This window comes from Coenobita brevimanus, chromosome 69, assembly GCF_032717465.1.
Source record: "Coenobita brevimanus isolate Jiangsu-jjx chromosome 69, ASM3271746v2, whole genome shotgun sequence".
NCBI classification, from domain to species: Eukaryota; Metazoa; Arthropoda; class Malacostraca; order Decapoda; family Coenobitidae; genus Coenobita; species Coenobita brevimanus.
In genome coordinates, this window is record NC_137022.1 from 2,955,417 (window position 1) to 3,027,505 (window position 72,089).

The 72,089-nt window shown below is 44.8% G+C and overlaps 2 protein-coding genes across 2 annotated transcripts; one reads left to right on the forward strand and one right to left on the reverse strand.

The window, feature by feature from the left end:
- Nucleotides 1-31,908: 31,908 nt before the first annotated feature.
- LOC145406045 (immunomodulatory peroxidase-like) lies at nucleotides 31,909-51,441 on the forward strand. The gene is made up of 16 exons (XM_080277231.1): nucleotides 31,909-31,984; nucleotides 34,186-34,277; nucleotides 35,484-35,550; nucleotides 35,981-36,140; nucleotides 37,284-37,415; nucleotides 38,037-38,248; nucleotides 38,925-39,101; nucleotides 40,206-40,399; nucleotides 41,554-41,746; nucleotides 42,307-42,504; nucleotides 43,132-43,279; nucleotides 44,707-44,881; nucleotides 48,228-48,384; nucleotides 49,216-49,410; nucleotides 51,026-51,131; nucleotides 51,381-51,441. Exons 1-16 carry the CDS (start codon nucleotides 31,909-31,911, stop codon nucleotides 51,439-51,441), a joined length of 2,343 nt encoding a protein of 780 aa, XP_080133357.1.
- A 13,978-nt stretch (nucleotides 51,442-65,419) lies between these two features.
- On the reverse strand, nucleotides 65,420-66,034 carry LOC145406046 (uncharacterized). The gene has a single exon (XM_080277232.1). It carries the CDS (start codon nucleotides 66,032-66,034, stop codon nucleotides 65,420-65,422), a length of 615 nt encoding a protein of 204 aa, XP_080133358.1.
- Nucleotides 66,035-72,089: the final 6,055 nt, after the last annotated feature.

Consider the following 72,089-nt stretch of genomic DNA (forward strand, 5'->3'; position numbering starts at 1 on the left):
TGGCATTATACTACATGTGAGATTTGAGTGTTATTCTCTGTGTGTTTTAGTATTTCATGTTTATAGTTATGTATTGTGTTAGGCTTCCTTCATCCTTCCACTCCCTCTTCTTTCCTACTCCTTCTTCTGTTTCTTCCCCTTCCTCTTCATTTCTTCTTCCTTCCTCCTCCTCACCTTACCATGCATCCAACCTCCCTACCACCAGCACCCTGCAACCCACCCTACCACCACCACCACCATCCTACCACCACCATCCTACCATCGCCACCCTACCACCACCACCCTACCACCACCACCATCCTGCAACCCACCCTACCACCACCACCACCATCCTACCACTACCACCGTCCTACCACCCACCCTACCACCACCACCACCACCATCCTACCACCACCACCACCACCACCACCACCATCCTACCACCACCACCACCACCATCCTACCACTACCACCGTCCTACCACCCACCCTACCACCACCACCACCACCATCCTACCACCACCACTACCACCACCACCACCATCCTACCACCACCACCACCACCATCCTACCACCACCACCACCACCATCCTACCACCACCACCACCATCCTACCACCACCACCACCACCATCCTACCACCACCACCACCATCCTACCACCACCACCACCACCATCCTACCACCACCACCACCACCATCCTACCACCACCACCACCACCACCACCACCACCACCATCCTACCACCACCACCACCACCACCATCCTACCACCACCACCACCACCACCATCCTACCACCACCACCATCCTACCACCACCACCACCATCCTACCACCACCACCACCATCCTACCACCACCACCACCATCCTACCACCACCACCACCACCACCACCATCCTACCACCACCACCACCACCATCCTACCACCACCACCATCCTACCACCACCACCACCACCACCACCATCCTACCACCACCACCACCACCACCATCCTACCACCACCACCACCACCACCATCCTACCACCACCACCACCACCACCACCATCCTACCACCACCACCACCACCACCACCACCACCACCACCACCACCTCCCACCACCACCACCACCATCCTACCACCACCACCACCACCACCACCACCACCACCACCACCACCACCACCACCACCACCACCACCACCATCCTACCACCACCACCACCACCACCATCCTACCACCACCACCACCATCCTACCACCACCACCACCACCACCACCACCACCATCCTACCACCACCACCACCACCACCATCCTACCACCACCACCACCACCACCATCCTACCACCACCACCACCACCACCATCCTACCACCACCACCACCATCCTACCACCACCACCACCATCCTACCACCATCCTACCACCACCACCACCACCACCACCACCATCCTACCACCATCATCCTACCACCACCACCATCCTACCACCACCACCCTACCACCACCACCATCCTACCACCACCACCCTACCACCACCACCATCCTACCACCACCACCACCACCACCACCATCCTACCACCACCACCACCACCACCATCCTACCACCACCATCCTACCACCACCATCCTACCACCACCATCACCACCACCATCCTACCACCACCACCACCACCATCATCCTACCACCACCACCATCCTACCACCACCACCATCCTACCACCACCACCATCCTACCACCTCCACCACCACCATCCTACCACCACCACCACCACCATCCTACCACCACCACCATCCTACCACCACCACCATCCTACCACCACCACCACCACCATCCACCACCACCACCACCATCCTACCACCACCACCATCCTACCACCACCACCACCACCACCACCACCACCACCACCATCCTACCACCACCACCACCACCATCCTACCACCACCACCACCACCACCACCACCACCACCACCATCCTACCACCACCACCATCCTACCACCACCACCATCCTACCACCACCACCACCATCCTACCACCACCACCACCATCCTACCACCACCACCACCATCCTACCACCACCACCACCACCATCCTACCACCACCACCATCCTACCACCACCACCATCCTACCACCACCACCATCCTGCCACCACCACCATCCTGCCACCACCACCATCCTGCCACCACCACCACCATTCTACCACCACCACCATCCTACCACCACCACCACCATTCTACCACCACCACCACCATCCTACCACCACCACCACCATCCTACCACCACCACCACCATCCTACCACCACCACCACCATCCTACCACCACCACCACCATCCTACCACCACCACCACCATCCTACCACCACCCTACCACCACCCTACCACCATCCTACCACCACCCTACCACCATCCTACCACCACCCTACCACCACCCTACCACCACCCTACCACCACCCTACCACCATCCTACCACCACCCTACCACCACCTTACCACCATCCTACCACCACCACCACCATCCTACCACCACCACCACCATCCTACCACCACCCTGCTTGCCTATCTTTCTTGCCTTGCCTACTACCCAACACTGCATTGTCCCTTTTGCTCTACCCTGTCCTGGCCTTCATTGCATCCTTGCTTTGCGTCCTTGTCCTGCCGTGCTCAGCCTTGCCCTGCACTGTTTCCCTGCCCTGCACTGTTTCCCTACCCTGCTTTGCCATCCCTTCCGCCTGCACTGCTACCTTGCCATCCTGGACATGCCCTCCCCTGCACCCTTGCCATGTCCTGTCAGCTCTATCATGCTATCATTTATCTGCACCCTTGCACTGTCCTCCCCTGCCCGGTCTTGCCGTTCCCATCCTTCCATCACTGTCGTGTCATCTCTTATGCTGTCCTGCTATCTCCTGTCACTGACCTGCCCTGCACCCTTGCCCTGTCCTCCCCCACTATGCTGTTCCTGCTCTTCCATCCCTGCTACAGTGTGTCCTGCTGTTCTTGCCCTGCCCTTCATCTGCCACACTCACCTTTCTCTGTTGTGTTGTCCTTCCTCTGCCTTGGAACTGGCCCTGCTCTCGTCTTCCCTCCCCTGCCTTTCCCCTTATGTTGATGTGTTTAGTCGTTTTTTTGTCTTTCATTTATTGTATTTGTTTCTTTGCTTCTATACTAACTCACAGGCAGAATTGAGTATTGTGAATACATGTTCATGTTCATGTTCAGCTCTTGCATGTTTATAAGTTCTTCATAATATGTGAACGAAATATGGACTTTGAAAAAATATCAAAGGGAATAATACCAAGACATATATGAACAGTACAATGTGGTCTCCTTCGTACTATTCATGTGTATCTTGGTATTATGCTATTTGATATTTTTTCAAAGTCCACATTAAAATATATATGTACAAAAAATATAGATGTAAAGAAAAGGTATATAGTAAAGACATTGTAATAATACATTGGTTTTATTTCCACTAGATATACATAAGAGTGGTGGATGTCAAAAATAAACTATCTCGATAAATGGGCCAGAGAAATACGGACTGGTAACCCAAGCTGTGAGGGTTGCCAGTCCGTATTTTCGTGGCCCATTTATCGAGATAGGTTCGGTGCCCTTCACCAAGATGCTTCCAAGAGCGTGCCCTGCTCATCACTTTGTATACAGTATACCATGTCTTTTATTGCTCTGCCCAGCTAAAGCCGAGCAGAGCTATACAAGTAAACATGGCATCAACAAAGGATGAGAAGGGCTGATTAACATGCATTGCTAAACACACTGTGCAACCAAGCAGCCTGTGTTTGCATTAATGCATGTTAAAGATCAATACAAAATATTTTCATACAAAAATTCCATCCTACTTATCTGACATATGCCACAGTTTCAGCAGTTACTCCCATAACACTTCAAAACTGAGCAATGCATGAACATTAGTCAAAATGGCATGTCTCAAAAGACTGAGTAGGGCCAATTAACCCCTTCAACACGAGGACATTTTATTCCTGCTGACGCCACACGATTTTACTCTGCTTAATGGGGTGACATACTGCAGGGGTAAGGCAGGCCAAGAATAGCAGGATATGGAAGGTATGGGTGGGTATAACTTGAGGGGTAGGGAATGGCAGTAATTGCAAGGTAGGCCAGAGCCAGGAGAGGAGGGGAGGGATCCTTCCTAAGCTGAATAAAATACTGTGGTAGCAGCACGAATAAACTAGTAAAATCACCTGGGACGTAGCAACAATAAACTGACAGACATCACGGTACTGAAGGGGTTTAAAGATACTAACATGCACTGGTTGTGATGCGTGTTAAATATCCATCAACAAAATCACATTCCACTAAATTTTATACCCTTCACTAACTCAGGCCCAATTCTCTCTCTTTTCCAGCTGTGTCACATAACTCGAGGCACAGAAAGGCAATGCTATGGCTCAAAATCCATTTCATACTATGTCACTAACATCAGGTTTTAAGATTCTACCATTATAACTCACAATTCAGGCTGGAAAGATCAATATTTTGGGCCAAGTTTAAGATCAGAATATAATTTCAGCAAACAAATAAATCTTTAAAAATATATAACTCGTGGCCGTATTACGATTACTGAGAATGTGCAGGTCTGGTCAAGCTATCTACATCTATTGCCAGACGTCTAAATCCCGTAAGGGGTGGCCACAAATAAATCACCTCCATGTTGCCCTGTCCCTTGCCGTTAAACTGTCCTCCCCCTCCCCATCCTACACCCCCTTTTACATCATTCCTCCTACTTGCTCTTACACCTCTCTCTCTCTCCACCCTCCTAACTTCACCTCCCTCTCGCAAACCTCTCTACTTCGTCCCTCCATCTCATCGTCAGTCTCCATCTCACTCACACTCTTCTAGTTAGTCTCTCCACCCTCCCGACTTACACCCCCCCCCCTCTCACAGGCCTCTCTACCCCATCCCTCCATATAATTCTCGGTCTCTACCTCGCTCACATACACTCTCCTACTTAATCTCCTACTCCCCATTCCCCCAATTTACACTCCCCTCTCTCGTATCCCTCTCCCCTCCATCCTTCCCAACTTACACCATCCTCTCTCGTATACCTCTCTACTCCATCCCTCCGTCTCATCCTAGGTCTACCCCTCCATCTCACTCACATCCACTCTCCCAGTTAATTCTCAAACTATCCTCTCCACTCCATCCATCCATCTCGTCCTGTCTCCAAATTCTTAATTTTTGGAACAAAATGCAAAAGAACGACCCACCATTTCTGACTAGACTCATGTGAATGCCACCATAACATATCTAACATTGTCCTAAAAAAAAAAAAAAAAAAATCCAGTGATAATAAAGCCACAAGTTATATGTAACAAGTAACATTTTTCGCCTTTAAGACTCTTCCTTTAAATAATAATAAAAAAAGGACTACCTTATTTTCTTCAGAACAGCTTCGTACAGTTGACATCCCTTATTAATTTCTTGACCATATAATAAACTGAGAATTGCATCTTAACCGAGACAGACTGAAATTAGAATTTATCACTCGTGGTCTGGGGCAAGTAGGCGACTAATATGAAGTATATATAAAATCAGTATGCTGTTCCTGGCCCACCCAGCCATTTCGTATCCAGGCAACTGGTCTGATGGTCCAACTTGAACACTATACCAGCTATTTTTTAGGCCACCTTCCCACACTTTTAAATGAAAAATGTTTTTAATGCAAGGACGGAAGCAAAGGCTAGGTAGAAAGCCTGCAAGGCTGTTCCCTCCAACAACAAAAATAAAGATATGAGCCAAATTTAAGATCATTTAATATCGAGATGCCTGGACAGTGGACACATTGCATTTAAAAGACTGGAGGCAGTAAGAAATGAAGAAGGCAGTCCCAGAGCTGACCTGTTGCATACATGAAGGACTGGGGGTAACGGTAACTCTTGCATTAGGAAGTTGGACAGAAAAGGGACTAGCCTAGTTTGCTGCGAAATGGGTGCTACGGACCCGCCAGAGTGGTGGAGGGATGGAAGTAGACAGTTCAGGACAGTGACTACTGACGTTGCGAAAGAAATAATTAATATGCAACAGTTGTCAGAGGAATAAAAACTGGCACACTGCATCACTATGTGCCACGAAGCAAAATGTAAAGAAGCTTCAAGTAATTCTTTTTATGAGGGAGCATGGATTTTTTTTTTTTCTTTTTTTTTTTTTTAGCTGCAGTTCTCAGGTTGTGTGTTTTGTATTTTGATTCAGTCCCAAAAATACTTCACTCATCAGCAAAACAACAGACGTAATATTACAAAAAACAAACATGATTAACTTTACTACCTCCAAAATATCGGAAATTCTACGACTCCCTTGTCAGAATCAAGCTGTTTTTCAGGTCTTAAAGGCGAAAAAGTCTACTCCACCAGATAAAGTATTAAAACATATATAATAAAACAATCATTTACTGAAATAAAGAAACTATTTTATGGTCAGCACATAAAAATATATAAGTATGGATGTGGGATCATGTGGACCACAATATACTAAAAATCTAAGAGAAGAACTGCTGAAAAACCAACGGGTCTGACTAACCGAGTGGCCAAGAGATGCTCCCACATCCACAAATACACAGCTACTGCATATACAGATGTCCTCGTTTACAGTCACAGGTATGGCCTTAACTAACAGTACTCCTTCCATACAACTGGTAATGAAAAGTCTGTACCCTGTGCTTAATGAGCTTTACAGGTACACTTTTCATCTGGGAAAAAAAAAAAAAAAAAGACGAGGAGGTTGCAATGATTGATGATCCTTAATTATGAGGGACGAATTTGCCTTCTTAGTTACTTCGTTTAGCTTCATATTGCTTATAACGACTCCAATAAGCTTGCATGCGTTGGCCTTGGTCATCTAATGTCTAATCTCCATCCTAATCGATCTCGAGCAGTCTCCTTGTTCAGTCCCTTATCCCTGCGCTCTCACTGACTTCATCCCAGGTCTTTCTTTGGTGTGCTTCTCAACTCTACCCTCAACATTCACGCTTCTCACCTTCCACACCCATTTATCATCCATCCTCTCCACATGCCCAAACCATCTCAGTCTATCCCCCCACCCCTCATCACTACAACAATACATTCAAGTCCCATCCTCTCTCTCAACTCTTCAACTGCAGTCTTAACACTCCTCCTTCGGCCTGTGATTCAAGGAAGTACTACACATTCATCCAATCACTGTCACTTCTGTACATTTGAGCCTATGAATATCCTCTTCCTTTACTGCCCAGGTATCACTACCATACAGCACTAAACTCCTAACACATGCTGCCTATAAAATACCTTAACACTGAGGAAGAGCCCTCTCAATGTCAGGAGGCAACAGCTCCCTGAACTTCCGCCAACTACTCCTTATCTTAGACGCACAGCTAACTCCAGCCCCACCTCCAGCACATAACATGTCCCCAATATAACAAAACTCCTCCACACATCCAAGTGACTCACCAGCAAGATCAATCCTTTCACGCCCTACAATCTCTGCATGCTCTCCCCAACACACTGCACACACTAAATCAGCATTTTTCGCCGTCTCCTCCTAATACCACAGCATCTCTTATGCACCCACTTATCACAAACACTGCACAAGATGCAGTTACTTCCCATACCCTTGTGGCAAACCACACATGGCCACACTCCCTCTGCTTTGACAGTACTGCCACCTGCCCTAGATATTTTTGTTTACTAGCCACATCAACTCTCCAGTCTGACTACACATTGCCATCAACTGAGACAAGAGGGAACTGGGATCTGTCTGGTCTGAAAACATGTAACATGCTATAATAATTAAACTTTATAAATAATGGAGAGGGTTGCCTTCATGAGGTGGCAAAGTCTCCTGAGTTACTAGTGATATCATTGAGGTATAGCAACATGACTATAGGCACAGACTTGCTTTCACGTCTCCTTGCTTATTACAGTATAGTGCCTCAGGTGGTAGGTGGTGGCCACCGCCATGCTTTCACTTGATGTGCAACCTACTTCTTCCTGCACCTCTATCATTCTGTCTCCCCTCCTCTCTTCCTACTCCTCCCTTTCCTTCCTGTCACTACTTCTCTTCTTTCCACTTCAGGTGGCTTTACACAGTGACAAGCCTAATGGTTTCCTACAACTCAGGAAACCATTTACAATGCTGGGTGGTAACCATATAACCAGTTAATGGGGTGGTGTGGAGCCTGCTATGATGCCCATGTTAACTGGGTGGAGACGCAAATGCAGCAACCATCCAGGAACCAAACCTCCACACTTGTCCCTGCACCCCGCTGTTGCAGGGTGTTGTCAGCCGCAAGGGAATATTGGCTTACTGCATGGGTGGCCCTGCAAGGTTCTGTCTGCTTGCCTGTGGTTGATGGATCTGCTTGGCCAGACAGACTGGGGGTGTTCAGCAACAACTAACATTCAATTCACAATCCCATTAAACAAAACATCCTTCAGTTCCCTCCCTATCCTCCCTAGGACCTATCCTTCCTAGGAACAATATTGAACTACATGCATCTCAGTTACTAGTCATCCACATCATAAGCACTTGAGGGTTGCCTTCATGAGTCTCCTTGGTTACTAGTCATATACCTCGTTATCCTCCCACAGGATAACGGTGGACTACAGGTGAAGGGCAAATTCTGTCTTCAGACCACCATGTTCCGCAAAATAATTCAGCACTTCTACATGACTGGCATATAAACCAGTCTGGGCACAAAATGAGTCAACTGTTTGGATGTGAAAAAAATAAAGACATTCTGTACATACAACTATAATTATTTCTACCAACTTTCCACAGCACTTCTTCGTGACTAGCGCCAACGAGGACTTTCTGTATATACAGCTATAGTTTTCACCTTAACTTGGCCAAGATTTATCCTTTAGCAGCTTAATTCGTAGCAAAAACAGACATCAGTGGTTCTACATCCTTCCCACTGAACTTCTTCGTGACTAGCATCACTAACTTTAATCAATAGTCATGGTTTAATGACTAAGATTTAAAGACTAATTTTAGGCCAAAGTTAAACCCTTCCCACAGCACTTCTTCGTGACTAGCATGGTAATCTTAGGCCAAGTTAAGGCAAAAGAGATGCAGTTTTAACACATTACCAATCTTCTTGACACCCAAGGCATTGTCCATGACGCAGCTGGGTTGATCCTGCTGTCTTGATACCATCTGCAACCATCTTGTTGGTCAACTCACCTCCTGCAAATATAGAAAGGCATTAGCTGTTTTTTTTTCATCTGATGGAACTGACCCATCTCAACCCACCAGACCACCACCCACCACCCAAACCCACTGAACCACCAGGCACCCAAACCCACTGAACCACCGGGCACCCAAACCCACAGGACCACCAGGCACCCAAACCCACTGAACCACCAGGCACCCAAACCCACAGGACCACCAGGCACCCAAACCCACTGAACCACCAGGCACCCAAACCCACTGAACCACCAGGCACCCAAACCCACTGAACCACCAGGCACCCAAACCCACTGAACCACCAGGCACCCAAACCCACTGAACCACCAGGCACCCAAACCCACCAGACCACCAGGCACCCAAACCCAAACCCACTGAACCACCAGGCACCCAAACCCACCAGACCACCAGGCACCCACACCCACAGGACCACCAGGCACCCAAACCCAAACCCACTGAACCACCAGGCACCCAAACCCACCAGACCACCAGGCACCCAACACACAACCACCAGGCACCCAAACCCACTGAACCACCAGGCACCCAAACCCACTGAACCACCAGGCACCCAAACCCACACGGTCACCAGGCACCCAAACCCACTGAACCACCAGGCACCCAAACCCACAGGACCACCAGGCACCCAAACCCACAGGACCACCAGGCACCCAAACCCACTAACCTAATCTAAACACACTAACGCCTAACATTCAAACACCTTCCGAGTGAATCATCTAAACACAACCGCAAAAGCTTCAATTCCAGACCCATAAGACCTAATATTCCAAAGCACATCTACCTGGACCACCTTAACCCACTCAACCACCAGGCACCTACAGCAAATAACAAACAGTACCAAACACCCACTTAAATTCCAAACATCAGCCATTGGGAGCACCTGAACGACAACGAGGACAACGACCAAATTTTTATGGAGGACAAAAAAAAAGAGGGAGGAGGAGGCCAAGGATGAGATGGAGGGATGGAGTGGAGAGGTATACGAGAGAGGGGTGTGTGAGCTGGGAGCAGGGCAATGAAATGGCGGGAGACAGGGCGACATGGAGGCGATTTGTTTGTGGCCACCCCTTACGGGATTAAGGCGTCTGGCAACAGATAGATAAACTGTAAACACTACTAATACACCTAAAGATAATCCACCATAATCCTTATGCTTTATATCTATCTACATCTATTGAAGTCATTTGAGAGAGAATATTTTAAAGTTATTTAGAACACAAAGGCTAGAACAGTTATAAAAATTCTTAAAAAATAAAATGAAGTCAAAATCCATTCATTCAAAGATGCCTGGACACTGCATTTAACCCCTACACCGCAGGCATGTTTACCAATGTTTTGTGTGTCACGCGGGGTTATTCGGGCTCCGACAGACTCTCAAAAAATATTTGCCAAAAATCAGTTATTAGTCCTAGAATATTAAAATTAAATATGCTTATGGCACATACCTTCAGCTTTCTCCTGGAATGTTTGTTGAGCCTTCGTCTGTTACCGTAGGACTTGTGGAGACCTCTGAAGTAGGGTAACTAAGTCTCCACTTCACACTTCCCGACAACCCGTAATATGATTACCACAGCCAGATATAAACACTATAAACACTATTCTATGATTTTCAAGTAGTTTAGGATCCATACTCCAAAAAAACCCACTGTGAAAGCAATGGAAATTATGAGCGCGTCTGATCGTCGCACTTGCGCTAGTTCGCTCTTGGTACTCTGTCATTTATTATTCATAAAACCCCTCACACTTTATATTTCTATTACTATATCACACTTATATATATCTGGAGTCTTTCTCCATAAGTTTCCTTCAGTCGTATTAGTTTATTGTCACTGAAGTCATTCAATTTTTCATTCAGTAAAATACGTACAGAGCCACGGATTCACTTTCACTGTTATAACAAATTATTTGTACTCATTCTTATATTACTGATTACTTACATTACTATTTACATTTTCTATTCTATTTTCAATATTTACCCTTCTATTTTACTTACACTATGTTATTCACTGTCACTTTCAGTAATGTAAAACTATAATACACTTCAATCATATGTACTGAACATCCATTGCCTTCATCTGCTATTTACACATTATTTACACATTATTTCCAAATTATTCTGCTTTCACACTTGCACTGTTAGAACTGCTGCTGGCTGTGGTAATCGAAGAAGCAGGTAACACAAAGGGGAACCTGGCACTCAGCGCACTGCCAAGATGTGCGTTTGTGCTCAGGTGTGCGGCGGGTGGTATGTGCACATACATGACACCTGCGAATCGCAGCCTTCCTTTTCCCTGTGGCAGGCATAAGCTCAAGTCTGTGCCGATCCATATACGCCCTCTGCTCAAGTCGGTCGGGAAGTGTCACTGGATGGCGCCTTGGAGTTGCTGCTGTCACCTTACCATATCTTTCCAGCAGCTGCTGGACACAAGCCCTGGCGAACAACCTCAGGGAGAAGGACTTGGGTGGCTTGACCTTCATCTTGTACAGGATGAAGGCGTTCAGCATCGTCATATCTATGAGATGCAGAAAAACTTTCCTGTACCACCTAGTATTCTTCCCAAGGCAGTCGATCTCACCAATCATCATGTCGGACTTGCCCACCAGCCGCATGTTGATATTATAGTCCAACACAGCATCAGGTTTCATCACAGGTTCGCCTGTCCTACGGTCGACCTTCCCACTGTCTCTCATCTCCCCCTTATGTACGGTGGTGAACATGTGCACGACCCTCTTGTCATGCCACCGTATTGCCAGCATCTTCTCAGACTTGCGTAGGTGCAAGTCTCCTCACTGCGAGGTTCCTGCCTCTGGGAATTTGGGGAAGTGAGCACGATTACTTTTCACAGCGCAGCAGGAGCCAATGCCATGCTCAGAAAGGTATTTGGCAAGTTTCGGTGCTGTATAGTAGTTGTCTGTATACAGCACATGATTCCCACCAAAATACTTTTCTAGGAGCACTTTCACTACACAGCCTGAGAAGCCAAGGGGGTGTGTTTTATCCAGATGGACAGTGCTGGCTGAATATATGACAAAGTCAAGGATGTACCCCGTCTTACAGTCGCACAGTACAAAGAACTTAATTCCAAAGCGATGGCGTTTGCTTGGAATGTACTGAACAAACCGAAGACGTCCTCTGAACAAAACCAAGGATTCGTCAATGACAACCTTCTGAAAGGGGTGGAAGAATGACAAACTTATCCTTCATTCTGCTCAGAATCTCCCGGATCTTCCAGAGTGGGTCGGTTTGGGAAGGTACATCATTGTCGGCAAAGTGCAGGTTTCCCATGATGTTCCGGAAGCGATCTCTGGCCATATACTTACTGAAGGTGGGTGAGGGTAGTAAGGGGTCCATGGACCAGTATTCTTCCAACTCATGCTTCTTGGAGTGTGGCATGAGAAGCATGAGGGCAAAGAACACATACAGCTCCTGCACTCACAGCATGGACCACTGTTGTATCTTGGCTGCGCCTGTACCACTTGCAGCACGTTGTGTTTCATACCTGTTGGTCTCATCACATATGTGCTGCATGACTTCGTCATCTAGGAAGGCCACACACTCAGCATTTTCGTCAATAGTGAAGGCAGGCTGAACTCCTGAGGAGCTCTCATCAAATACTAAATTTTCTGGCACAAAATCTGACCCTTCCGTCCACGCGAAGGCGTCCAGGATTCCCTGTCGTGGCGGTGTAGGGCGGGTGGTGGTGGTGGTGGTGGTGGTGGAGGTTGGCTGTGAGGCAGATTTATCTCAGTCAAGGTCACTCGCACTGACCCTAGGTTGCTGTACAGCACTAGCAGCCCTTACCCTACTGGCTAAACTACTTTTAACTCTCCTTGATTTACCTCTACGGCCTGCCTTCACTGTTGATGCTGGTAGTGACTCCGACAACGAAGACTCCGGAGATAACTCAGCCGACGGTGATGAAATGAGTGAAGTGGGGCTTGGGGAACGGGGAGGTGAATGCACTCGTGACTCATGGCAGGCTGGGTCACGTGGGGGCATTGTTCTGGGGCTAACACGCCGCCTTTTCACTCCCTTCCCAAATTCCTGTCCTTGCTGCACTAAAGGCTCCTTTCCCTTGGAGCTAGACACTAATTCCGACACTGAAGCACTCGTTGTAGCAGTTTCTGGCACGATAACCTCACCCAGCTCATCACACGATTCACCCGAATCATCAAAATCACTGTCCATCATCACCATGGACAATTCTGCCAGTTCACATGCCACTGCAGAGTCACTAAGGCCTTTCCTGCTTCCCTCACTACTTTTCTTAGGGGTAGAGGTCACGGGGCCCTTTGCAATGGGCGCAGAAGCGGCAGGAATGGCGGGGTGTGAGTGCGACATTGTTTCACTACAGTGGAGGACAAGGAACTAAATGCCGCGGCTTATCTGAGAAGGGAAGGGTTGACAATGACAATTAGGCTGACTACTGCTAACTTACATGCTAATTTTCTATAGGTAGAAAATCTCTGCAATACATAAAGAAATAGGTAGTTCCAGGTGAATGTAAATGTCACTTATGCTTCTCCCTTCCTTTCTGATATATATTTTTATTACAGACATCGATTACAAGGCATAATTCAAAGGGAAAATTACTGTGGTAATGTAGCGAATGAATGCATGTGAGGTGTTGTCAGGTGATAATTAGCCAATTCCTGGTTTATAACACTATCACTTACCTGTTTTTTTTTTTTTTTTTGGTATATATTATTTTGTATAAGTATAGGGCATAGGGCTTATTTCAATGGATGAAATCTGTGGAAAAATCCGGGGGAAATTTCCGTAGCGCAGCGCGGCATGGGAGGTGAGAGGAGAGGGTAATGGAGGGCAGATAGGAAGGGGAGTCAGGAAGGGGGGAAAATTGCTAAAACGTCAACAATGGATGGGAGTACAGATGAGATTCGGAGTGCTGACTAGTGTTGGACATTGGCAGTACTGATAGATGATACAAGCCACCACTTGAGAGCCCGGGATAATTCAAAATAACACAGAATCACAAAAGTGACGCCCCGCGGTATGATCCATTGTGGCCGAGCGTCACGAAAGTGACGCCCCGCGGTATGATCCATTGTGGCCGAGCGTCACGAAAGTGACGTGCCGCGGTTAAGGGGTTAAAAGACAGTCACTGGCAGAAGGATACAATTATTTACAGTCACAGGCAGAAGCAAAAACAGTCACAAGCAGAAGAAGAAAGTCAGGCAGAAAAAAAAAGTCAGGCAGAAAAAAAAAGGTCAGGCAGAAAAAAAAAGGTCAGGCAGAAAAAAAAAAGGTCAGGCAGAAAAAAAAGGTCAGGCAGAAAAAAAAGGTCAGGCAGAAAAAAAAGGTCAGGCAGAAAAAAAAGGTCAGGCAGGAAAAAAAAAAGGTCAGGCAGGAAAAAAGGGTCAGGCAGGAAAAGAGGGTCAGGCAGGAAAAGAGGGTCAGGCAGGAAAAGAGGGTCAGGCAGGAAAAGAGGGTCAGGCAGGAAAAGAGGGTCAGGCAGAACAAAAGACAGGCAGAAAAAAAGTCAAGCAGAAGGAAACAATCACAGGCAGAGGGAAAAACAGTCACAGGCAGAGGGAAAAACAGTCACAGGCAGAGGGAAAAACAGTCACAGGCAGAGGGAAAAACAGTCACAGGCAGAGGGAAAAACAGTCACAGGCAGAGGGAAAAACAGTCACAGGCAGAGGAAAAAACAGTCACAGGCAGAGGGAAAAACAGTCACAGGCAGAGGGAAAAACAATCACAGGCAGAGGGAAAAACAGTCACAGGCAGAAGGAAAAAACAGTCACAGGCAGAAGGAAAAAACAGTCACAGGCAGAGGGAAAAACAGTCACAGGCAGAGGGAAAAACAGTCACAGGCAGAGGGAAAAACAGTCACAGGCAGAGGGAAAAACAGTCACAGGTAGAGGGAAAAACAGTCACAGGTAGAGGAAAAAACAGTCACAGGTAGAGGAAAAAACAGTCACAGGTAGAGGAAAAAACAGTCACAGGTAGAGGGAAAAAGAGTCACAAACAGGAGGAAAAAACAGTCACAGGCAGAGGGAAAAAGAGTCACAAACAGGAGGAAAAAACAGTCAGAAATTAATCCAAACACTTCTAATCCCTTAACTCCCCTAACACCTATTCCTTAGTGATTTATTTTTGGGTATGAGGACCTATGGCTTTGAGATTCGAAGTATTTATATAGCCAAACAGGACTGAGGTGTAATAAACATAATAAATCACTTAAGAAAATGTGCTAGGGGTCAACGAAGGCTGTATCTTCCAGTTCAAAACGTATATGATTAATAAAATATATAGTTATTTGAGTGAAGTTAAAAGTACCAATGAAACTTAGAAAAAATTGGCACAAAAGACGGGGTTTTACTGTCAACACTGCTGTCCCAAGAAAAAACAGCTAAGGAAGAGGTGTTAAGGAGCTTCCTCTTAAATGCTGGGGGTTCAAGGTGTTCAGGTTCAACCCCTATAATCAATCGCTAAGGAAGGGGTGTTAGGGAGGTTCCTGTCACTTGTTTTCCTTCATTCTTGCCAACACAGGAATATTTTTATGTGAAGGGGTAAATAAAGGCAATATCTTACTTCTACAGCTCAATAACTAATAATTAAACCTATACGTAAAGAAACACAGGTGGAAGAGGTGCAAATGATGGTTGTTAGGCTTTCCTTTTAACTCCAGTGCTACTACCGTACATCCACTGGCGGTATTCCCATTTAGTAAGTTTGAATTTATGCAATAATTGAACAATACTCTTGCAAACTATATAACTACCCTATAGTCTTTAGTGCATTCTAACTTTGCAACATCTGTCGAGGCAAGTTTAGCAGCCAACTTTTAATTAACAAAAGCTAGTACTACACCATGGCAAGGTTTATGGAAAACTATACAAGTTGATGGTACTGTACATTCCACTAGTCCCATCAATGGTTATTTCAGTACACTGACATCTGAATGATTAAGCAGCTATTACACATTTATTAGTACTCACCTTTTAGTATCCAGCTGAGCTGCTCCCCAATATGAAAGGTGGTGGTGGTGGTGGTGACACTTGTCAGTCTACCACTGGACACCATCTCAGCAGGGGTGGCTTCCTCTGCTATCTAGCTGCCCTTCAGCTACAACTGCCCTGAACCACAAACAGACTTTATAACTCAAACCCTTTAACTACAATGACAATGCTACCCGAACACTATACTCCATTTCACCAAGTCTGGCACCACTTCGGTGATGTCGTCAACACCTGTAGCACTGATAACGGTCCTCAGTACTGGATATACCTTTCTATACAGCCTTTATATTGGTTCTCAAGATAACCGAGGTTCACCCAGTGCAGAGGATTACATCAACACTACAGGCGATGACGACATGAGTGCCAAACTTGGTGAAATGGAGTATAGCATTGTTAAATCTGAAGCTGAACGGCAAAACTGAAGGCTATATCTAACCCATCCATCTCAGGGACTAAGTTAACATCCTTGCCATACAGGTAAGTACAGTATCTCTCAAAAGGAGGATGGTGGACTGCAAAAGGGTACTTCAGCCTCAAGTCCCCCAGATTCACTTGCCAATAAGCATGAACCCACAACTGAGATAAGGACTCTAGTAAACAAGTTCCTCAGTGAAAAATATACCAAAATTTGCATAGTAGCCAATGAATCTATTCTTAAACAGTATAATGCTACTTCCTTATTCAAGTTAAGCTAATGAAAAAAGTGAACTATTTAGTGATAATCTTAAATTTCCATCATCCCGATCTTTTCCACCTAATGATGGGGTGTGGCAGTATAAGAGGGAATGAGGACTATGTGGGCAGGAGAGTGATGGCGTGGAAGCGGAGGGTAGACGGAGAAGGGGTCGGCCGAGAAGATTGTGGCTGGGCACTATACAGCGAGGTATGAGGGACAAAACAGTATAGCACGGGATAAATTTGGCCAGAGGAGAATGGAGACGACTAGTCAGAAACAGCGACCCTATATAGACGTGGGCAAAGCTGCAGATGATGATAGGGTAAGGCAGGGTGCAGGAGCAAGGTTAGAGAAAACAGTAAGGGGTTTAGTATATCTAGATCATCTCAGCCTCTTTACCCACCTGTGAATTGGATGAGGCACGGTTCAGAAAAAGAGGGAGAATTATCCAACATTTCCTTCGTTCATATATTTATAATGGCTCCAAGATGCTTGCCTACATCGGCCTAGGTCACCTACTGGCTGCTTGATCTCCAGCAGCTTCTCTGTTCAGCCCTTTATCCCTGAGGCCGCACTTTGACCATCCCAGGTCTTTCAGTCTTCCTCTCACAACTCTACCCTCAGTGTCCACACATCTCATCCTTTGCACCCAGTTGTCATCCCCCATCCTCTCCACATTCCCAAACCATCTCGATCTACTTATCACGACACTTACAGTAACATTCAGGTACCATCCTTCCTCCCAAGTCATCTCATTCTACCTGATCTTTTCAACTCCAGCCTCAACATTAACTCCTCTCTCTCTGCACCCATTTGTCATCCTCCATACTCTCCACATTCCCAAACAATCTCAATCTACCCCTTCCTCTTAACTCACCCACAACATTCACAGCTCTCATCCTCCACAGTTATCCTCCATCCTCATCACATGCCCAGTGAAACGGACCACATTACATTTCTGCTTTACTGCACCTAAATATTTGTTTTAACTCTGCTCTCACCCACACTGGATTAAACAGTTAGGTCTCAAGGTTTACATCACAACTGTTCTCTAACATTTCTTGCATGGTCTGCGGTATATTCTGTTCACTTTATCAGTATCTAAATAATAATTATACTACTCAAAGAAGTGTTATGGCCAAGACCTATAGGCGAGGTACTGACATTCTGGCATCAAGATATATTAAACTATAAATGGCCCAAAATCAACAAATTAAGGGGAAAAAAATCAGTTTCTTAATTGTGAGAAAAACTGTCTTACCACTAGAAATTTTTATGTGATGGAACTGGTCTACTCCCACAACTTCAGTACATAAATGACTACACAGTTTCATTAACTTCATAATTACGGAGGTAGGAAAGTCTCCTTGGTTACTATAAGCAGTCTGCTTTCACTAACACTCCCACATCAATACTGTGTGGTTGCTTGAAGCCAGTTATCTATTGTCAGACACCGTAATAACGCAGACCAGTGGTTTGCAACCTTTTCTAATTCTCGCCCCCCTCACTGAATGACACGTTCCCTGCGCCCCCCTTCCTCAAATACTGTATTTTACTGACATAGTTGGCACATGTCAGTAAATATCATAGATTCTTGATCTTTGAAATTGTTTATACTATGCAGATAACTAGATTTCATATTCATATCTGAAATATTTTCTCCATATTTAAAAATTACTAAATTCCACCATAAATCATAGTTTTCAAATATAATTACCTTCTTTATCAAGCCTTCGCCCCCCTCCCCCAGGCAGCCCTTCGTGCCCCCCTAGGGGTCGCGACCCACAGGTTGGTAACCACTGCCGTAGAGGGTGGCTACAAACAAAGTACACTTACACTGCTCTATCCATTACCATTTCACTGCCCTTCCCCAACTCATACACCACTCTGCCATTCTCCACTCCATCCCATCCTTGGTTGTTATGTAGGAATGAGTTCTGTCAACTCAACCTTCCATAAATACCTAACTACGCTAACAGCTCAAAATGCTAAGGAACGTTAGGTAAAAAATACAGTCCTGTACTTACCTGAAGAAACTTTTGCCACTCTCCTCCAAGGTCCCTCGCTACTTGAGTTCTCCACGCAGCTTCCCATCGTTTCTCAAACCAGATCAGTGCCCTCTCTCAACACGGCCATCTGGATACGTCAGTTTTCACCCACACGAACCCAAGGTCACGACAGGATCACCTCTGTAATAAGTGTTGAAATATAGTACAATTTACATTTAGAGTGGGCAATTATACAGCAGACAGCGGTGCGACGAAATACCGAATCTATGGTCATTTACCGATTCGTCACCAATACTTTTTTTTTTTTTTTACCATATACGTTCATACAGCTAATTATCTGAGATCAGGTAAAAAAAAAAAAAAATGTGCTTAAATTATCTATTAAAAACTCAGGATTCAGACGGCAAACGTTATAAAGTTATCGGGTATTTCCTCTATAGATCGCCAACACGCTCTGACAGACTTGTTTTGCATAAATATAGATGTACAGTGCAAATAAATGTATCTGAATCTTAAAATATACAAAACAAGTCTATCAAGGCGAGGGGTTGAACAAAAGGCATAACACTTCCGCTAACTTAATGGGAAGACAAAGGAAAAATAGCCTACCAAAATCGTAGACTACCTTCCTCAGCGGCATTTCAAGCCAGACTGAGCAGAAGAGCCGGTGAATTCCACTATCCACCTCCCCCCAGATTCTTTCCTCCCTCCCTCCCTCCCTCCCTACCCCCACTAGTTCTCCCTCTCCCCCTCCACTAACTCGCCTGTTTCCTCCACCTCCCTCCTTTCACCCCCCCTTCTTCCTCCCTTCCTTTCCTCCACCCTTCTTCCTCTCTCTTTTCTTTCCTTTTCTTCCTTTCCCTTCCTTGTCCTTCCACCTTTTGTCTTTCTCCTTCCCTCCACTCCTCCCTGAAAAGCACGCTTCCTCCATCCCCCCCTCCCCCCTCCATCTCTCCTCCCTCTATCCCCCTGACCTTCTCCATCCCCCATCCTTTCTCCCTCCTTCCTCCCTTCCCTTCATACTCCCTCCCTCTTCCCTCCCCTCCACCCTCTCTCTCCTCCTGCCTCCTCTTCAATCCTCCTATCTTCCTCTCGTTCTTCCAGTCTCTCCGGCTTTCTAAAACAGTCCATATTTTCAGGATGTATTTTTACACACACACACACACACACACACGCACGCACGCACGTTCATGACACAGCAGTAATCCTTCCCTTGTAGAGGCATGGAGAGCTAGAGACTGACGAGGAGAGTGTGAGTGAGGTGGAGGGGGGGGGAGAGGGAGGGGGAGGCCAAGGATGAGATGGAGGGATGGAGTGGAGAGGTGGGTATATGAAAGAGGAAAGTGTGAGCTGGAAGCAGGGCAATGTAATGGCCGGGGACAGGGCGACATGGAGGCGATTTGTTTGTGGCCACCCCTTACGGGATTAAGGTGTCTGGCAATAGATAGACAGATAGATAGTAGAGGCATGGGAAGGAAATCCTAAGTTGAACCAGTATTCGTTAAAAATTCTTTCCATTCGTCAGGTGTTCAAATGCAAGACTTTCCCTTCAAGCAGCAGCAGAAATAAGTGGAACCTGATGGCAGGGCCTGGTTTGGGTGGGGGACAGGGGGGCGTGTCCCCCAAACTTTTTGGAGCCTGGGGGACAGAGTAGCTTTTGTCCCCCCAATCTTATAGGTGAACATTTTCGGAATGAACAGCTTTACACCGTTTTTTTTTTTCCTTAATGGCAAAATCCTTTCTATACAGTACATTACAGTTCAGGTGATATGAAAATCATTGCCTGCTGTGCGGGGCAGGTCAAGTGGTCACCTGAGTCAAGGATTAAGAGAGGTTAATGCCACCAGATGTATTTACTTAGGTCAGTCTTGACGTATGCACCACCCCTGATGCCTGAGCCATGTATTGTACACACATTTACCTTCACATTGCAAAAATGCTCCGCCGGTGGCAGGGGGCTACGCACCCCCGGACCCCCCCCCCTGCTGTGCGCACAAAGTAGTATGATGGCAATTGCGTTCCCCACATTTGCAGACAAAACGAGGCCCTGCCTTAGGGAATTATTCAACCCGTCTCCTCAAACATCCTTAGCAGTTTTTGAGCGATCTGTTTTGGTTCCTTGTCTCCTGTGTATTTATAAAGTGAAGGGAAGTTACTGTATAACTATTAATACATTTACAACGCTTTACTAATGTTTAAACGCCATCTGTATCTCTTTTAAAAGTGTTAGGCAGGACTCAGCTCAGTAAAATAATTCTACTTAAAATGAATGATAGAACTGTAACGGATTAACTTTGTCGGGTAAGTAGGTAGGCAAGCAGGTAGGTAGGCAGTGGCAGATAGATAGGTATGAAGTAGGGAAGTAGGCACTGTAGTAGCTAGTAAGTAGGAAAGTAGGTAGGTATAACACTATGGTAAGAAGGTAGGTAGGCATGACATTGTGGTAGGTAAGTAGGTTGGTTAAACACTGTGGTAGAGAGGTAGGTAGGTGTAACATTGTGGTAGGAGGGCAGGTAGGGATAAAACTGTGGTAGGATGGTAAGTAGGTATAACACTAGTAGACAGGTAGGTAAGTAGGTTGGCAATGTGAGAAGTGGGTAGGTAAGTGCAGTGGGAAGATAGGTAGGTAGGTAGGTAGGCAGGGACTGTGAGAGATAGGTAAGTAGGTAGGTAGGTAGACAAGGACTGTTGGAGGAAGGGAGATAGTTAGGTATTTTGGTAGGTAGGTAGGTAAGCAGTGAGGGAGGCTGGTAGGTAGGTAGGTAGGCACTGTGTAGGCAGGTAGACAGGTAGGTGGGTAGGCAGACACATGGGCACTGTGGTGGGTGGGTAGGTAGGTAGGCAGGCACTGTGGTATATCAGTAGCCAGTATAGTAGACAGGTAGGTAGGTGGGTAGGTAATAGGACACTGCATAAGCCTGCTGTAGATTACCCTCCTGAGCACAGTGGCATTCACCAGCACCACTAAGTGTACTCCCATTGTCCGTTCTAAGCACAGTATCGGTATTACCAACTCTCAAAATAGTACTCAATATCAGAGTTTATCCCAGACACCAAGAAATAGTCCAGAGATCGCATTACCTCTCCAAATATAGTCCAAAAACATATCCCGCAAGTCCCCCCAAAAAAATCATATTGGAAAACAAGTGCGGTTGATTACCAAAATATCGGGAAATAGGTTAAATATGCATGTCAATACATTTATTTGCATTTTAAATCAATATTTGTGCAAAACAGAATTATGTCAGGGCGAGTTGGCGATCTGAAGGAGAAATTTCTGCTAACTTCAGTACGATTTTACTCTGAATCCCACTTGTTTTCGGTTAAAGTTAAATTATACACATATTTTTTACAGGACTGCAGATAATTAGGTGTGTATGAACCTAAATGGTCATAAAGATTATAATATTTTCCAGTTAAAAGTGTTGATTGTGTGCCGATTCGGAGATTATTCAGTTAATGACTGCCGATTCGGTAAGTCGTCGCATCTATGCTTACTTTGACAATTTTTTTCGTCTGCCATTAGCCTACTGTGTCCATTGCGCTATATGAGTGAATGATATTGTGATCAGAACAAAAAATGAGGTCCAAGAATGTCATTACTTCCTGGTGAGCTCCAAAATAAACTATACCAGAAAATTTTCACTTATTTGTGAAATCGTGGGCTTTGTAGCGCTTCTTTCTCAGCGATTTATCTTGCATTTTACACTTCCTTATCCTCTTGTGGCATAGGAAGCATTACAGCTCGTATTGCATTTATAATTACAGTATTACAGGAATCCACAGAGATAGGAGCAGTGGCCCAGGCAATAAGATAGAGTATCCCCTAAATGTACCATTTTCTCTTAATATACCATTTTCTCTTGTAGCCGCGTGTAGGGGCAACTATTTTAAAGGATAACAAGCCCATGTAGAGCCAAGTCTTTTTTATTCTTGTTTCATGTAATTCACCGGGTCGGTCAGGATCACTTGATGGTCGTGATCGTCAGCATTTTACCCTCCCGGAAGGGAGCTGAGAGCTCATATAGTCCGATCTGAGGGCAAGGCTGTGACCTTCACACACCCGCACACCCGTCCCCTTGCTCCAGGGGGACAGTAACCACCCACTTCGTCAGTGAAACTTTTCGCAACCTGAGCGAGGCGCGAACTCCCGTCTACCAGATGGCAAGCGAGATGGCAAGCGAGAACGTTATCATTGACTAGCACATTATTTGAGAGAGAGAGAGAGAGAGAGAGAGAGAGAGAGAGAGAGAGAGAGAGAGAGACGAATAGGGAGGAACGGGGAAGGGAGGGAGGAAGGAAGGAGAGAAGGAAAGAAAAAGAAGGAAGGCAGGCAGGCAGGCAGGAAGGAAGGAAGGAAGGAAGGAAGGATGGACTGAAAGAAGAAGGACGGGAGGAAGGGAAAGAAAGAAGGAAAGAAAGGAAGGAATGAAATAAGGAAGGAAGGAGGGAAGGACGCAAAGAAACAAGAAAGGAAGGTAGGAAGGAAGGAAGCGAGGAGCAAAGGAAGAATGAAGGAAGATTGACGTAAAAATCGATGACATGGAAAATATATATAAAAAAAAACTGCAAAGTGATATAAACGAAATACGAAAATGAGAGAGGGAAATGGATATTAAACTCGCCCCCAAAATAATGTAAAGATGAAGTGAAGGAGCGTTGTGGTGTGGATGTGGATGTGATAGGAAGCGTTAGGAGAAACACACTGAGGTGGTTTGGCCATGTGGAGAGGATGGAGAATGAGAGACTGACGAGGAGAGTGTATGTGAGTGAGATGGAGGAGGGAGAGGGAGGGGAAGGCCAAGGATGAGATGGAGGGATGGAGTGGAGAGGTATATGAGGAAGGGTGGTGTGAGCTGGGAGCAGGGCAAGGAAATGGCGGGGGACAGGGCGACATGGAGGTGATTTGTTTGTGGCCACCCCTTACGGGATTAAGGCGTCTGACAATAGAGAGATAGACAGATGATATATGAGAGTCGGAAAGAGAGAAATTGGAGATGAAAGGATAGGAAATGTAGGATAACTAGATAAATCGAAACAGAACAGGCGTTAGGAACAATAAGATTTTTAAAATTTGATGTGGCGAGAGAGGAGAGGAAGAGGGTGAGGCAGAGAGACGGTAATTTATCTATCTAGGGGTAATACAGTCTATCTATCTAGCCAGGCGCCTGAATCCAAAACGGGTTGGCCACAAACAAATCGCCTCCATGTCACCCTGTCCTTCACCATTAGGCTGCCCCCTTTCCAACCCCTACTCCTTGTCTCATCCTTGGTCTCCGCTTCCTTTCCACCCCCTTCCACGCACCTCACTCACATACACTCTCCTAGTCAGTCTCTCAATCCATCCTCTCTAAAACCCTATGAAAATGATAGCTGTTGGTTGAGCTATATGGGTGTGCGGTTGGGTGGGGTGGGCGGGGAGGACTGGGCGGGCGGGGGTGGTGATGGGTGGTGGGACAGGGTGGGAGGAGTACACCCTGTGAAAGTAATTCTAGTTGCAACCTAAGGCTCATCTGCAACGTGAACCCAGTGGACTGCAGGCTGAAACTGTCCTCATCCTGCAGTCCACCATCCGTCTTTTGGGGAATAGGGAAGGAACTGAGGTGGGCGCAGGCATTGGACCTGATTATTTATTTTTTTGTTTTTTTAGCTAGAGGCCCTGAGTTCGAAAAATAAGTGAAGGGATGCGATGCCTTTATTATTATTATTATTATTATTATTATTATTATTATTGGTAGGTGGGGGAGCTCACCATCCACTCACTCAATGTAGTGCTGCTCTGGGTGTCTTCCCTTTCCTCTCTTCCTTCCATCCTCTTCTTTCTTACCTTCATTCTTTCCCCTTCCTTCTGCCTACGGGTAACTTTACACTCTCTCTATTGTCTTTCTTTCCTTCATTCTTTCCTCTTCCTTCTGCCTGTGGGTGACTCTACACTGAGTGACAAACCAAATGGTTTCCTGTACACCAGGAAACCATTTACTACGCTGGATGATCAGCTCTGGAACTGTGACTGTCTCCCTCCGTCTGTATTTCCTACATCCTATGATCTCCAGTTTTCCTAACGCAGTGCGTCCAGGCATCTCGAAATGAACGGATCCTGAATATGGCTCTCCCTTGTATTTTTTTTTTTTTTTTAAGGAACAGTTTGCGGACTCCTGGCCTTTAGTTCCTTCTTCCCTGCATAACATATATATATATATAGATATATATATATATATATATATATATATATATATATATATATTGTTATTATTACTATTGTTATTGTTATTATTATCATTTTATTTATTTATTTTTTCCTAGAGCTGATAAGTTTAAGCGGTTCCAGGTAAGGGATAGTGTCTCCCTTTTTTTTTTTTTTTTTTTTTTTTTTTTTTTTTGCCCTGCGTTCACTTAGTTACAGGAAAGGGATGTGCTGCCTTTTTATATTTTTTATCTATTTTTACTTTTTTGCTAGAGTCGTCCCCCCTCCTCCCCCCCCCTACAAAAAAAAAATCTGTTCTCGCCACTGCTTCAAGTCACGCCTGTGAATGTGTATGCCGGATATAGAGCCAAGAGAGCCTGACCACTACTATTACCCACCGCCAATCCTTACTACCACTACTACGTCTCTCTCTCTCTCTCTCTCCTCCTAGATCCAGTAGTTAGCGGTGTCGTAAAATAGGACGCTAATCACGTAACTCACGACGTTTCCCGAACTTGTCTCATTGTTCGCGGTTTCTCGGAGTGGTATGCGTATCGGCTTTCGCGTAAAATGTATTTCGGGGGCACTTCTTTGTGACTAGCACCATTATGCTAGTTTTAATCTGTTGCCACTCAGTATTCAAGATGGAAAGAAGACATATTTAAGCCAAGTTTAGGTGAAAAGAGTGTAGACAGTCTACTGTACATAAAAATAATAGTACACAGCTTGGTAGGTGGTGGCGACCATCATCCACTCACTTGATGTAGTGCTGCCTACTTCTTCCTTAGCCTTTATCATTTATTTTTTTCCGTGCCTGCCCTCCTCTCTTCCTATTTCTCCCATCTTTCGTGTCACTTCTTATTGCTTTTCTTTCCTTTACAGGTGGCTTTACATTGAGTGACAAGCCTAATGGTTTCCTGTAAGCCAAGAAACCATTTACAACGCTGGGTGGTAACCATATAACCAAACCATACATGCTCCCTACGTGTCAACAAGTAGGTCGGTGGAGGGTTAGTGCCCCTCCCCGTAAAACAAATAACTCAAAGTCAAATGGCCACCCCTTACGGGAGTATGGCGTCTGGCAATAGATAGATAGATAGATAGATAGATACAGCGTTGTTTACTAAATGGATTTGGAAATTTCGTAACAGTTTTTCCTTCGCTATTTATTCCGCATATTAAGGCGCAACATCCATACTGAGGCGATATCAACAGCATGCAAGGGAATGTTATCGCGCAACATTGAAATAAGTCGCCGAGGAAGAGGTGCTGCGAAGTCTCTTAGGCCATTTTTTCCCCAATGTTCAAGGTGGCAGTGAGGCGTGTTCTGGTTGGCATAGGACCCTCGTAACGCCTTCTTCGTGGCGATCTAGTCTTCCTACTGCACCATTAGATTCTTTTCATGTTATTTAAATTCCTCTACAGTACCTTCACACTAACTTGGTGGAGATTATCGTCCTTTTTCGTCTTATTTCCCGTTGCTCAGTGGTTTATTAAGACACTACTGACTCCATATCCTTTCCATAGCACTTCATCGTGACTAGCATCATATTCGAGTGCTAATCTACTGCTAACAAACAGCACAGAAGACGGTGATGTCAGTTTTGCTCATATACCCCTTTTACTTTAACTTGGCCTAAAATTGCCATCCTTCCATCTTGAACGCTGAGTTGTAACAATAGATTAACATTAGAATATGATGCTAGTCACGAAGAAGTGCTGAGCTGCGTGAAATAAGCTTCCATGCGACTAAAATCTGGGCCAAGTTAATATGAAAGAACTATAGCGGGAAGAATGAAAATGGATGAGATGGAGGGATGGAGTGGAGACGTATATGAGAGAGGGGGTGGAGGCTGAGGGGAGGACAGTGTAATGGTGAGGGACATGGAGGCGATTTGTTTGTGGCCACCCCTTACGGAATTAAGGCGTCTGGCAATAGATAGGTCAGATAGATAGATAGTTATTAATCTTTTTTTATTCATTACATTTATTTTTTGTTATCTATCTATCTATCTATAGCCAGACGCCCTAATCCTGTAAGGGATGGCCACAGACAAATCGCCTCCATGTCGCCCTGTCCTCCGTCATTTACTTATTTATTTTTGGCTTTATGGTGGAAAATGCTGGTAACTTTAGGACACACAGGCAGGAAGGAGGGAAGGATTACTGAAGAACAAACACCAACTCCTTAGCGATTTATTCTTGGATATGGCGGGTAAATGAGAGACTGACTAGGAGTGTGTATATAGGTGAAGTGGAGGGGGAGAGGGAGGGGGAGACCGAGGATGAGATGGAGGGATGGAGTTGAGAGGTATATGAGAGAGGGGGGAGTGAGCTGGGGGGAGGGCAGTCAAATCGTGGGTGGAAGAGCGACTTGGAGGCGTTTTGTCTGCGGCCACCCCTTACGGGATTAGGGCGTCGGGCTATAGATAGATAGATAGATGTTACTGTTGCAGAGTATGGTGATATTAGGACGATTTAAATAACACAAGAGGGTGGCAAGGTGTAATAAGCAAAATGAATCACTTAGGAGAGGGTGTAAGGGAGCTTCCTTTGCTAATGATGATATTAAAATGATTCAAGTAACACAGAAGAAGATGGCAAAGTGTAATAAGCAAAATAAACCACTTAGGAAAGGGTGTTAGGGAGCTTACTTAACCAACAATGATGTAAGATTGCTTTAGGTAGCACGGAGGAGGACTGTAGGGTGTAGTAAACAGGATAAACCACTTGGGAAAGGGTGTTAGGGAGCTTCCTTAACCAACAATGATTTTAGAATGATTTAAGTTACACAGAATAGGACAGTAAGGTGTAATAAACAATATGGCACTAGGGCTGGCGCTAAAGTGGCTTTGGCGATGCTGCGAGTGGGATTATCAGGATGAATGGGAGGAGAGAAAAGAGAGAGGTAGGGAAGGAGTGAGGGAGGTGAAGAGACTGCAGTACATACCGATTTACGAAGACTGTGACAAGGAAGAGAGGAGAAAGGAAGAGAAGAGTTAAAGAGGTAGGAGAAGACGTCAACGGATGCTGCAAGGCCGCGAGGTGTTTGGTAGCGTTGCCAATGTAGCGTTTTCCTTTTCTCTCTAGATTTTTGGCTGTTAATCTCCATTTAATGACAGCTTTTAACGTTTACCTGCAAAAAATAAGCTGTATTCTAAAGATTTCTACAGTGTTAGCAGTATTCTAGATTTCATAGGCCTTTTTGAGCTGATTTTCTGGGTTAGTGCCATTCTAGCGATTTTTTAAAGAGCAAATTTAGCGATACTTACAGTTTAACTTTGGTGTTTGGCAATCCATCAGTCGGGTGCAGGAGACCGGGGGAATAAGATGTAAGTAATCTGGCTCGTGCAACTTGCCACTCTTCTCTTTGGCTATTATCTCCACGGTGAGTGTTTGGTGTGTTTTCATATGACTGGTGTGTAAGCGCATGTATGTACGGCTCACGTCCACGTAAGCCAGGGACCAAAACAACAACCAGACAAAAACACGCGAAAGAAATATGACAACTCCAATGTCATGAAGCCCAGGAGATTTCCATGCTGGTTTTGAGTACATAGGAGCATTGTGGTGCATCAGAACTACCCTCCAAGGTCTATTCCATCAAAAACACTATCACTTGCCACTCCCCCACACAAAAGAGCATCAGAAAACTCACTTTATTCCCTCTAAACAATATTACTTTTCAAATTCTTTCCTTCTCACTTGAATCCAACCGTGTAACCGTAAACCACATAACTGAAATGAGAAATAACTTAGAGAATACTGTATCATGCACAGATTAGGCGACTGCTTTTAAGAATATGCTAGAATTACATTTGCTTCGTAGTTACAGTTAAATCATATATATACCGACTCTGGTTTTCCAGTTTTTATTTTGATTATTTTTTATTATTATTTTTTTTTTTAATGGATGAGCTGTTTGTCAATGAACACAATATTTCATTTCCTTAGCGGGTAATAAAACAAACAGCGCTTTTCTTGTGTGTTATTTCCAGTCTCTCTCTCTCTCTCTCTCTCTCTCTCTCTCTCTCTCTCTCTCTCTCTCTCTCAATATATATCACATTTTCATATTTTAGAAGATACCAAAAGTGAGCAAAAGAAAGTTAGAGATAATATATGAAACAGATAATACATTTCAAATCATCTATACCGAGAAATGTGAGACAATGTGAGAGAATGAAGAAGACAGTGAGAAAATTTGAGTGAGGGCTTAGATTTGCGTGTGTTTGTGTGTGTGTGTGTGCTCAGTGGCAGAAAAAGACAATGCTATAATTCTTACTCTCCATAGCACTTCTTCGTGATTAGCACTATAGTCTGGCGAGAGTCTATTGTTACAACTCAACATTCAAGATGGAGAGACGGCAATATTAGGTCAAGTTAGAGAGAGAGAGAGAGAGAGAGACGGCAATTTTAGGCCAAGTTCAAGTAGAAGGAGTATAGCTTTTCGTCTCCATGCCCCTCCTCCACCACACACTCACTTCCGCCTCTCCACTTCCGTCTCTCCACTTCCGCCTCCCCTCCACCACACATTCACTTCCGCCTCCCCACTTCCGCCTCTCCTTCACCACACATTCACTTCCGCCTCTCCACCACACATTCACTTCCGCCTCTCCACTGGAATTTGCGATGGGTCAGAGGGAGACTTTGAGATATTCCACTACAGTATATATATATATATATATATATATATATATATATATATATACAGTATATATATAATTTTATATATATAAAGCGAAAATCAAGGGTTGTAGTAACATTTTCTTCTGCAAAGCGAGTAAGAGAAGGAAGGATAGGAGTGTTAAAAGTGAGGGTGAGAGGGGAAGAGAAAGAGAAGAAGAGGAAGAGGAGAAGTGATAGGAGTATTAAAATTGAGGGTGAGAGAGGAAGAGAAGAAGAGGAAGGGAATAAGAGGAAGAGAAGAAGAAGAAGAGACGAAGAGAAAGAGAAGAAGAGACGAAGAGAAAGAGAAGAAGAGGAAGAGAAGAAGAGTAAGATGAGGAAGGATAGGAGTGTTAAAAGTGAGGGTGAGAGAGGAAGAGGAGGGAAGGAAACAAGGAAGAGAGGGAAGAATTAAAGAGAGAGAGAGAGAGATGAAAAACGATGGATCAGTAAAATTATGATAAGAAAGAATAAGAATAATAAAGGAAAGGAAGATGAAAGAAAACACAGAAAAGGATGAAGGAGAAGACATGAAGCAAATAAGAATGTTGAAGCAAGTAAAGGAGGAGGGAGAGAAGACAGGAAAGAAAATAGTAATCTCTCTCTCTCTCTCTCTCTCTCTCTCTCTCTCCCCCGCACGGTATATGAGGGAGTGGGGCTTGGAGTGGAGGGAGTGAGGCCGGGAGGGAGTGGGGCCAGGAGTGGGGGGAGGGAGTGTAGGCATGAGAAGTGATGGAGAACGAGAAAGGGGTCATATTTGTCATCACCTCCTTGCATCAGTTGTTGAATGACGTTCAGTAAAGAGTAAACAGATAGATAGATAGACTTAGATAGATGGATGGGTGGATAGATGTTGTGATCGTGGGGGGGATAGGGATGTTGTTAATGGAAGTCCGTATTACTAGGCAGTTCCTCTGGCCTGTTACATCAGTGCCACCACGTGAAGGTCCCCTCTCCTACCAACAACGTAGGTGTGTGCCATCAGTATTCAGGTGTGTCATTGGCTTCATGCTTATTGACACTGATTCATATGCCACGCCACACTACTCATTGATAAGCCAGTCTTCTATGTCTCCTCCTCCTCCTACTACTACTAATTTTACACCTTCTCCTCCTCCTCCTCTTCTTCCTCCTCCTCCTCCTCCTCCTCCTCCTCCTTCTCTTCTCCTCCTCCTCTTCTTGCTTTACTATCCTTATCCTTCAGCATGTAGAATTAGATCTCGTAGTCATAGTCTACTCCGTAACAAACAGCCCCGAAAGGACCATAAGGTGTGTTGCTGTTTGCTTTCCTTTGTACAGTATTCCTCCTCCTCCTCCTAGCAAGCCCAATTTATAGTCATTTGAAGAGGTTTACACAAGGAAAGGGTGAGAGCAGTGGAAATGAGTTACCTGAGAGGAGCATGTGGAGAGGCAGAAAAAGGAGGAAATGAAGGAGCGTTGTGGTGTTGGAAAGCGGAGAGGATACAGAATGAGAGACTGACTGGGAGAGTGTATGTGGGTGAAATGGAGGGGAGAGGGGCAGAGGGAGACCGAGGATGAGATGGAGAGATACAGTGCATGAGAAAGGGGGGGTATGAGTTGGAGGTAGGGCACATTGATGGTAAAAGACATTGTGACATGAAGGCGATTTGTTTGTGGCCACCCCTTTCAGTATTAAGGCGTCTATAGATAGATGGATAGATAGATAAAGAGATAGATAGACAGATAGACTTCAGTCCTCTCGCTGTCCCTTTCTTCCTCTCCTTTATTGTGTGTGTGTGTGTGGTGTGTGTGTGTGTGTGTGTGTGTGTGTGTGTGTGTGTGTGTGTGTAATTAGTGGACGGGTTGAGGGTCAGGCAATGATTCGTTTTTGAGAGAAATCGATCAAAGTCAAAGATTTGGCCCTTTGACCGATTAGAGAGAGGAGTTTGTCGCTGGCTAGTTCTTATTTAATTCTCTCTCTCTCTCTCTCTCTCTCTCTCTCTCTCTCTCTCTCTCTCTCTCTCTCTCTCTCTCATCTTTGGGTGGCGAAACAGGTCGAGATGATGGTGATGATTATGATAATGATGGAAAAATAAGGTAAAGATGATGATGATGATAATGATGATAATTGTTTATTATTATTATTATTATTATTATTATTATTACTACTACTACTACTACTATTACTGCTACTACCACTACTATTTTTTACAGATGTACACTATGCGGACGTGGGTCTTAACATGGATGGTGACGGGGACAACTATGGTATGGGCACAGAATTCCTCCTATGAGCTGCCCGTCGCTAGGGTCATCCGTCAGATCAGCTTCCCGGGAGCAGGTCAGTAGGGGCTTCACATGTCACCACTTGGGTACCAAAAGGAGGGCCAGGATTAACGCTCCCACAGGCTACTTCTCTCGTGTACAGGCCACTTCTCTCCTGTGCATCGTTTATTCAGATTAGGAAGAGGGTGCGAGGAGTGGAGGGTAGTGAAGGAGTGGAGGGGAGTGGAAGAGTGGATGGCTGATGTGAAGGAAGCAAGGAGGGAAGGGTGGGAGGGAGGTGGCGAGAAGGAGGAGGGTTAATGAGTGTCTGTCAGATGACATCAATATAGTAATAATAATAATAATAATCTATTGTAATTTATATTGATCCGATTTCTGTATATTTGTTTTTTTGTTATCGGAGGCAATTTTTGTTACAGCAAGGCACCGTTAAAATGCTCTACCTTGAAGAATAAAACAATTTCCAGTCCAATCGGGCCACCAGTTCCCGAGTTATGAGTCATTTCTGGTCTTTTGCTTCAAATGTAGTACAGTAGGCGATTTGCTTTTGGTGGAGGGATGGATTCGTCCTTGGTCAGGCATTGAAGTTACCAGCATGACGGAAGAGAGAAGAGTGACGTGTTGGTTGTATTAGCACTCTCTCGCCTCTCCTTCCTCCCTCCTTATACTCCTAAAATAAAATTGTATAGTATAGTGCTATAGCATATTATAGTATAAAAGCAAACACTGCTATCCTGCCTCTCTCTCTCTCTCTCTCTCTCTCTCTCTCTCTCTCTCTCTCTCTCTTCTCAACGGATTTCGCACCAAAATAAAAATAAGGGGCAATTCCTCGCTCCGCCTCGCTGACGGCATGAGTCTTGAAAATTTCTGTCACCTTTCGACTGAAGAAAGGAAGTGACTTGACATCGAGCGGAGGCCCCCGAGGGTAGCCTTTAAGCGAATAATAATAATTAAAAGAAAATAATAATAATAATAATAATAATAATAATAATGAGAATAAAAATGGTAATAATAATAATAGTAAGAATGATAAATGATACTACTACTACCACTGTTACTACTACTAGTACACTGTTAAGGAGAGGCATCAGGAATTAGAGTGGATATATAATAATAATAATAATAATAATAATAATAAAAATAATAATAATAATAATAATAATTCCACTACTATTACTACTACTACTACTACTACTACTACTACTACACTGTTCAGGAGAGGCATCAGGAATTAGAGTGGATGTATGTAGCCTTCATAAACCCCTTTAATGAAAGAAATCTCTACCAAAGATGAATATAAATGTTAGTACGTATGGAGAATGGAAAAAGGGTGCGTGTGTGCGTGTGTGTGTGTGTGTGTGTGTGTGTGAGAGAGAGAGAGAGAGAAAGATTGGTATTCAGATGCCTTGGTGTTTGGCCTTGCAGTACAGTCAGATACAAATGTTAGTTACCCTTTCCTAACTCTTTCACGGCTGGGTCTAGGTCTTGTTTACTTCTCTCTCTCTCCTTCAAATATCCACGACTCCAACGATGAGAGAGGCAGGAGAGGTGATGATGATGATGATGGTGATGGTGGTGATGATGATGATGATGATGATGATAGTGGTGATGACGATGGTGATAATGATAATGGTGGTGATGATGATGATAATGATGATGGTGATGATGATGATGATGGAGATGATGATGGTGGTGATGATGATGATGATGACGATGGTGATAATGATAATGGTGGTGATGATGGTGATGATGAGGGCGGTGATGATGGTGATTGTGATGATGATGGTGGTGATGATGATAGTGGTGATGCTGCTGATGATGGTGATAATGATAATGGTGGTGATGATGATGATGACGGTGATGATGACGTTGATGATGACGTTGATGATTGTGATGATGATGGTGGTGATGCTGATGATTGTGATGATGATAGTGGTGATGCTGATGATTGTGATGATGATGGTGGTGATGCTGATGATTGTGATGATGATGGTGGTGATGCTGATGATTGTGATAATGATGGTGGTGATGCTGATGATTGTGATGATGACGTTGATGCTGATGATGATTGTGATGATGATGGTGGTGATGATGATGGGTTGCCGGTAGTATTTTTCCCAGGAGCTACCCAAGGACGACCTGGACGACCTAGTGGAGGGTTTGTACGACCAGGCGGACGACCAGGAGGGAATATACAACGACCTGCATTTCCTGGAGGAGGAGGTGGAGGTGGAGGTGGAGGACGAGGTGCTGGAGGTGGAGGACGAGGTGCTGGAGGTGGAGGACGAGGTGCTGGAGGTGGATGCGTCTGTCAGGCCATAGTCAACTGTGCACCAGAATTGAACCAGGTTTGTGCTATATGGGGTGGAGGGATGAGCAGAGGAGAGGGGGTGGAGGGATGGAGTGGAGAGGCAGAGGAGAGGGGGTGGAGGGATGGAGTGGAGAGGCAGAGGAGAGGGGGTGGAGGGATGGAGTGGAGAGGTGTAGGAGAGGAGGTGGAGGGATGGAGTGGAGAGGTGTAGGAGAGGGGGTGAAGGGATGGAGTGGAGAGGCAGAGGAGAGGGGGTGGAGGGATGGAGTGGAGAGGCAGAGGAGAGGGGGTGGAGGGATGGAGTGGAGAGGTGTAGGAGAGGGGGTGGAGGGATGGAGTGGAGAGGCAGAGGAGAGGGGATGGAGTGGGGAGGCAGAGGAGAGGGGGTGGAGGGATGGATTGGAGAGGTGTAGGAGAGGGGGTGGAGGGATGGAGTGGAGAGGTATAGGAGAGGGGGTGGAGGGATGGAGTGGAGAGGCATAGGAGAGGGGGTGGAGGGATGGAGTGGAGAGGCAGAGGAGAGGGGGTGGAGGGATGGAGTGGAGAGGCAGAGGAGAGGGGGTGGAGGGATGGAGTGGGGAGGCAGAGGAGAGGGGGTGGAGGGATGGAGTGGGGAGGCAGAGGAGAGGGGGTGGGGAGTGTCGGTTGGAGAGAGGGCAGTTTGATATCATAAATGAGAGTGGCGTGAATTTGAAGGCACGCAATGGAAGTGGCACAGAATTGATGGCACAGATATAGGGGTGGCAGGAATAGGGTGGCACAGACATTGAGGTGGCAGGAATAGGGTGGCACAGACATTGAGGTGGCAGGAATATGGTGGCACAGACATTGAGGTGGCAGGAATAGGGTGGCACAGATATTGAGGTGGCAGGACTATGGTGGCACAGACATTGAGGTGGCAGGACTATGGTGGCACAGATATTGAGTTGGCAGGACTATGGTGGCACAGATATTGAGGTGGCAGGACTATGGTGGCACAGATATTGAGGTGGCAGGAATATGGTGGCACAGACATTGAGGTGGCATAGATCTGATGCATATTCATTTATTCTGCTTTCTTTTTGTGTGTTATATAGTGAAGTTCTTTGTATACTGTATTATGAAAAACTGAATCATTGACTACTACTACTACTACTACCACTACTACCACCACTTTTATTCCCCCTGAGTGGCATTCTGTGAGTTATAAGCCCTAACCCATCCTTGGACTTCATCCCTAATGCCCCTTCCCTCCTCCCTTCAGATCCAACAAGGGTGCACACTCCCGGATAACAGCAAGGGCGTGTGCTGTCCGTCCACTACCCTGGCTTGTGAGTACTTTGTGTGTGTGTGTGTGTGTGTGTGTGTGTGTGTGTGTGTGTGTGTGTGTGAGTACTTCTTGTGTTTGTTTTATTACACGCGACGGCAAGACAGTGTGTGTGTGTGTGTGTGTGTGTGTGTGTGTGTGTGTGTGTGAGAGAGAGAGAGTACTTCTTGTGTTTATTTTATTACACGCGACCGCAAGACAGTGTGTGTGTGTGTGTGTGTGTGTGTGTGTGTGTGTGTGTGTGTGTGTGTGTGTGTGTGTGTGTGTGTGTGTGTGTGCGTACCTCTTGTGTTTATTTAGGTACTACACTTGATCGCTTGATGATGCTTTCTGTGAGTGTGTGTGTGTGTGTGTGTGTGTGTGTGTGTGTGTGTTTTATCTACCTATCCATCAGCAACCCTCACACACACACACCCCATCCTCTCTCTCCGCAGCCCAACCCTCTCAACAAGGTAAAGGTGACAATCGAATCCTGCCTCACGCACAGATCGACGTTCAGATGGACAGCCTCGACCCTAATAAGATAAATGAGGCTGTACAGAAGGGAGTCGACACCATCAAATCATTCGTCGGCATCGAAAGTAATATTGTCAGGTGAGAATGAATGACTAAGAGGGTGTATGTAGTGGAGGGAGGGAGGGGGAGACCGAGGATGAGGTGGAGGGATGGAGTTGAGAGGTATATGAGGGAGAGGGAAGTGAGTTGGGGGGGAGGACAGTGAAATGGCGAGGGACAGGGTGACGTGGAGGTGATTTGTTTGTGGCCACCCCGTATAAGGGATTAAGGCGTCTGGGAATAGATAGATAGATAGACAGAATGAAGAAGTGAAGGAACGTTGTGGGGTGGATGTGGATGTGGTTGTGAATATTAGGAGAAATACACTGAGGTGGTTTGGACATGTGGAGAGAATGGAGAATGAAAGACTGACTAAGAGGGTGTATGTAGGTGAGGTGGAGGGAGGGAGAGGGTGACCGAGGATGAGGTGGAAGGATGGTGAGGTATATGAGGGAGGCGGGAGTGAGCTGGGGGGAGGGCAGTCAAATGGTGGGTGACAGAGGGAGGGGGAGACCGAGGATGAGGTGGAGGGATGGAGTTGAGAGGTGTATGATGGAGGGGGGAGTGAGTTGCGGGGGTCAGTCAAATGGTGGGTGACAGAGCGACTTGGAGGCGTTTTGTCCGCGGCCACCCTTTGCGGGATTAGGGCGTCAGGCTATAGATAGAGAGATAGAGAATGATAATGCATGTGGACGTTTTTCGCGAACCTGTTACTGGTTATTAGTAAGATCTTGACGTACATGCAAACATACATACATACACAGATAGACAGAGAAGCACTGATAGATAGATGGATGGATAGATAGATTACATTCCTTCAGTTAAAGATATCAGTAGTTTTCTTTCTTTTGCTTTATTTAACGTTACTCTCTTTTATTCGTACTGAGAACACCTCCCAGAATCAGAGAGAGAGAGTGAGAGAGAGAGAGATGAGATTATGGACAAAAATGGTCTTCTTCATAATTATCCCATAAAATAATTCAATATTTGCTGTTCCGTGAAGACTGAATATTAGAACACCTTTTGGAATAGCATTTTAATATCAAAATTAACTTAGATAACCCTGTGGAACTTTCTAAATAATCATAATAATAATAATAATAATAACAATAATGATGATGATGATAATAATAATAATAATAATAATAATAGTAATAGTAATAATAATAATATCGCCTCCAGGAACAAGGTGCTGCTGCCTCCCAACTCGCCTGCCTCTAATCACCTCCACTTCTTCAAGATCAGCGACAGAGCCAAGAGCATGGACAAGGCTGCCAAGACCATCCTAGAGGCTTCCAAGAATATGCTGAAGGAGTGAGTAGGAGTGACCGTGTGGAGGGTCATTCTCTCTCTCTCTCTCTCTCTCTCTCTTCTCCTACTAATTTTTCTCTCAGACCTTTTATTTTTCCTGGTATTCTCTCTCTCTCTCTCTCTCTCTCTCTCTCTCTCTCTCTCTCTCTCTCTCTCTCTCTCTCTCTCTCTCAACAGGGCAGCTGGCATCCACTCACCTGATGTAGTGCTGCCTTCAGGTGACTCTACACTGATCGACAAGGCAAATAGTCTAGTGGATTAAGGTGTTGCAACTGAATGGGTCTTGTAAGAGAGAGAGAGACATTCCCGTGCTGGATGATGATGATGGTGTTGATGATAATAATTTTATTTTCGTTGGCATGGAAGGTTTCGTGTGATCTCTCCCTAAGAGATTTATTTAGCATATTCCGTCTTGACAGCTTGTTGTATTCTGACCACACCTGTCCTGACAACACCTGTCCTGACCACACCTGTCCTGACTACACCTGTCCTGACTACACCTGTCCTGACTACACCTGTCCTGACCACACCTGTCCTGACTACACCTGTCCTGACCACACCTGTCCTGACTACACCTGTCCTGACTACACCTGTCCTGACCACACCTGTCCTTCTCACCTGCAGCTTCCAACTCTCAGCACGGCAAGCGGGGCACGGGCTACGTACCATCCCCGTGGCCTCTACCGTGCTGGGTGACACGTGCCCCCGTAATCCCAGGTGCGACCCCGGGGCAAGGTACCGTAGCGCTGATGGCTCGTGCAACAACCCCCAACACCCGGCCTGGGGCATGAGTACCACACCCACCCAGAGAATAAACCCACCCACCTATGATGATGGTACGGCTCTCTCTCTCTCTCTCTCTCTCTCTCTCTCTTAGTGTGTGAGTGTGTGTATGACTGGCCCGTCCCTGGAGGCCCAATAACCCTCCTAGGCACCACACATACTGACGTCACCACTTCGGCGCCAATGCCCACGGTCCATATTAAACAACCCATATGCTAGAGCTGTCTCATTTAGAACTCTATGACTGTATGAGCAAGGACATTTTTTATTTTTAAGACATGGGAGGAGGTCTTGCAGAAAATCAGAAATCTGTTATCAATTCAACTGGACTGGAATCTCGTACTTGGCCCCTTGAACAGCAGATCACCTTTACAACCATCCTTTCATGTGCTCTGATCCTGTTCTCTCCCAGTGGCCTTGTCCTATAGTTCGTTCACTTAAACTTGGCTCATATTTTTATCCTTCTGCAGTGTATTTACCGTAACTCTAGCGGAAAAAGACGGTACTGCGGCTCTGCAACCTTTCCATAGCACTTCTTCGTGACTAGGGTTATATTCTTGTGTTTATCTTTTGCCATAAACCATAAGTCAAAATGGAAGGGTGACAGTTTTAGGCCGTGATGAAGTGTTCTGTTCTTATCGCTGGCGTGTCAACAACTTATCCTTATGTTTTTCTGTTCTTATCGCAGGCGTGTCAACAACTTATCCTTATGTTCTGCTGTTCTCGCAGGCGTGTCAGCTCCCCGGTCTCGAGGTGTCAGCGGCAATCAGCTCCCCAAGGAACGTCTAATCAGCAACACAGTCTTGGTGGATGTGAACAGCCCTGATCCCGTCTACACGTCCTCGGTCATGCAGTGGGGACAGTTCATGGATCACGATTCTGCACATGTACCATTCCACACCATGGGTACTGATCTCTGGTTGTTCCCTCTATCTATCTCTCTGTTAGTAGTCGCCATTTAACCACTGTCATATTCATTTTCTTTACGAGCCTCAAGTTATCGTCATTAATCCTGTCACCATCATCATCATCATCATCATCATCATCATCATCATCATTTTCCTTAAGAATCTCATTTTCATCAAGTTAGTCACTAAACTATCGTCATTATCATCATCGCTGTCATCATCATCATCATCACCATTTTCCTTATGAACCTCAAGTCATTTTCATCGTTAGTCTCTAAAACCAGCGTCAGTTCATCATCATCATCATCATCATTATCATCATCATTATTTTCCTTAAGAGCGTCAATTATTATCTAACCAAACTTAACCAGCACTAATCAAACCAAACCTCTCCTCTCCTAACCAAACCTAACGTGGCTAATCTGTAGAAACCAAACCTAACCTAACCTAAACAACCCAAACATAACCTAACCTAACCAAACCAAACCTAACCTAACCTAACCAAACCTAACCTAACCTAACCTAACCAAACCTAACCTAACCTAACCTAACCAAACCTAACCAAACCTAACCTAACCTAACCTAACCAAACCTAACCTAACCAAACCTAACCTAACCTAACCAAACCTAACCTAACCTAACCAAACCTAACCTAACCAAACCTAACCTAACCTAACCAAACCTAACCTAACCAAACCAAACCTAACCTAACCAAACCTAACCTAACCTAACCTAACCTAACCTAACCTAACCAAATCTAACCTAACCTAACCAAATCTGACCTAACCAAATCTAACCTAACCTAACCAAATCTAACCAAACCTAACCTAACCTAACCAAACCTAACCTAACCTAACCTAACCTAGCCTAACCCAAACAAGCCAAACTTAACCAAATCTAACCAAACCTAACCTAACCTAACCAAACCTAACCTAACCTAACCAAACCTAACCTAACCTAACCAAACCTAACCTAACCAAATCTAACCTAACCTAGCCTAACCCAAACAAGCCAAACTTAACCAAACCTAACCAAACCTAACCTAACCTAACCTAACCAAACCTAACCAGTCTCAACCTGACCTAACTTGACCTCCCCACAGAGAGCGGGGAGGGAATCGAGTGCTGTCCTGGAGGTCGTGAAGCCCAGGGAGCGCTCCGCCACCCCGAGTGCTGGCCCATTGACCTGACCGGCGACCCCTTCTACTCCAGCAGGGGCCGGACGTGTATGAACTTCGTCAGGAGTATGTTCGCCGTGGGGGCCGGCAGCGACTGTACCTTTGGCTACGCTGAGCAGGTGAGTCCAACCCTGTCTATCTGGCTGGCTGTCTATCTATCTATCTGTCTATCTGTCTATCTATATGTCCATCTATCTATCTCTTTATCTATCTATCCTTCTGTCTATCTATCTATCTATACAGTACATCACCTCATCCCTCCATCGCATTCTCAGTCTGCAGCTTTAGGTTAACTAGTTAGATAGCTGTGAAACTATCTATGTCTGTCTGTCTGTCTATCTGTTTATCTATCTATCTATCTATCTTTCTATAGCCAAAAGTCTTAATCCCGGAAGGACTGGCCACAAACAAATCGCCTCCATGTCACCCAGTCTGAGCCATCAAACTGCCCCCTCTCTAGCTCGCACACCCCCTCCTCGTATACATCTCCTCCCCATCCCTCCATCTCATCCTCGGCCTTCCGCTCCAGTTTATCAGTCTGCCTATCTATCTGTCTATCTGTCTATCTATCTGTCTGTGTGTGTGTTTATAGCCATCTCTCACTCCCCCTCCCTCTCTCACTTGCTTATTCTCTCAGATCTAAAGGGATATTTCTCTCTCTCTCTCTCTCTCTCTCTCTCTCTCTCTCTCTCTTTATCTATCCATCCACCTTTATGTTCCATCTGTCTACCTATCTATCTTTCTATTTATCTATCTGTCTATCAATCTATCTATCTATCTATCTGTCTGTACATTTGTCTGTCTGTCCGTCTGTCAGTGTATGTATGTATGTATGTACGTATGTATGTCTCTATATATGCCTTCCCGTCTATCTATCTATCTATCTATCTATCTATGTGTCTGCATCTATCCCTCTGTCTCTGTCTTTTTCTATCTGTCTATCTATCGGTCTATCTATCTGCCTATCCATCTATGCCTGTAGGTATGTAGCCTTTTATCTATCCATCTATCTACCTTCCACCCGTCTATCCATCTATCTGCCTACCTTCCACCTATCTATCCATCTATCTATCAATTTAGCCACCTATCTGTCCATCTATCTATCAATTAATCTACCTGACTACCACCTATCTATCCATCTATCTATCCACCCATCTATCCATCTATCTATCAATTTATCTATCTACCTTCCACCTATCTATCCATCCATCTATCCACCTATCCATCTATCTAGCCACCTATCCTTCCACCCATCTATCTATCTATCCCGCAGTTAAATCAAATCACCCACTGGATAGACGCGTCCAACGTGTACGGGTCTAACGCAGAGGAGCAGAGGGCGCTGAGGCGAGGTCAGGGGGGGCTCCTGAAGACGTCCCAGGGCAGCCCAGGTCTCTTGCCCATTGACCCCGACCCAGGACGAGACTGCGAGGCGGCTGACAGAGGCGCGAAGTGCTATCTGGCAGGTACGTGTGATGGATAGATAGATGGATGGATTTGGGTAGATAGATGGACAGATGGACAGAGATAGATATATGGATAGAGGTAGATAGATGGATAGATGGAGAGAGATAGATAGGTGGATAGAAGTAGATAGATGGATGGATAGATAGAGATAGGCAGATAGATAGATAGATTGATGGATGGATAGATAGATATATGAACGTATAGATGGAGGTAGGTAGATGGATAGATAGACTGGTAGATGGATAGATAGGATGGAAGATGGATCAATAAACTGATACACATTCTTCCCTTTGCACTTCCTCGTGACTAGCGCAATATTCTAGTGCTAATCTCTGTCAGAACTCGGCATGCAAGAGAGACGGAAGTGTTAGGCCAGGTGAAGGGAGTATATGAGGGAGGGGGTGTGTGTGAGCTGGGAGCAGGGCAGTGAAATGGCTGGGGACAGGGCGACAGGGAGGCGATTTGTTTGTGGCCACCCCTTGCAGAATTGAGGCGCCTGGCAATAGATAGACAGATAGATAGTGAAAGGAGTGTAACAATACCTTTTTTCCTTCCACAGGTGATTCCAGAGTTAATGAACAACCAGGTCTGACTGCAATACACACGCTATGGATGCGGCAACACAACGGCGTGGCGCAGGAATTGCAGAGCATCCACCCCGAATGGGACGACGAGAGGGTGTTCCAAGAGGCTAGAAGGATTATTATAGCACAGATCCAGCACATCACCTATAATGAGTGGCTGCCTATCATCGTGGGTGAGTGGAATTATAGCACTTCACCTATAATGAGTGGCTGCCTGTCATCGTGGGTGAGTGGAATTATAGCACATCACCTATAATGAGTGGCTGCCTATCATCGTGGGTGAGTGGAATTATAGCACATCGCCCATAATGAGTGGCTGCCTATCATCGTGGGTGAGTGGGAATCAGATGTTGGAAGTACTGTCGTGGGATTCTAGGCAGACGAAACGTAATATGAAGTCCCGAGAAGGAGCCTCAGTATTCAGGGACCTAACAGAAATGCCGCAAGAGACTGCAGGTTGGAAAGCAGCCGCCAGGTGGGGAAAAAGCCAACTAATGCAAGCGTGATGTCGTCCTTACAATATAAATATGTTCTGTGATGTGCAGCTACAATAACATCGCTTAAATATTGTAATCTTCAAGTCAGCTCTTCCCTGTTCCCTTTGTGGCCAGGAATTTCATATCACCTTTCAGCATTGACGTCCTACAACAAGACGCCTTCCTTTTGATGAACCCAAGTCGTCTGTATGTAAGGAATATGAAAGGGCAAAGTGAAGTATTGGACTGAAATTGGGAGAAATGAAAGGGCAAAGTGAGGTATTGGATTGAAACTGTTAACTAATCCTTTTCCTCTTATTTCAGGGGACAGTTTCATGAGATCCTTCGGTATCAACGTGCTGCAACAAGGCTACAGCTTCGACTACAATCCCAACCTCAACCCCAGCATGAACAGCGAATTCTCCACGGCAGCCTTCAGATTCGGTCACTCTATGGTGCAGGGGACGCTGAGGTGAGGCGGGCACAGGTGGTGGAGGAGAGAGAGAGAGGGATGAAAAGATGTTAGTGAGAAGGGAACAAAAGATGGCGAAGAGGAAGGGACATGAAGTTTAACGGAGGAGGGCATGGAAGAGAGAGAGAGAGGGGGCGGGGGGATGTAAAGATAGTTGGAAGAGAACAGAAGATGGCGAAGAGAAGGGGGACATGAAGTTTAACATACCTATTCGAGTGACTCTAGTTTCCGTAATACCTTTTCCCTAGTAACTTATTCTATATATTTAACGTCGGTATGCTTTTCTATGTTATTGAAACAAACTAGGTCGATATTAACGCCCACACTTTCCCTCGTTTCCTCACCTCTGTCCTCACCGCTTCTGTATTTCCATCTCTCTCACCCAATTCATCCAGTCTGTCACTCTGCTCCTGTCTGCTTTACCATACTCAGGGGCGCAGTCAGGAGTTTGTTATGGGGGGGACAGAATTTTGATTGTCATTATTTTTGGGTTTCATCTGCTTGGAAGACATTATAATAGTCTACAGATTATAACTTTAACTCTCCTTTTTATTGGGTTTCTACGTTGTGGCGGAGACCTATTTTGCTGATTCTTTCATCCTTTCCTTTCTTCTGCCCAAATACTTTTCATTTTGATGCCACTCCTTCCTATCTTCACCAATTTCCTTCAGACTTGGCACAGTTGTTCCTTAGGCAAATACCTTTAAGCACCATTTTTAGTTTTACATATATATATCTAAAGGGAATGATGGATCAAATGTCAGTCCATGAAAACAGCCAAGGTTGGGGATCCTGTATTTTCGTATGTTCATTAATCACCGTAATAATTTGTAAAGAGGTATGGCAGTGTACTATAGCTGTGTGGATGTACAGAAATATGACAGTGTTCTATAGCTGTGTGGAGACCATCTTGCATTCACTCTGTAATCTTGACAGTCTTTATTTACTGTCCATCTCTCCTTCCTCCAGCCTTTTACCTTCTCTCTTCCCTCGGCATTCTGTCTCCTTTTCGGTGCTGGAGAGAGTCGCCTTCGCGTGGTGACTCTGACAACCAGGTAGCTCCACTGCCCAGTTATACATATGTCACTCACGTACCTAGCTCTCCCCCGAATAACGAATGATGAGTAGAAAGGTAAGCTCAGCCTGAAGTCCACAGGGTTCGCCTCTAAATGACCCAGGAGCAGAAACAACAGCAATAATCTTGACCCGTATACTAGCCAGTTCATGATGCTCCCTAACACTTTTTCCTAAGCCATTCGTTTTGCTCATTACACCTTACCTCCCATTCTGTGTTACAAAAATCCTTCCAGTATCGCCATAATCTGCATAAATAACGTACAGAAGGATATAACCCAGCCATATCCAGAAATAAATCGCTAAGCAGGAGGGGTTGGGGAGACTAAGGGCCCTTCTCTTCCCTCCTACAGGCTCTTCTCGCGATCGGGGTCCATCTCTTCCATCCGACTACGCGACCACTTCCAGTCCCCGCACCTCATTCAGCTGGAGGGCAGGTATGACGATATTGTGAGGAGCTTTACGCAGTTGCCCCCCCAGAGGTTCGACTCTTTCGTTACCCAGGACCTCTCCAATCATCTCTTCCAGGTGAGTTGGGAGAGAGAGAGAGAGTCTGAGCAATAAACACAGAGGAATTAAAGAGAGAGAGAGAAGGGGGGTAGCAGCAGGAGGAGAGAAGGCGAAATTTACAGAGAGAGAGAGAGAGAGAGAGACTGGGCTGGAAAGAAATAAGGAATGGAGAGAAAGGATGAGAGAATGGAATAAAGAAATGGAGGGAATGAGGGAATTCTCTCTCTCTCTCTCTCTCTCTCTCTCTCTCTCTCTTCCAGGTGAGTTACGAGAGAGAGAGAGAGAGACTGGGCTGGAGAGAAGAAATGAATGGAGAGAATGGAGTAAAGAAATGGAGGAAATGAGGGAATCTCTCTCTCTTTCTCTCTCTCTCTCTCTCAAACCCTGGAGTACCACCGAAGCATGTGACAAATATTCACTCAGATCAGATAAGAAAAACTAAGGAACTGAACCGAGAATTCAAACTTATATTTTTAGCCGTAGAGAGGAGGCCATGGATACGATCAGACACCTCTTTCGTGAGCTGATAGTCGCCTTTCTGACGCACTGACAGGCGAAGTGAGGGCTGTCTAGAAAGAAAGGAGAAATGTATATACGTGTTAGAATATTGGGCTTGTGAGGAGGAGCGAGGATGATGGAGCACTAAATGTTTGAGTGATGGTGTGCTGCGTGGTACTGATGTTATGTGGTTCTTACATACGCTCTCATTTCTTGTGTGTGTGTGTGTGTGTGTGTGTGTGTGTGTGTGTGTGTGTGTGTGTGTGTGTGTGCAGTACTATGTCCGCTGTATGGGTCTGTGTTTTGTGTGTGTGTGTGTGTGTGTGTGTGTGTGTGTGTGTGTGTGTGTGTGTGTGTGTGCAGTACTATGTTAGCTGTATGGGTCTGTGTTTTGTGTGTATCTGCGTGTGCATGTGTGTGTGTGTGTGTGTGTGTGTGTGTGTGTGTGTGTGTGCAGTACTATGTTAGCTGTGTGGGTCTGTGTTTTGTGTGTATCTGCGTGTGCATGTGTGTGTGTGTGTGTGTGTGTGTGTGTGTGTGTGTGTGTGTGTGTATCTGCGTGTGTGTGTGCGTATCTGCGTGTGTGTGTGTGTGTGTGTGTGTGCAGTCCTATGTCCACTGTATGGATCTGTGTTTTGTGTGTATCTGCGTGTGCATGTGTGTTCTAGTGCTTTTTCTTACCTCCTCCACCACATCCTCTCTCTCACAGCGGCGTTCCCCAAGGCTCAGTACTTGGACCGATACTTTTTATTATCTATATAAATGATATTGATGAGGGTCTAAATTGTAAGGTATCCAAATTTGCAGATGATACTAAAATAACAAGTAAAGTCACTTCAAAATTACAGTGGCAGTAGTTACAAAATGACCTTAACACTTTAGCAAGCTGGGCAGAAAAATGGCAAATGAAATTCAACACAGAAAAATGTAAAGTACTTCATATTGGAAGTAACAATGTCCATGCAAATTACAAAATGAACAATATTCAGTTATCAAGTACAGACAGTGAAAAGGATCTTGGTGTGATAATATCAAATGACCTAAAACCAAGCAAGCAGTGTACCGAGGCGGTTAAAATTGCAAACAAGCTAGTGGGTTTTATTGGAAGAACTTTCGAGTTTAAATTGGAAAAAGTCATACTTGCCTTGTACAACTCGCTAGTGCACCCCCATCTTGAGTATTGTGTGCAATTCTGGTCACTGTACTACAGAAAGGACATTGAAAAATTAGAGTAAATTCAGCGAAGAATCACAAAAATGATACCACGACTTAGAAACAAACCATATGAGGAACGCCTTGAAGAACTTAAATTATTTAGCCTAACGAAGCGCAGGTTAAGAGGGGACCTCATTGAAGTTTTCAAAATCATGAAGGGATATGACAACTTACACATGAATAAATAATTTGATATAGACCGGTCGAGTCAAACCAGAAGTAATGGCTGCAAAATTATGGGAAAACGATTCCAATCCCACGAAGCAAAATACTTCTTCTTTAACAGAGTTGTAAATATCTGGAACAGATTACCCTCAGATACCGTGAACAGTATCTCAATTGAGACATTCAAAGACAAATTAGACAAATATTTGCACGAGAATCCTCAGCTGACTCTTTTTCTGTCCGAATAACTTGCTTTTATAGCTACGGTACATGTAAGTTCATGCCCCTTTTGTCTACAAGACACCCCGTAAACAATGTACCCGTACATAGTGTTGCGTCACGATATTATACATTTTCAATTTATTCAGTGCAAACAAAGCAATATAAGCACAGATTAGGATCTGCACAGATAACCCTGAGTTAATGGTCACTACTCTTACTTTCGACCTGTGATGGGCTGTGGATCACTGAGGGTCCCTGTTAGTCAAGCGACCACCATCGGGATTTTTTAAATGTACCAGGGGTCACTGCTTCAGGATGAAACTTGTGTACTTGTCCCATATGGGAGAATTCCCTGTCTCAGTGGAGTGAACGGAGCTAGGGCCTGATTGACTGCTGCCTACCTTAAAAGCGCCAGGCAAGGCTGCCGCACCACCCCTAAACATCCACACTGTGCAGTCCCCTCGAGTCTACAGGACATCCCGTAAACTTAACATAGCATCACGTCACGTCATTATACGTTTTTCGATTTACCCAAAGCAAATGAGGTAATATACACTAAGCACAGATTAGGATCTGCACAGATAACCCTGAGTTAACGGTCACTACTGTTACTTTCGACCTGTGATGGGATGTGGATCACTGAGGGTCCCTGTTTGTCAAGTGACCACCATCGGGATTTTTTTAATGTACCAGGGGTCACTGCTTCAGGATGAAACTTGTGTACTTGTCCCACATGGGAGAGTTCCTTGTCTCAGTGGAGTGAATGGAGCTATTGCCCGATTGACTGCTGCCTACCTTAAAAGCGCCAGGCAAGGCTGCTGCACCACCCCTAAACATCCACACTGTGCAGTGTGTAGCTTCCACGTTATGTCCACAGACGTCCCATTAACTCAATGTACTGGTTTATAATGTCATGCCGTAACTATTATTTTATTTGTTTACTTTCTCTTTCAGGTTACTCTATCGGGTAGCTTATAGATGAAGTATTATAGAATGTGACTTTTCCTTTCCAGTGTTTCCTATAAAATTTCCATGTCAGTTTTTCCATGCTGCATGGTGGTTTTTCTCACTTTTTCCTGGAGGGTTTGGTGGTGGGGGGAGCCTTCTTGCTTTACTATCCTTATCCTTCAACATGTAGAGTTAGATCTTGTAGTCATAGTTTTCTCTAACAAGCAGCCTCGAAAGGACCATAAGGTCTGTTGCTGTTTGCTTTCCTGTGTAATCCTGTGTAATCCGTCTCCCCCGGCACCCCCTCTACACCCAGACCATTCGCTTCGACTTCGGTATGGACCTAATGAGCATCAACATACACCGCGGGCGGGACCACGGCCTCGCCACCTACAACGACATGAGGCAGGTGTGCGGTCTCGGAAGGGCCAGGGACTTCAGCGACTTTGGAGACCAGATAGCCCCAGAGGTGAGTGCTGTGAGATAGATAGATAGATAGATAGATGGATGGATGGATGGATGGATAGATAGATAGATAGATAGATAGTGCTGCGGGATAGATAGATAGATAGATAGAGTGCTTAGGGATAGATAGATAGATAGAGTGCTTAGGGACAGATAGATAGATAGATAGAGTGCTTAGGGATAGATAGATAGATAGATAGAGTGCTTAGGGATAGATAGATAGATAGAGTGCTTAAGGATAGATAGATAGATAGATAGATATTGACAATAAAAATACATCCACAGAATATAACCATGCACAGTAAAACAAAAAAAAAAAGTTCCAAGTGCAGACGCAAACATTAAACACAGGAAGACAACACTAATACAAACCACATACTACGTTGGGTGGTAACCATATCAATCAAATGGATCTCTGGTGGTCTAGAGGGTTAAGGCAACGATCCCTAGCCCCCTCCAGCTCAGGTGATGATTGGCTGTAGTCACATTGGATGGTTAATTTGTCTAGTAACCAAGGAGATTTCATTCCTGCCTCAAAACTAAGGTTAGCTGAAGTGTGTGTGTGTGTGTGTGTGTGTGTGTGTGTATCAGAATTTCTTTTCCTGTCCTCAATATTCATCTACATTTTGTCTCCCTCTTCTTCAACCTCTCCAAACCTTCCCCCTTCTCACCTGTCTCCCTCTCTCTCTCTCTCTCTCTCTCTCTCTCTCTCTCTCTCTGGAACCTTAACCCTTTTTACCAATCCATTCACTAACGCACCTCCAAGCTCCTTCCATCTCTACCTCCGTCTCCTCCAACCCTTCCTCCAGCCTCACCAACCCTCATCTACCCCCAGAAAGTGCAGAATCTACGCCGAGTCTACGAGAGCGTTGATGACGTGGACTTTTTCGTGGGAGGTATGTCAGAAGAGCCTGTGTCCGGGGGTATCCTTGGCTGGACCTTCCTCTGCGTTGTAGGGGACCAGTTTGCCAGGCTGAAGAAGGGAGACCGCTTCTTCTACGACCTTGGGGGGCAGCCTGGGTCTTTCTCTGAGCGTAAGTGGTGGATTTGGGTCTGTCTGTGCCTCTCTGTGTCTGTCTGTGTCTCTGTGCTCATAGCTCTGTTCCTTTGTCTGTCTTTCTGTCTCTGTCGAAGAAGGAGATCGCTTCTTCTACGATCTTGCGGGGCAGTCTGGGTCTTCCTCCAAGTGTAAGTCTCTCTCTCTCTCTCTCTCTCCATACATACATACATTATATATATATATATATATATATATATATATATATATATATATATATATATATATATATATATATATATATATATATATATATATATATATATATATATATATTTTTTTTTTTTTTTTTTTTGGACAAAATAAGATCGATATTTCTCCAGTTTGGTACACTCAGGATCTGCCAGAAATTTTTTTTTTTTTCAACTAGTATAAAAAATGCATGTAGCTTTCTTCCCGCAGTCAAATAACCCCTCTAAAAAAAAATGTAATTACCAGAAAAAATGTCCTATGCCGCTGATAAGTACAGTACAAGACGCAGGTTGGTTCAGATATATAACTCCCTCTTTTCCACTCCATTGGCTGGCTTCTTGCGTGTTGCGTGTACGGCCCTGGCAGCGTTATCAGTGTCTATCTCCCGCATCATTTCTTCATCTGGTAGCGCCACTGCATGGTTATACAGGCGTCCGTAGGATACTTACTTGTCCCCCGAAAGGGTAATGGTGGACTGCAGGAGAGGCCAGGAGTCCATCAGGTTTACCGTTCAAATAAGTCTGGGAACAACGACAACAACCACAGCTACAGGTACTACTACTACTACTACTACTACTACTACTACTACTACTACTACTACTAAACTCAAGTAACAATAAACAAGACCAACAAGGACAAGATTTAAAAAGTGCGTCATTGGAGTGAAGGTATTAGTAAAGAATATGACTGGCCTTTTCAATTCAGTCTCTTCAGCTAACGTTGTACCGGTGTAAAGATTATTATTATTATTATTATTATTATTATTATTGGTAGTAGTAGTAGTAGAAGTAGTAGTAGTAATAATAGTGGTAGTGGCTGTGGTAGTAGTAGTAGTAATAGAAGTAGTAATAGTGGTGGTGGTGGTAGCAGTAGTAGTAGTGGTAGTCGTAGTAGTAGTAGTAGTAGTAAAAGTTGTTGTTGCTGATGAAGGATAATAGTAGTAGTAATAGTAGTAGCAATAGTTGTTGTTGCTGTTGTTATAGTAGTACCAATAGTGGCCGTAGTAGCGGTAGTAATAGCAGTAGTAGTAGTAGTTGTTGTTGTTTTTGTTGATGTTGTTGCAGTAGCAGTAGCATCCCCAGGTTCATCTGAAACGTGAACCCAGAGGACTGCAGGCTGAAGTTGCCTCCATCCTGCCGTCCACCATCCTCCTTGTAGGGGATAGGCAGGTAGCTTTGGGACACTTGTATAGCCTGGCAGTTGCTCCCCCCGGTTACATCAGTGCCACCACACGTAGGCAGATTGAAAAACATACAAAATAATACTACTACTACCACTGCCACACTCACGCCCACACCAGCACACAGCCATCCCCGCAAAGCATAGGGTACCGTCAGAGGGGCGTCTAGTGGAGGACCTTGTGCTGACCAACGTATGTATTGTTCTCCTCATTTCCACAGCCCAGCTTCAGGAGGTTCGTAAGACCTCTTGGGCCAGGATTCTGTGCGACAACTCCAACATCGAAGCAGTGCAGCCCCTTGCCTTCCTTCAGACACAGAGCGTCTAGTGAGTAATGGTGATGTTTACATAAAAAGATGATGATGATGATGATGGCGATGATTGATGGGAAGGAGAATGAGGAGGAGGAGGAAGAGAAGGAGGAATGTGAATATTTTAATTTCTGTGGATCCAGGGTTAAGATGATGATGATGATAGTAATAATGATAACGGTAATAACGATAATGGTGATAGTAATAATGATAACAATAATAACGATAATGATGGTTACTTAAGCCTGTTTCCCTTTCCTTACAGCAACCAGCCAGTCAGTTGCCAGAGCAGTTCTATCCCTCGACCCAACTTCTCAGTGTGGTGAGGTGTGCAGGTGACAGAGCCCTGAGACTTGAACACACCACGTCACCTTACACCTCTATGTACCTTTCCACACCTCTTTTACCTTTCTGTATCCCTAGTTTTTGGTTAGATCTTCCTTAAGACCCGTCCACACCAATTGCTTGCTGGTGCGGGCAGGAGTTCTGTAACACTGTACCCCATACAAGTTCTCTCCCGCAATCCCCTGCGTCCAGTGGGGCAACATGTATAGGTTACGATGATACCAAACTACCGCCTGCACCCGCCTGCACCAACAAGCTCTTGGTGTGGACGCGACCGTATTTGCTAGTATATCTGTTAGTACATCTCATTTACTATTAATTTCTGCAACTCTTTACCTCTTCCCTCACCTCTCAAATTCATCCATTTACCTTTCCAAACTAATGGCTACCTCTGTGGAAGTCCTTTTTCCACACAAGAGGAACCCTGTGTGTGGGAGCGATAACCACGCACCTCTTGTAAACAACTGCCAGTGTCCAGGCCTGAGGATTTACTGTTATTCGGTGGCTAAAAGTTTTGATCAATTATTCAATCTTGTAACTTCTCATTCTGTGTAATAAATAGTCCATCTGAAAGACATTATAATAACAACTACCGCTTCTGACTGCATAGACGATTGTACTGTACATAAGTTTGGTATGTGTTCATGTAAATTGTAAGAAATTATAATTATTTTCAGTGCAGGGAACTATCTCTACGGAATCTCTAAAAAAAAGTATGAGGGACTGAGGTGTAATATGAGTAGAATCACACTATACTCCAGGTATTTTCATTAACCTAATTTGGAAGTGGGGTTGGTGGAGGATTAGTGCCCCTCCCTGTAAAACAATTAACTCTAAGCCCTTGGCCACCCCGTTTGGGATACATGGCGTCTGGCAATGAATGAAAAATGAATGATTAAGTGAATTAGGGTTTTCATTTTAATTTCCCTCTATTCAGTGCCATGAGAAAAATAAAAGCAACGGGTAGGTGAGAAGAGATGGGTTTTGTGGACAAAGGAATGGCTGGGATGGGCTGGTGGGGGTAAGATAGGCTGGGATGGGCTGGTGGGGGTAAGATGGGCTGGGATGGGCTGGTGAAGGATGGGAGTAAGATAGGGTGGGGGTAAGGTAGGGCAGTGTACCCTGTGAAAATAGGTTTTGTAGAATTAGAGGTGTGGTGTGTAGTGCAGGTGTATTCTAGTGCTAATCTGTTTTTATAGTTCGGCATTCAAGATAAAGAGATGGCAATTTTAGGCCAAACTGAAGTGAACAGAGTATAGTGCCTAATTAAGCCTGCGTTTCGTCGTTCTTGGGCATTGTGTTCTCATGCATAGACACCTGAGCTTCACTTCCGGTCTACTCTGGCACCTGAGTAATTTCCAAAATGCTCGTTTTACCTCCGTAGACTTTGGCGCCAAAATTACAACGCACGTAGGCTACACTCATGTGCATATACTCGTGTGTGTGTGTGTGTGTGTGTGTGTGTGTTTACATTATATATATATATATATATATATATATATATATATATATATATATATATATATATATGAAGACATAGTCTGTCTTTTTGTTCATCTCTCTCTCTCTCTCTCTCTCTCAAATTGTGCGAAAGATGATATTCTGAGTCCTGGCAGTGGTGTGGGAGGTGGTGTGAGGCCTGGTACTGGTGTGGGTGGTGGTGTAAGGCCTGGTACTGGTGTGGGAGGTGGTGTAAGGCCTGGCAGTGGTGTGGGAGGCGGTGTAAGGCCTGGTACTGGTGTGGGAGGTGGTGTGAGGCCTGGTACTGGTGTGGGAGGTGGTGTAAGGCCTGGCAATGGTGTGGGAGGTGGTGTAAGGCCTGGTACTGGTGTGGGAGGTGGTGTGAGGCCTGGTACTGGTGTGGGAGGTGGTGTAAGGCCTGGCAGTGGTGTGGGAGGTGGTGTAAGGCCTGGTACTGGTGTGGGAGGTGGTGTGAGGCCTGGTACTGGTGTGGGAGGTGGTGTAAGGCCTGGTACTGGTGTGGGAGGCGGTATTCTGGAGCCAGGAAATGAGTGGTTCTGGTCGGGTTCTGTGTGGCCAAATAACTTCATTGCCAGACTTGAGAAAAACCGTGATTGGTGGGTTTATTTCTGTACCTCCGTCTGGACCACTATCGACCACTGCGACGAGAGAGAGAGAGAGAGAGAGCAGGGAGGGAGGGAGGAAAGAAAGGAAGAGCGAGAGAAAGATGCAAATGTTTATAGACAGATGAATTAGATTTAATATAGAGATATAAAAGTATAGAGACAGGCAAAAGATAAATAGATACATATATATATTTGATAGATAGATATACAAACGTAGATAGACATAGACAGACAATAGATAGATAGATAGATGGGGTACTCGGCATTCCATACTGAGAGAGAGAGAGAGAGGGTACTGGCTCTCACACCTTTACCTACGTGACTCAATAGCACCTGCCGTCGGGTCCTCAGATCTCTAATTAGCTATAAGGACAGGTGTGGCTGGGTCGCTTCTGGTTCATCTGCCGTGTGTGTGTGTGTGTGTGTGTGTGTGTGTTTAGGCCGGGAAATCTGATAATAATTACCTGTGCACACACCAGATCACCAACACCTGGCCTTTGGTTCCTTCTTCCATAAAAAAAAACCTTCCACCTTCCTTTCCTCCAATGCCTCTCTCCTCCACATTATTTGTTTCTCTCACTCTATATTAATTTTCCTCCTCACTTGTTTCATCCCCTTTTTTCCTTCTATATTTCGACTCTCTCTCTCTCTCTCTCTTCCTTCTATATTTCGACTCTCTCTCTCTCTCTCTCTCTCTCTCTCTCTCTCTCTCTTATATCCCCTTTTTATAACTCCTTCAACTCTGTTCTTCCCTTTTCATTCTTTTGTCTATCATTCCCTTTTCTTTATTTTTCTCTATAATATTTCTTTCTGTTCTTTCTTTCTTTCTTTAATTATTTTCTGTTTATCATAATTCTCCCTTTTCTCTGCTCTAGTTTTCTTGATCTTATTTTTCAACCTTAATTTTCTCTTTTCTTCCATTCCCTTCCTTCCTTTCTTTTTCCTTCCTTTCCTCTCGCTTTCTTGTTTTTTACTTTCCTCTTCCCTTCATCTCTCTCTCTCTCTCTCTCTCTCTCTCTCTCGTCTCTTTTTATGTTCTCTCTCTCTCTCTAATTCCTCCTTCTTTTCTCTTTGCTTCCTTTCGCTTCCCTTTCCTGTTTTCCTTTCCTTTCCTTGCCTCTTATCGTCTCTCTCTCTCTCTCTCTCTCTAATTCCATCGCTACAGGTGGGCTTTATAGTGGAATGAGACGGACAGCATTTTTCATAGTAGATACCGTAACACTTCTTCCCAAGCGATTTATTTTCTGATTCTTTACATACATGGTGCGGTAGGAATGAGTTGAAGGACCTCCCCCACCCTCCTTTTCTAGTAACACCACTTCCTTAGCTATTTATTTCTGCTTCTCTAACTCCATGAATGGCAGAAATGACCTGAAAGACGCTCCTCCCCCCAGTTTTTTTCTTTTTTCGTAACACCTCTTCCTCAGCGATTTACTTACTGAATTTGTAACTTTATGGCTTCGGCAAGACAGAGCTGAAGGGCCGAAGATTTCATAGTTTTAGATATCGTGAAGCTTTTTCCTTACCAATTTATTTCCTACATATAAACAGTATTCTTAGCGGTTTAAGTAACTCTAGCATCTTTTCTTTAATGCTCTCTCTCTCTCTCTCTCTCTCTCTCTCTCTCTGACACGTTGCTATATTCTTGCAGCTCATGTCCGAAACCTGGGGACATATTGAAAGGACATAGGCAACATACAGTATAGTGGAATATTTAGGTGTAATATACAAACTAAATAGCGAAGGAAAAAGTATCAAGAAGCCTCGACATTAAATAAAACACAAACATAAATAATAATATACGAGAAAAGTAAACGTTCTGAAATATTATGCCATGTTTCATATTGTTCAAAGGTAAATTAATTGATCCCGTGTCGGCATCATCAACATTGCTTCACCTGATGTCAACAAAGTATTTTCTGCACTTTAAATGGCCCCCACTAACTCTATATTTATGGCTACTGATCAAAATAGATACTGTGTTGTGTTGTATAATTAACCACGACATAGGAACGCTTTAGTTAGATGCATGGGCTAAATATTTCAAATCGCCAATTAAAAAAAAAATAAAAAAACGAATTGTCAACTGTGTCGGGCAGAAGTGGTGCTGTGTAACTATGACAACCCAGTCAGTGTATGGTTTGCTATTTAAGTGGGAGGTGTACATCCGTGCGCTGCTTAATTATTCGGCTATTTACGGTTTTGAATGTATTATTTGGCATGGATTTGCGTGTGTGTGCATCCCTAGCGTCAATGGGGAACTGGAGAAACAGCAAGGCGTCTGATATAGCTGGCGGCGCTGGTAAGTACGAGAGAGATGGTGTTAACGCAGGCCCGTGCTTAGGATTGTCCAAAACGAAGTGGTAAGTAACTAAATATGTGTCGCTATCTCTTCTCTGTTTGCACTTAACCCTTTCAGTCAAATTAAGTACTTCTCATTTTATTCTTGCTATTTTCGTATACTTTTCTTCAGTTTTGGAAGAGGAAATGGGTTGAGAAGGAATTAATAGAGACCGTTCTTTACCCAATTACTACAAATTGTTTATCAAAAGCAGAAGCGTCTGGACGTAGCAAGAATAACACAAGACATTGCCGTAGTGAAGGGTGAAGCATCATCAAGCACTGACGACAGCATAATTTAAGACGTCCTCAGGTTTATATTATATCGTAAGGATTTTCTTTTAGTGATCACATGGAGATATACCAGATACAATGCAATTTAACACTCGTATGTTTGAATTCACTGCCGATGGGATCCACTGAAGCACTCTATGATTGTGTCTTTCTACATAAGTTACCTACAGTGCATTAATACACCTGTGATGAAGTGATAATGACGCTGAGTGAAGGTGAATGCAGTCCATGAATGTTCCAGTGCACGTGTCCACCGCCCCCCTCCCTCCCTCCCTCCTCAGCACGGGCCTGCACGTGTTATTGTTCCTGAAGTGTTTGTAATGGCTTCATAGTTTGGTTGGAAGATTCGTGTGATATTACCTTCGTGAATTTTTCAGCTTTTATACTGTGCTGTGGATTTGCTCTGTTATACAGCGACCATTTATTTAACCCTCCATTTCCACTCCAGGCGACTGCTCGTGTCATGTGGGACTGCTCAGTGGTTTCAGTATTTATCCTGCATCGTTTATTCATATCTTATTCCAAATGCCTCAAGCACGCCCACACCAGCCGACTGAGCCTATACCGTCATGTTAGTATCAAGTGGAGCGCTGTTTACGGTCCGCCATCTTTATTTTCTCATGTGAACTTTTCCAGCCACTCAGTTTTATTTCCGGTAAAATATTTGTATTATATATTTAACTTTCAGTCGTACATGGAAGACGCCGCTTGAGCCTCAGCATCCAGGCAGGTTAGGTTAGGTTTGGTAAGGTTAGGTAGTTGTTATTGATCAACGAGAGATATGTATAACGGCAGGATGCTTTCTCGCATTAGGTCTGATCAGCTGCTCGGGTCAGGTGTGGGGAAGGGGATGGGTCCATTATGATGTAGCAGGGGTAAACCAGCCCTGCTGTCAGGTCCTGCTGCAGATGTCGCTGAATTGCACTGCTCAGTTGACCCGCGTGCGGTGAGGAGCAGTCCCTTCTTCCCTCAGAGGCTGAGACGAGTAAATGTGCGTGTGTGGATCTCGGCTGCCGCCCGTTAAGGAAGGGAAACAGCCTAGGTATATAGAGTCAGAGTTTTGTCTTTCAGTGAGGTATTTTGGTGATAGTTTTTAAAGATAACAGGAGGCCAGGGATGTACTGTCACAGGCAATCAACATAGCCTACGTGTACGGGAAGGTATATCACCGGGGGGGGGGGGACTTTACTTTGAAAATTTCGACGTTACCCGGATCTCCAAATGATTGCTTTGAAATATGCGTAGAACACAAGTATATGAGCATGCAGGGTGGGTTGTAAATAGCACTCCAGATGGTGTCCTCTGTGTTGCGGGGACGGCTGTGTCTGCTGGTGTGGGCGGGGGTGTGGCAGTGGGAGTAAGAAATGAATAAATGATGCAGGGTGGACTTTGACAACGCTAAGCCGTCTCTCTCTCTCTCTCTCTCTCTCTCTCTCTCTCTCTCTCTTTATTTTATATGTTGGAAGGGCAGACTCCAAAGAATGCACAAGTGGATGCATTTTATATTTTTATTTTTTGACAAGCACTAAAGCCTCAGCAAAAATAACATTGCTTCTTTACACACACCAGGGAAAGACTGGTTTAAGACTCAGCTGATTAGTATGTTTTGCCCGCCATCCATTAACACGTGTGACAGTGATTAGATGTGTGGAGTAAATGTGAGAGAGAGAGAAAGAGAGAGAGAGATTAACTTGTTCTTGAAGTGTATCAGTAGCAGTATTTTTGAGAGAGAGAGAGAGAGAGAGAGAGAGAGAGAGAGAGAGAGAGAGAGAGAGAGAGAGAGAGAGAGAGAGAGAGAGAGAGAGAGAGAGAGAGAGAGAGAGAGAGAGAGAGAGAGAGAGAGAGAGAGAGGGAGGGAGAGAGCGTTGAAAATACAAAAACACAGAAACATTAAGTGCAAAAACGAAAGCGGGGGACAGGGCGACATGGCGGCGATTTGTTTGTGGCCACCCCTTACGGGATTAAGGCGTCTGGCAATAGATAGATAGATAGTATAATAACTGGACGAAAACATGTGCACATGGACAGCAAAGAAGAGGATACCACAAGAGGGAGAACAAAAACGCGGGAGAAACTGAAGAAGACAGGAACGACAGCCCAAGAAGAGGGAAACAGAAAGGAACAGCGCGAGAGAGACAGGAGAGAAACAGCCAGAGAAACAGGAGCATGGTACAGGCTGAAGGAAAGACAAGCACACAGACAGCAAGGTAAAAGACAAGAGGGGGACATGAGAGACGTCGAAAAAGAAGACAGTAAAGAAAAAACATGAACCAAGGAATGGGCGAGGAAAACAAAGACACACAAGCAGTAAAAACAAAACTAACACGCTGAAGAAAACTGAAGAGGGGGGAAAAACAACATGGAAAGCAAGGACAAAAAAACAAAGGGTCAGCTGGAACTCCAAGAACACAAGAGCACAAAAACAAAATTGCGTGAGAGTCCGAAAAAAAGGTGAAAAACAAAAAAAAAAAGACAAAAAGACAAGCCTGGGACAGAAGCACACAGGAAGTACTGACAAACACAAAGAGGCAGTCAGAGTGATGGGGAAAAAATCGCGTAACTAACACGGACCTCACGCTTCCTCGTTCACCACCCCCAGGACACACACACACACACACACACACACACACACACACACACACACAGCGGCTCTCACTGACATCACCCGTAGGCGTGGTGGGGCGCGGCAGGGCAGGGAAGGGTTAGAAAAAGGTAGGGTTGGTGCTGGCCTTTGTGGGATAAGGAAAGGTTAGGCAGGCCTGAGCAGGGAAGGAAAGAGCAGGGCTAGGTAGGGATGGGATGGCAGGGCAGGCAGAGTAAGCTACAACACGGCAGGGAAGGGCAGGAAGAAATAATAATGGCAGGAGTAGAATGAGAAGGGAAGGACTGGGCAGGGGAGGGAGGAGAAGAGAAGGGAAAGGCAGGGCAAGGCAGGCGATGGTGGATGTAGGCGGAGAAAACTAGAGTTGGGCAGAAAATGAAGGGGTTGTACAGGGCAGGGTTAGTCAGGGAAAGGGAGGGCAGGGCAGGATAGAGTTCGACAATCAAAATGTGAAAAAAAAAGTAAGAATAAATGCCGTATGATAAATAAACACACACACACACACACACACACACACACACACACACACACACACACACGCGTGACGTAGCGAGCAGTGCAAGCAGGCAGAAGGGGTGATTAGTAGTTAAAGCATTACATAATACAGTATTGGATATACGTGATATGACCTTTCTCTTGATTTGTTTAATTTACAGTAATTTTCGGAAGTCTTAGCGCAAGATTTGTTACTCATGGAGGGTATTGCTTAACGAGAGAGAGAGAGAGAGAGAGAGAGAGAGAGAGAGAGAGAGAGAGAGAGAGAGAGAGAGAGAGAGAGAGAGAGAGAGAGAGATAGAGAGAGAGTACTAGCCCCATGTGTTTTGGCACAACCGACACACTAAATCCTAGTCTCTCTCTCTCTCTCTCTCAACCTTATATAATCCCCAACGCAGTTTTTTTCTCTAACCAATCAAGTTAAATCACTCTCAGCACTCGCTTAACAGTCCAGGTTTAATTGCCTATAAATACGACCCTCCAAATTTACATACAGTGCTTTCAGTCGACGATTCCCTCTATTAGCCTTCAATATAGCTGAACTAATGACGTGATTAAGGAGGGCAATTAGCAGCGCAGATCTTTCCTGTGTTTGTTAATCCCCCCATTGTACAATTAGGGTCATAAATTTGGGTACCTTTCCACTCTGTCTACCACAGACTTCAAGGCATATCCGTCACTTTACATCTCTGACTTTTAGAGTAGAATTAAATACACATCCTCTCTTTTCTCAGTCACTTTCCTCCCCCTCGCATCATGTCTGTCCAAACCACCCATGTGCAGAGAAATACCGTGAGTCTAAGCGCAGGAATGCTACCGAACAGAAGTGAGAAGCCAAAGAACTGAGATACTAGCGTGAGAGTTACCGATAACCAGGGAAACATGATGAACGTTTCTGAGTGTGGGAAAATTAGCCAGCAGAGACAGAACTACAAGAGGAGGAAATCACATGTGGCCAGAGAAACATACGAAGCCTCTTTCAACATAATCAACACAGGAAAGTGAGGAAGAGAAGAGGTGAAATATCAAAATCATCTTACCAAGCAACGTAACCTGACAGGCTCCTCTCATCGTAGGAATCTTAGCAGAAAGAGAATAGTGAGAAAAGGAATATTACAAGGGAATATTGAGAAAGGAATATCGGAGAGATGAGAATATTGAGGCAAGGAATATTAGCATGAAGAGGAAACTGATAAACGGAGAAGGGTAAATATTAGGAAGACTTTTGTGGTCGGCTGCATATCATGGCGCCTGTGAATGCCATCAGGTATGAAGCGCATCGGGTTGCTCCTTGTCGTCTTAAATTGGCTGTGCATGCAAACCCCTACCAGTTGACACACACACACACACACACACACACACACACACACACACACACACACACACACACACACACACACACACACACACACACATTCAATTGTTGCTTGTCCTCTTAAATTGGCTGTGCATGCAAACCCCTACCAGCAGGAACCGATTGACACAAACACACACACACACACACACACACACACACACACACACACACACACACACACACACACACACAGTCACATATAATGAGATACTTACACTGTCTGGCTCCTATGACTCACTTTCGTCTAAATAATATTCATCTTACATTGGCTGAAAAAGTACTAAACTTGTCCCAACCATGAAGGTGTTAAAAGTGACATTAAGGCTTGTATCCTCGTCGGTTTAGAAGGCTCCCTAGCGCCTCTTCCTTAGCGATTTGTTTTTGGATATGGTTACTACAATTTCGTACGTTATCTATGCAGAGTGAGACGATATTGGAATTATTTATGTAGCATGGGGACAGACAGTAAGGTACAGTAAACAAAATGAGTCACTTAGGAAAAGGTGTTAGGGAGCTTTTTAGAGAGTGTTTTATTGCAACTATTGTCAAGCGATTTTCATGAGCGGTGTGTGCAAGAGCCAAGCGTGTTCTATCTATCTATTGCCAGACGCCGTAATCCCGAAAGGGTGGCCACAAACAAATCGCCTCCATGTCGCCCTGTCCCCCGCCAATACACTGCCCTGCTTCAAGCTCACACCCCCCTCTCTCATATACCTCTCCACTCCATCCCTTCATCTCATCCTTGGCCTGCCCCCCCTCCATCTCACTCATACACTCTCCTCGTCAGTCTCTCACTCTCCATCCTCTCCACATGGCCAAACCACCTCACTTTACACTCAAATTCCTTCCAAAGTCCCCGTCTAATACAATGTGGGTCTTGGAGAGGGCCGCCTTCACGTGGTGGCATTCATAGATCCTGCCTGGGTATACAGATGTTCCTCACCTCCCTCCCTCTCTACAGAAAGGAGGATGGTGTAGTGCAGGAGGACAATATAAGCCTGCAGTCCACGGGGTTCACATTCTGATGCGTTTGGAGTTACGACGACGAAAATAACGACGATTTTTTATTTTTTTTATGGGTCCGACTCTGGGCATAGGTTTAACAGCCCGTTCTCTAAAGCCCAGCAGTCCTCCAACGTACCGCATACTTCCGCATGTCACCACTTCGGCGCTAACACCCACTGTCCATATTGAATACAAGCTAGGGCGTCTCATTTGCAAGTGTAGTAATACTGTAAACGCCCTTCACTGGTAATGATAGGAAAAGACAGCCTACTAGAGTTTCAGAGGCGCAGTTGAGGTTTTGTAATGCCGCATCACATACCGTAGGCCCAATGTTCCCCATGTACTTGTAAATTATGATCGCGTCTTGAATATTGCGCGGGAAACCCAAACGTTTACGAAGACTAAGAGACTGGCACCGTACCTAAACCCAGCATTCCTTAATAATAATAATAATAATAATAATAATAATAATAATAATAATACGGTAATAATAATAATAATAATAATAATAATAATAATAATAATAATAGTAATAATCCCTTTAATAATAATAATAATGTAATAATAATATTACTACTACTACTACTACTACTAATAATAATAATAATAATAATAAAATGCTCACTACACTCCAAAACATATTATAAATCTGTTAATAAGTGCAGGAATGAATAAGTTTAACGGAGCCTATTGTTACCTTATCCTGTGACTACTCATTAACGTGAAAAACTATAAGGACAGGACGACACGGCAAGAGTAGTGGCGAAAATGGTCTCCCTTGTAATCAATCACAGCGGCATCTGGAATTTCCCCCCCGTAATAAAGGAGTGGGATCCATGTTAATAAAGCATTTTCAAAACCAAATTAACTCGAAAAAACCACCAGAAGTTTGGTACTTGCGGTAGGTTTATTTATTTATTTATTTGTTTATTGTTTTTATTGTTATCATTATTATTATTATTATTATTATTATCATCATCATTGTTATTATTATTATTATTACTCTTATTATTATTATTATTATTATTATTATTATTATCATCATCATCATCATCATCATCATCATCATCATCATCATCATCATCATCATTATTATTATTATTATTATTATTATTATTATTATTTGGTTTGAGGGGATGATGAGAAATGAAATACCGTGTAAGTTTTTGTAGTTTTAATTAAGAAAATATAAACTATGATATTTACAGATCATTTGTACAGGAAAAAAGCTTCACCGAGCCAGCCTGTTCACTGTACCATATTTTAAGTGGCACAGGAGACCGTAACACAGTATTCTCAGCGACTTATTCTGATGATTATACCGTGATATACTGATTTATGTGTTTTTAGTATCAACACAGCTTAATTCAGTCGCAAAAATAAATCGCCGACGAACAGGTGCCACGGAGCTTCTTGTGCCAGCTAAGGTACAACATTCCCCTTCTGGTAAATTCACAAGCACAAGTGTAATACCCAGACTGAGCTGTTTTCATTCATTTATATCTGTCTATCTATATATTGACAGACGCCTTAATCCCTTATACGGGGTGGCCACAAACAAATCGCCTCCACGTCACCCTGTCCCCCGACCATTTCACTGCCCTGCTCCCAACTCACACCCACCTCTCTCATATACCTCTCCACTCCAACCCTCCATCTCATCCTTGGCCTCCCCCTCCCTCTCTCCCCCTATCTTGACGCATTTCCTGGTACATTCTTGCTTTACAACGGTTTTACGGTGAGGTGGAGGGAGGTTTTTAGGCCAGAGGGGTTTGGTACAGCCTTCCATGACCTCTAAATCACTTTGGGGTAATTCTCCTTTTTGAAATAATTGGACGTCAGGAAGAACAGTACATAATATCAGATAATTTAAGTTAGCCCCCCACCTTCGACATGTCATCACCCAACCTCCCACATCACTCACCAACATCATTGTTTTCATCATTATCTTGACCATCATCATCATCATCATCATCATTATCACCACCCCCACGACCATCATCATCATCATCATTATCACCTCCCCCACGACCATCATCATCATCATCATTATCATTATCACCACCCCCACGACCATCATCATCATCATCATTATCACCACCCCCACGACCATCATCATCATCATACATCATACTATCACCACCCCCACGACCATCATCATCATCATCATCATTATTTTCATTATCACCAGCACCACGACCACCATCTTCATCACCACCACTCTCATCATCATCATCATCATCACCACCACTCTCATCACTATCATCATCTCCACCACTCACATCATCATCATCATCACCACCACTCTCATCATCATCATCATCACCACCACTCCCATCATCATCATCGTCATCACCACTACCACCCCCATCATCATCATCATCATCACCATCACCACCCTCCTCCTCCTTCTCCTCCTCATCATCATCATCACCATCACCACCCTCCTCCTCATCATCATCATCCTAATCCCACTTCCCTCTCATAACCAAGGTGAGTACGGCTGACTCACGTGGGATATGACCATTCTTTGTCACTATAGACCCGTTTACCCGCCAATTAATGAAACTCCCTAACACCTTTTCCTTAGCGATTTATTTTACATTCGACGCCTTATTGCTTTCTTGCATGTTGCTGTTATCTTTTACACACCAACATGGAAGGCGGAAATAACACACAAGGGATTATTCATAAGCTGTATGCGAAAATAAACCTGTTAGGAAAAGGTGTTAGGGGGCAACGTGGAATGTAAGCTAATCACATGTATGCAACAGGTCAACTCTGGAACTGTCTCCTTCTGCCTGTATTTCTCACTGCCTATGATCTCCAGTCTTTCCAAAGCAAGTGTGTCCAGGCATCTCGATAGGAACGGATCTTGAATTTGGCTCTCTCTTATCCTGTTTTTGTCTTTTCTTGGAGGGAACAAATTGAGGGCGCCTGGCCTTTGGTTCCTTCTTTCTTACATAAAAAAAATGGTGCGTTCTGGCCCGTATTCTCGCCAGTTAAGTTCCCTAACACCTTTTTCATAGCTATTTATTTTGCTTAATACACCTTACTATCCTCTTGCATGTTGTGTAAATTCTTCTAATATCGCCTCACTTTACATACATAACGTGCAAAAGGATATTAACCAGAAAAATAAATCACTAAGGAAAAGGTGTTAGGGAGTTTCCTTAACTGAAAATAATACTGGCTTCAGACGTAGGACAGCCGAAGGTCCCTTGTCTCTCATGCATTGTCCTGATTTTTCCCTCCACTAACACCTGTTTGTCGGTGGTTTATTCCTGTAAATGGTAGGTTGAGATGCCCTTCAGTGTTGGCCTTGAAGAAGAAAACTAAAATTGAGATACTTGAACACCTTAAAAAACGAGATTATTTCCGTTCCATTTATATTTCAGTAACACCACAAATCCGTCACTCATCTAATGGCTGTAGTGGTTTGTCGTCACAGCTCTAGGAATGTCACTGTTTTATTAGGTACATGGAAGGCTGTAAGTTGTCTCATCAAAACGGACACAGACCAGCAGTGAGGCTTGGATACTTTATATATCACGTTTACAAGTGTGTCGACAAGTGGCAGCAGCGACGTGACCTAACTTAACCCAGTGACGTGACCTAATTTAACCCCACCCACAAACACACACAGCAGCGTCACGTCACTTCCCATCACTACGCTGACCACAGTGTGTCGAGGAAGTGGCAGTAGTTGGCGTCCACCCATATATTTTCCGTGGATCGGTGGGCGAACAGGACCAGACTCACACTGCTCTCTTCATCCTTCACTGCAGCAGCTCCAGCAGGGCAGCGATGTACGTCTGCGCCATTTGTAAAGTCTCGAATTTGGACAGCTTCTGGTCGCCACTCAGGGCCGGGATGTGTTCACGAAGTCTGTCGAAGGCGGTGTTAAGGCCGTTCATCCTACGCCTCTCGCGAGCGTTGGCCGCCAGTCTCCGTTTCTTGATCACGTCGCCACCGATTACCTTGGGCGGCCTCCTTCGACACCTGTCCTGGCGACCGCGAGACACAGCCAGGGCACACTCGGGGCTGGTCAGGTCCGAAACAGCCTCCAAGACAGGATGCGTTGTCCCGGGAGCGCCCCACGACCAGGACGAAGGACCGAAAGAATTTTGGCTCCAGTTTTGCCAAGTTTCCTCTCCACCCTCACAGCTGCTGGTTGGAGAGCACGATGGACTTGGGCGTCCTTCGGAGTAGCTTCCACCCTCAGAATGACACCAGGTACTAGTGTTCTCAGAGGCAGGGGAGCACCTGGTGGGGTAGGGGGCGGCGGGGCTAGGCAGATCCAAGTAGCCAGGTCGGGGTTCCGGGAAGTACCAGTCCACAGACATAGTGTCGCTTGGAGGAGCACCGGCGATCTGACCCTTGCCCTGCCACATGCCTGCCTTATATACCCCGCCTCCCTACCCTCAGGTGACGCGTCATGGACCGCATTCATAAACGTTCCCAGCCTATTATCGTTGGAACAAATCTATAATTCTATGCCAGCCGACACCATTCGGTTATATTCAGCTGAGGGTGAGTAAGAGCAGCATGTAGGTCGTATGCTTAAACCTGAAATAGCATACTGGAGTGCAAAACCCGCATTTTAGACAAGCATTTATGGAACGCCTGTGATTATTACGTAGGTCCAGCCTGCATCCCACACTACAGAATGCAGTCAACAGCCATATAGGAAGGCCAGACATTTTCCATTAAGTACTTCTAAAATCGTCATCAAAAACTTGGGGTTTGCATTCCACGTCCCCATTTCAGGTTTAAGCATACGACCCTAACCCCTTCACGATTAACTGTTACCGTATATATAGCTATTATATTTCAACTAAAACTGTGTGATTATATATAGACGTTTAAGTACAGGAGCCTGAGAGCGTTAAGACTATCATCATTAACCTGTCGCACCCGTTGACGTGATTCTCCTATTTTTTCCTCGCTGCCTCCCGTGTTACTCAGCCTGGGGGGCACTACACCCTGTCCACCATAGGGAGAAGGGGGGTATGGAAGGGTACAGGGAAGGAGATAGGGTAATAAAGAGGGGAAATTGGACAAGGAGGCATAGGAGGGGTAGGGAGAAGTACAGAGGAGGAAGACAAGCGAGGGTGGGGAAGAGGCAGCAGTACAGGAGAGGAGGGGGAGGAAGGAAAGAAACTGGGAGGAAGATGGAAGGATAGTATAAGGTGAGGGAAGGAAGGAAGGAGGAAGGAAGGAAGGGGGGGAGGAAGATGGAAGGAAGGAAGGTAGGAGGATGGGTAGAGGTGGGGAGAGGGAAGGGAGGGTGAGTGAAGGGTAGCACTTACATTGATTGATGCGCTGCAGACTCACTTGACTTACCGACTGATTGATGCTTCTGTTCCCTGAGATGTGGTTGGGTTAGGTTAGGGTAGGTTAGGTTGGGTTGGGTCGCGTCAGGTTAGGCAAGGTTAGGTTTGGCTTGGTTAACTTAGGGCAGGATAGGCTAATATAGGTTAGGTTAGGTTAGGTTAGGCTGTTTGGTTAGAAGGGAGAAAATGTAGGAGGGAAGGAGGAAAGGGATAACAGGGAGAATGAAGAAGGATGAAGGACGAGGGGAGGAGGAATGCGGAGGGGTGGAGAGGGTGGGGAGAAGGATGGCGGGATGAGGGGGTGTAAAGAAGGAAAGAATAGGGGTGGGGAGGCAGGTGGGGTAAGGGGGGGAATTCAGGCAGCTCTGTATAATTGCTCCATCCCGCCTCGCACAACCAACCCACGAACCATGATGGAAAGAAGAGGTGTGTGTGTGTGTGTGTGTGTGTGTGTGTGTGTGTGTGTGTGTGGCTGATGTATGTATGTATGTATTTATAACTATGTATGACTGTATGCATGTGTATAACTATGCATGTACACTGGAAAGATCAGTATGTGTGTCTGTATGTATGGCTTAACATATGAACGTGCATCCTTGAAAGTGTGTGTGTGTGTGTGTGTGTGTGTGCCTATGATTTAAAGACTGAATGTGTATGTATGTGTATGTATGGTTGCTGCTCAGTGTATTTGTGTAGGCTAAGGTCTGTCTGTCTGTCTGTGTCTGTCTGTCTGAATCTGTCTGCTGAGTCTGTGTTTTAATGTCTCTCTCTCTCTCTCTCTCTCTCTCTCTCTCTTTAGCGTAGTCCAGAGGAAAGGAGACTATGGTAAGAAGAAAAGAAAATGGTGTAATGCAAGGCAGGCGACGAGGGCAGTGTGAATTGAAATGAATAAAAAACGGAAAGAAAATGATGGTGTGAAAAACGGAGAGAGAGAGAGAGAGAGAGAGAGAATAATGGAAAGCAGTGAGAAGGAAATAGCAAAAACAGTGAATCCGGTCAAGTGAAACGGTGAGAAATATTAAGCGTAAACAGTGAAAGAAAGTGGGAAAAGGTGACAACAGAAAACTGAAATTAAGTGGGAAACTGAGATAAACAGTGATGAGGGAAAACAGGGGAAAACAGTACGTGAAATACCGAAAATTAGTGAATAAAGCAGTGAAAAACGACACCAGTATGAAAAACAGAAACCAGTATTTCGTTTTGTTGCCTTGTGTCACCATCACTACTACAAAGCTCTCTTCACCATCACTCTCTCCACCATCTCCTCTACAGCACTCTTCTCCATCGTTACTCATTCTTCACACTCTCGTCTTTCACTCTTCACTAGCCCTGTTCTTTCCATCATTCTTTTCACCATCACTTTCACAATTAATTTCTCTGTTACTCTCTTCATTGTTACTCTCATCTTTACTGTTTCTCACTCTTCCTTACCATCACTTGTCTCTCCGACCTTCTCACATGTTACACAGTCCCGTTATTCACACAGCAAGTTAAATGTTTCGTCAGAGTTATTGTGACGTAACGATGTGCCTTAGATATTAATATATAGAGTGTATAGCCATTAAAAGGTGGGAGTGTTAGCGCATCCTATGTACACACGACTATAAGTTCCGCGATATAAACTTGCCCACCACATCCAGCAGTTCATATGAGATCAGTGCCAACAAGACAGCTAGAGGGAGGTGGAGGTGGGAGAAGGAGGGGTAGGAACCATCAGTCCTCCTAACCCTGCTTCTTCCAGTACCTCACGCATCTCCTGTATATATGTTCACCAGGTAGATCAGTGTCTGTCTATTGCATCTTAATTGACCACTGGCAAGTTTGGAAGCTACGAAGAAGTTCAGAATATCGACATTGACAGTTTTCGTAATATTAGCCTGAACTGCGATTAAAAGAAAAGATATTATATAAAAATGCGTTTGATATAGTGGCAGGTATTTGCTGAACACTGTCACTCTCCGATTTAGCCGTAAATAAGGACAGTGCAACGAACAGCCAGTCGTATCACAGTGTTTGAGAAATTGATTGTTTTTTTACGGCTAAATCGAAGCATAACATTATTCAGTAAGTACTAGATGTTACGTGAAAGTTATATTTGCACGATATTCTAGGTAAAACGCGATGTGTGCTATTACTACGAAGATTGTCTCTACCGATATTTTACACTTCCTTGTGGACCAAAATTCGCAAGATGTCAATTTAAATGTTTGAACTGGATGGCAGTTGTATAAAGCGGGAGTTTTCTGGAGTAATACGTCTATTAACACCTGCCCTGCCCACACTCAAGCCGTGTGTGTGTGTGTGTGTGTGTGTGTGTGTGTGTGTGTACGTACTTGTGGGTATGTGTGTAACAGAAGGCGCCGCTGCCCGCCCCTCACACCTCCTACCTCCAACCCGCCCTTTAATTAACCTGTGGACGACCATTATCTTACCTGAGTGGTGTGTGTGTGTGTGTGTGTGTGTGTGTGTGTGTGTGTACTGTGCTGCTGTGGAATTAGAAGGTGTGTGTGTGTGTGTGTGTGTGTGTGTGTGTGTGTGTGTGTGTGTGTGTGTACTGTGCTGCTGTGGAATTAGAAGGTGTGTATGTGTGTGTGTGTGTGTGTGTGTGTGTGTGTGTGTGTGTGTGTGTGTGTGTGTGTACTGTGCTTCTGTGTAATTAGGTGTGTGTGTGTGTGTGTGTGTGTGTGTGTGTGTGTGTGTGTGTGTGTGTGTGTGTGTGTGTGTGTACGCATCACGTTTCTGGTGTTAAATCCTAGAAGTACACACGCAGATCGTGAGGCTAACGCGTTACCACTGGGCCACCGCAACACTGTCCCTGTTACACCATCGAGTCATGTATTTATTTTTTTATATATCTATCCGTCTGTCTGCCTGTTTATATCTATCCGTCTGTCTGCTTGTCTATCTATATCTGTCTGTCTCTGCCTCTCTGTCTGTCTGCATTTCTGTCTCTCTCTCTCTCTCTCTCTTTCCACTTACCCATCTCTTTACCATCTCTTTCTATGAGTCTATCTCTCTTGACTATCTTCCTACTATCTTTCTATCTGTCTGCCCTTCTCAATCTGTCTACTTCTTTACCTACCTACCTGTCTATCTATATATCTGTTTATCTATCTATATGCAAATGAGTCAGTTAAGCATGATTCACTCGTGTACTAACAACAGGGGAGAACATCTATCTATCTATCTATCTATCTGTCTTTCAGTCTATCTGTTTATATCTATCTATCCGTCTATCTCACTGTCTATCTCTCTGTCTGTCTATCTATCTAATCCCGTAAGAGGTGGCCGCAAATCGTTCCACACGTCACCGTATGCTCTGCCAAGTTACCCATCTCATCCTAAATCTTCCCCTCCCCGTCTCCCTCTCCACCTCACTCCCATGCACTGTTCTAGTCAGTCTCTCATTTTCCATCCTTTCCACATGGCCACATCATCTCAGAAATGCCTGGAGAGAAAGAATTATTCCTTTATAATGGAGAAATTTACTTGGATACATTTTTACGTGTGATATAAAGACGGTAACAGCAAAACACGCCTCCTAGAATGCGGAGGCAGGTGATGAGACAGACAGACAGGCAGACAGACAGACAGACAGACGGACAGACAGACAGACAGCCCACATCATCATTACAACAGGTCAAAATGGAAAGACAGATATGTAGATAGACAGATAGACAGAATACCACAGAACAGACAGACGGACAGATAGACAGATTATGCAACTCTACCAACAGCTGCTGTAAATTTCCCCCACACCGCCATTTACAGCATAGCAAATTGGACAGACAGATATATATAAGTAGCACCCGTCTAACAGCAAACTCTCATCCCTTGTCTGTCCAACTCTCTAATGCAAGAGTTAACCGTTACTCCCAGTCCTTCATTTATGCAACAGGTCAACTCTGGAACTGTCTCCCTTTGTCTGTATTTCCTGCTGCCTATGATCTCCAGTCTTTCAAACGCAGTGTGTCCAGGCATCTCGAAATGAACGGATCTTGAATTTGGCTCTGTCTTGTATTCTGTTTTTCTCTTGGAGGGAACTGTTATTGCGGGCTCATGGCCTTTGGTTCCTTCTTCCTCGCATAAAAAAAAAAAAGATACATGGACAGACTAACACAGATATAAACAATCAAACAGACAGATGGAAAATAATGCAAATCCACCATCACTATCTGTAAATCATCTCCACTACCATTGCAATACAGAAAAAGGGATAACAAATGTATAACTAGATATACAAACAGAATATAGCAAAATACGGACAGACAGATAGACAGATGAAACAAGTGCACATCTCTGTCTACATATCACTTCCCGACGACCACTTACATCCCAGCAAAATATTCGTAGACAGGTGGATATGCGCTGTAGGTAGAGAGGTAGACGGTAGATGATGCAGTTCTACCAAGAGCCTCACTAAATCACCTCCACCCTCGCCATTACACCATACCAGCCTGAAGACATCATTTCCCAGTCTTCATAGATCACTCCAACTTATCTCCACCACCTCCGCAGAACTTGTCACACCCGCCACCTGCAGTCACCTGTGTCCGCCGGCCAGGTAGCATCATTAAGCTCCTAATTCTCCAGCGTGCGGCTCCCTTCAAGCTCTCTCTCTCTTCGCCGCAGTGTTGCATCCCTCTCCCTCTACTATTGGGCTTGCTTGTATCCCTCCCCCATTACGGTGGGCACGAAGCACATGTCCAGCAATACACCATCACTGTCTTTGCCTCTGGCTCTCTAATGCACAAATCAACAAACCTTCCTCAGTCTTTCTTTCCCTCCGCCTAAGCGCAGTATGTCCAGCATCTAGAAATGAACAGATCTTTATTATGACTTTCGTAAATTTTCTCTGACATGGACAACTTTTTTTTTTCAGTCCTCCAGTGTGTGTGTGTGTGTGTGTGTGTGTGTGTGTGTGTGTGTGTGTGTGTGTGTTATTATAGGCTGCAAGGGCCCATATTCCCGTCGGTTAAGAACTCCCTAACATCTCTTCTAAGCAACTTATTTTGCTTATTATGCCTTACTGTCTGTCACGGGGTTTTTATAATATCTCGGTAATTTTGATATAAATGCTTAAATATTATTTAATTTGATAATATTCAATAAT

Excerpts from the sequence above, each read along its gene's own strand:
- LOC145406046 (XM_080277232.1), bottom strand. The coding sequence starts at position 66,034 with ATGTGGCAGGGCAAGGGTCAGATCGCCGGTGCTCCTCCAAGCGACACT.
- LOC145406045 (XM_080277231.1), top strand. The coding sequence starts at position 31,909 with ATGGTATGGGCACAGAATTCCTCCTATGAGCTGCCCGTCGCTAGGGTC. Across the intron at positions 42,505-43,131 it reads GTGGCTGCCTATCATCGTGG|GGGACAGTTTCATGAGATCC; the intron begins GTGAGTGGAATT and ends CTCTTATTTCAG. Across the intron at positions 49,411-51,025 it reads GCCTGGGTCTTTCTCTGAGC|CCCAGCTTCAGGAGGTTCGT; the intron begins GTAAGTGGTGGA and ends TCATTTCCACAG.